General features: G+C 47.1%; 3 protein-coding genes across 8 annotated transcripts; 2 read left to right on the top strand and 1 right to left on the bottom strand.

The window, feature by feature from the left end:
• Window positions 1-20436: 20436 nt before the first annotated feature.
• Window positions 20437-45698, top strand: VPS11 (VPS11 core subunit of CORVET and HOPS complexes; the record flags this gene model as incomplete). The annotated part of the gene is given in 17 exon segments (XM_080704539.1): window positions 20437-20637; window positions 20640-20705; window positions 23184-23291; window positions 24185-24320; window positions 25961-26124; window positions 31584-31831; window positions 32539-32740; window positions 33128-33279; window positions 40116-40302; window positions 41215-41361; window positions 41481-41669; window positions 41770-41931; window positions 42464-42603; window positions 42691-42893; window positions 43013-43184; window positions 45168-45390; window positions 45534-45698. Coding segments are annotated over 17 exon segments (2865 nt in total).
• Window positions 45699-56308: 10610 nt separating this feature from the next.
• On the top strand, window positions 56309-61494 carry HMBS (hydroxymethylbilane synthase; the record flags this gene model as incomplete). Of its 6 annotated transcripts, none has more annotated exons than XM_080692548.1 (13): window positions 56309-56359; window positions 56674-56746; window positions 57791-57840; window positions 57927-57982; window positions 58318-58395; window positions 58605-58682; window positions 58804-58879; window positions 60111-60224; window positions 60444-60482; window positions 60724-60843; window positions 60969-61022; window positions 61139-61225; window positions 61321-61494. In XM_080692548.1, the coding sequence occupies 13 exons, from the start codon at window positions 56324-56326 to the stop codon at window positions 61492-61494; spliced, it is 1035 nt and encodes a 344-aa protein (XP_080548674.1). The 6 variants fall into 6 exon arrangements, with proteins under 6 accessions (XP_080548674.1, XP_080548677.1, XP_080548676.1 ...); XM_080692551.1 differs by having other exon boundaries at window positions 56312-56359; window positions 60444-60473; XM_080692550.1 differs by having other exon boundaries at window positions 56312-56365.
• Window positions 61495-67571: 6077 nt separating this feature from the next.
• On the bottom strand, window positions 67572-68003 carry H2AX (H2A.X variant histone; the record flags this gene model as incomplete). Its single annotated transcript, XM_080696534.1, has 1 exon — window positions 67572-68003. The coding sequence occupies one exon, from the start codon at window positions 68001-68003 to the stop codon at window positions 67572-67574; it is 432 nt and encodes a 143-aa protein (XP_080552660.1).
• Window positions 68004-70612: the final 2609 nt, after the last annotated feature.

Here is a 70612-nt window from a genome sequence, read left to right as displayed (position 1 = left end):
TTTACTAAATAGCTGAGGCCGGTGACAAACCTGCAATCCTCCTGTCTCAGCCTCTCAAATATTGGGATTACAAGCATGCACCACTAAGCCCAGCCTAAGATTTTGTTTTTAGTAGTTGACTTTACTTTGAGGTAACTATCCTGTAGAGTCTTTCCATCCATTTAAAATAAAAAGCATGCTTTTTTTTGGGGGGGGAGGGTGTAGCTCAAAGGTAGAATGACCCTGGGTTCCATCTCCAGTACAAAAAAAAAAAAATAGTGCTGGGGGTATAGTTCAGAGGTAGAATGCCCCTGGGTTCAATCCCCAGGATCACAATAAAACAAAAAAATAAAATAAAATAACAAAATAGGAGCCAGGCATAGTGGCTCACACTTGTAATCCCAGCATTTGGGAGACTGAGACAGGATGATCATGATTTGCAGCCAGCCTCAGCTACTTAGTGAAGCCCTTTGCAACTCAGTGAGACTGTTTCAAAATAAAGAATATTAATAAGCCTGGAAGTGTATCTTGGAGGTAAAATGCCCCTGGGTAAAATTGCCCCTAGTACAGCAAAACACACACACACACACACACACACACACACACACACACACATACACACACACACACACACACCTTCTTAGAGGTAGAGGTAGAATGCCCCTAGGTTCTATCCCAGTACCACCAATAAATAAATAAATAAATAAATAAATAAATAAATAAATAATTTCTGATGCTGGCCTGGAACCTGCAATCATCTGGTTTTAGTCTCCCAAATTTTGGGATTACAAGCACAAGAATGCACCACCATGCTTGGCTTCATTTTTACTTATATTGGCCTTGGTGATGAGCAAGCACTGTGTTTAATATTAAGAATCCACAGATAGGTATGGGTTTGTCCTTGTCCTCAGAGAAGTCATGATCTGTTGGGAAACAAATATGTTCATAGTTCCCAGCATTTGGGAGGCTGAGACAGGAGGATCGCAGTTCGCGGCCAGCTACTTAGTGAGACCCTGTTCCAAAATAAAGAATAAAAAATAGGGCTGGGGCGTAGCTCACAGGTAGAATGGCCCTGGGTTCCATCCCTAGTACCGCAAATATATATATGTTCATGGTTTTGTGCACTTATTAATTTATTAGGAATCTGTAGATTGGGAGACTTAAGAGTCTCCACTGTTCCTAGTAGGGCTCCCACACCCAGAATACTCTTTTTTTTTTTTTTTTTTTGGTATTGGGGATGGAATGGAACCCAGGGGCATTCTACCTCTGAGCTACACCCCCAGCTCTATTTTGGGGGGAGGTTACTGGAGATGGAACCTAGAGGCATTCTACCTCCAAGCTGCACCTCCAGTCCTATATTTTATTTTTATTTTGAAGCCAGGTCTCACTGAGTTGCAAAGGGTCTCACTAAGTAGCTGAGGCTGTTTGCAAATCGCGATCTTCTGGTCTCAGCCTCCGAATGCTGGGATTAAAAGCATGCACCACCACGCACGGCCCCAGCCCTGTTTTTTATTCTTTATTATTGAAACAGGGTCTCACTGAGTTGCAAAGGGCCTAAGTAGCTGAGGCTGCCCATGAACCATGATCCTCTGGTCTCAGCTTCCTCAATGCTGGGATTTCAAGTGTGCGCCACCTCGCCTAGCTCTCCAGAATACTCCTTTTTTTTTTTTTTTTTTTGGTGGTATTGGGGGTGGAACTCAGAGGCTTTCTACCTCCAGGCTATACTCCCAGACCTTTTTTATATTTGTAAACAAGGTCTCACTAAGTTGCTGAGATTCTCACTACGTAGCTGAGGCTGGCTTCGAACCTGTGCGATCCTCCTGTCTCAGCCTCCCAAGCGCGGGATTACAAGCGTGCGCCACCATGCCCAGCTCAGAATACTCTTGGGTGGGAGCAGTTTTGCTGCAGTTACAGTTCTTGGCTTGGGTTTCTGCCCCTGGGAGGTGCAGCAGGTGCATGAGCTCTGGGGAGCACCTGTTTTGTTCTCTAGTCAATGAAGAGAATACTATTTCAGGAGAACAAGTTATGGAACATTGGTTAAAATACCTGACTTAGAGTAACCTTGGCAGGAGAACTCACAAGTTCTTGTCTAGAATAACTTGTTAATAACATATGAGAGCTGGGCGCGGTGGCACACGCTTATAATCCCCACACTTGGGAGGCGGAGACAGAAGGATCATGCAGGTTTGAAGCCAGAAGCACTGGCTTAAGAGACCCTGTTTAAAAAAATATACATATATATATATATATATATATATATATATATATATGGAGAAAAGAAAAGGTCTGGGAGTGTAGCCCGGAGGTAGAAGGGCTTCCAGGAACCCCAGTACCACACACACAAAAAAAAATCTGGGTGTGGTGGCATAGGTTTGTAATCCCAGTACTTGGGAGACTGAGATAGGAGGATCACAGGTTCAAGGCCAGCCACAGATATTTCATTAAATTGCCATTTGCAACTTATTGAGACCCTGTTTCAAAACAAAGAATAAAAATAGGACTTGTGTGTTAAGTTGGGTCCTGCACTCATGTGACTTTGTGTCACATGACCTCTGCAGGGCAAGGGAGGGGCTGAAACCCCCGCGAGAATTGGGCGTTCCCGCGAGTAAACCCTCATCTCGCGAGATGCATACCTTGAAAAGGAGAGCCCGCGTCCTCAAGCTTCGGACAGGCGCGCGGGCCCCATGGTGCCTCACCCTGATCCCCGAGAGAGCCGTGCCATTACATGCCACGTGTACCGGACCTCTCTCGTGTTTTTCACACTCCGCCGTACTCACTTATTTTTATTTTACTCGCATTTAATTTTTTATTTTACTTATCATTTGGTGCCGAACCGGGAGAACTCTTGGGTCCCTCCCCATTTTTTCTTTTTTTTTCGTTTTTTTCCTTTTTTCTCTTTTTATTTTTACTCTCTTTTTGAGCCCCGGACTCTCCGACCCGCCAGCAGCTGACTGCGAGGTCCCACACCAGCGCTCCGCTTGCAGGCGTTGCTCCCACCACTGCCGCCGCTGCCGCCCCGTGCCTGCGTGGACTACCTCCTGCACGGGCCAGGACCTCTGCCTGCCGCTTGGACCTCCTAAAACCGCCGTTCCCGCCTGCCCACGCCGCCCGCCGCTGGAATGGGAACGCGCCGCCTGCGGACTGCGCCACGCCGTGCACCTATGTCTTCTCCACGACTGGCGTTGCTTAGACCCGCCTGCCGGGGCCGCCTGCCTCCTCCATCTAGGCGGCCGCCACTCTGCTAAACAGCCCCCAGCCCGCCAAGTCCAGCCCGCGCTCCAGCTGGTTCCTCCACTCGGACTCGCGCCCTGGCGCCCTTCACCCTGTGCCTGCCCACCCCTGCTGCCTGGGCCTGGCCATTCCGGTAAGCAGCCACATGGGATTACTGGGGAGGGGGGGTCGCCAGCTTTGGCCCGCCATCTTGCACACGTGGAATCACTGGGGGGCCGCCATCTTGGCCCCACCATCTTTAACCCCTCCACCTCATGGCCTCACTGGAGGCCTCGCCATCTTTAACCCCTCCCACCTCATGGCCTCACTGGAGGCCTCGCCATCCTTAACCCCTCCCACCTCATGGCCTCACTGGAGGCCTCGCCATCCTTAACCCCTCCCACCTCATGGCCTCACTGGAGGCCTCGCCATCCTTAACCCCTCCCACCTCATGGCCTCACTGGAGGCCTCGCCATCCTTAACCCCTCCCACCTCATGGCCTCACTGGAGGCCTCGCCATCCTTAACCCCTCCCACCTCATGGCCTCACTGGAGGCCTCGCCATCCTTAACCCCTCCCACCTCATGGCCTCACTGGAGGCCTCGCCATCCTTAACCCCTTCCACCTCATGGCCTCACTGGAGGCCTCGCCATCCTTAACCTCTCCCACCTCATGGCCTCACTGGAGGCCTCACCATCTTTAATCCCTCCCACTTTCCACTCCTAACCAATCCTAGGAGTCGGCGGCCATCTTTCCGGCCCGAGCCAGGCAGCTTGGCACTTGCTCTGCCTGCCAACCGCCTGCGCGGGCCAGGACCTCTGCCTGCCGCTTGTACCTCCTAAAGCACCGTTCCAGCTTGGTTCTCCGGTCACCGCCGGGACCTCTGGCCGGTTTGCCCCACCCGCCCCGAGCCAGGCTCACTGGCGGTGCTCCTCGGGGCCCAGCCTCAGCGTCTGGCGTGTGCCTGGAAGCCATTTTGTCTCCACGCCGCGGGCCCGGCAAGCCATGCCGCCTGCGCACCCCCACTGATCCCACCTGCGCCAGCCGCCAGTGCCGTCCACACCAGCCACCGGCATCCACGCGCCCCAGCTCCACCACGCTCCCAGCAGCTTCTCAGCGCTTCTGTCGCAGCCAGCGCTGGCTGTCAACACTTCACTCCGGTAAACTGCCTCCTTCCCTTGGTTAGCAGGTTCCGGACTTGGGTCTTCCGGTCCACTGGGACCCAAAAATCCAAGCGCTTGGTGACCCATTGTCCCCCGGTCCACTGGGACCACCCTGCGGATGACCAGGTCATCCTCCGGTTTTGAGAAGGAATGAAGACGTTCTTCCCTATCTCTTAACCTCTGTTTCTGAACGATTGAGCAGGGAAATCGGGGACGCCCATTTCCTGTTCTTCGTTTCCGCCCGCGAACCAATTATGGGGAGTCGAACCTTTATACTAGCAGATGCCCTGAGAGCCTGTCTGCCTTGATACGAGTTGGGAAATAGGTTGCGGTGGCCCAGGAATAGTTAGGAACTTTTATAAGCGGTCTGGTATCCCTCCAAATGCTCTCCCCCATCAGCTTCCATTTATTTTCCTGCCAGCTGCCATTGCAATTTTGCTGGGTGGCCCGCTCGGGCGCGCCCTAGGTGCTGCGGGAAATGACAGGCCGGGGCTGGGGCGCCCGTGCGGAGTCCGCGTTCCACTCGGACTCGCGCCCTGGCGCCCTTCACCCTGTGCCTGCCCACCCCTGCTGCCTGGGCCTGGCCATTCCGGTAAGCAGCCACATGGAATTACTGGGGGGGGGGTCGCCAGCTTTGGCCCGCCATCTTGGACATGTGGAATCACTGGGGGCCGCCATCTTGGCCCCACCATCTTTAACCCCTCTCACCTCATGGCCTCACTGGAGGCCTCGCCATCCTTAACCCCTCCCACCTCATGGCCTCACTGGAGGCCTCGCCATCCTTAACCCCTCCCACCTCATGGCCTCACTGGAGGCCTCGCCATCCTTAACCCCTCCCACCTCATGGCCTCACTGGAGGCCTCGCCATCCTTAACCCCTCCCACCTCATGGCCTCACTGGAGGCCTCGCCATCCTTAACCCCTCCCACCTCATGGCCTCACTGGAGGCCTCGCCATCCTTAACCCCTCCCACCTCATGGCCTCACTGGAGGCCTCGCCATCCTTAACCCCTCCCACCTCATGGCCTCACTGGAGGCCTCGCCATCCTTAACCCCTCCCACCTCATGGCCTCACTGGAGGCCTCGCCATCCTTAACCCCTCCCACCTCATGGCCTCACTGGAGGCCTCGCCATCCTTAACCCCTCCCACCTCATGGCCTCACTGGAGGCCTCGCCATCCTTAACCCCTCCCACCTCATGGCCTCACTGGAGGCCTCGCCATCCTTAACCCCTCCCACCTCATGGCCTCACTGGAGGCCTCGCCATCCTTAACCCCTCCCACCTCATGGCCTCACTGGAGGCCTCGCCATCCTTAACCCCTCCCACCTCATGGCCTCACTGGAGGCCTCGCCATCTTTAACCCCTCCCACCTCATGGCCTCACTGGAGGCCTCACCATCTTTAATCCCTCCCACTTTCCACTCCTAACCAATCCTAGGAGTCGGCGGCCATCTTTCCGGCCCGAGCCAGGCAGCTTGGCACTTGCTCTGCCTGCCAACCGCCTGCGCGGGCCAGGACCTCTGCCTGCCGCTTGTACCTCCTAAAGCACCGTTCCAGCTTGGTTCTCCGGTCACCGCTGGGACCTCTGGCCGGTTTGCCCCACCCGCCCCGAGCCAGGCTCACTGGCGGTGCTCCTCGGGGCCCAGCCTCAGCGTCTGGCGTGTGCCTGGAAGCCATTTTGTCTCCACGCCGCGGGCCCGGCAAGCCATGCCGCCTGCGCACCCCCACTGATCCCACCTGCGCCAGCCGCCAGTGCCATCCACACCAGCCACCGGCATCCACGCGCCCCAGCTCCACCACGCTCCCAGCAGCTTCTCAGCGCTTCTGTCGCAGCCAGCGCTGGCTGTCAACACTTCACTCCGGTAAACTGCCTCCTTCCCTTGGTTAGCAGGTTCCGGACTTGGGTCTTCCGGTCCACTGGGACCCAAAAATCCAAGCGCTTGGTGACCCATTGTCCCCCGGTCCACTGGGACCACCCTGCGGATGACCAGGTCATCCTCCGGTTTTGAGAAGGAATGAAGACGTTCTTCCCTATCTCTTAACCTCTGTTTCCGAACGATTGAGCAGGGAAATTGGGGACGCCCATTTCCTGTTCTTCGTTTCCGCCCGCGAACCAATTATGGGGAGTCGAACCTTTATACTAGCAGATGCCCTGAGAGCCTGTCTGCCTTGATACGAGTTGGGAAATAGGTTGCGGTGGCCCAGGAATAGTTAGGAACTTTTATAAGCGGTCTGGTATCCCTCCAAATGCTCTCCCCCATCAGCTTCCATTTATTTTCCCGCCAGCTGCCATTTTGTGATGGCGCGTAGTCACTGCCTGGTGATGTCACAGTCACCATCTTGGCCTGCGCCAGACTGCAATTTTGCTGGGTGGCCCGCTCGGGCGCGCCCTAGGTGCTGCGGGAAACGACAGGCCGGGGCTGGGGCGACACCCTCTGTCTGCCCGTGCGGAGTCCGCGTTGCCATTCTTGCTGGACACCCGTCTCGGGACGCGCTCTTTGTGAGTATAGGTCCGTCACAGCTGACAGAACCTTAACATAGCATCTAAGTTTTAATTCCAGAGAGAAACAGGCGGAAATGGAGCGTACACTCCGACTTTGCCAAAAAGCAGATCCCTGGTAGCTGCCCTTCAGCTGGCGGTGGCGGCTCAGCCCTCTGGAGCGCCACCTAGGTGTGGAGGACTGCAACAACAACTACCTCCAGGAGCCTGCCGGAAGTGGGGCGAAGCCACGCCTACCAATCAAACTGTGCCCGGCGTGTGGCCAGGAGGGCCACTGGAACAGTGCCCTTGGAAAAGGGTGAGCCCCAGGTGCCTCAACACAGGGGGAGCACCTTTCCAGACCAGGCCCCGCCACTGGCCCTACTCAGCCTGGCTGAAGACTGATGGCTCCTGGATCCCTCAACCTCCATCCTCTTTGCCAGCTCAGGGTAGCTCTCCAGGTACTGAGTAAGCCAGTCTCCTTTTTGGTCGCCTGCTCAATCTCATGATTTGTTTTTTTTTTCTTTAATAGCCCTTGCCTGTTCAAGCCTCCTCAAGCGCATATCACTAAGCTGTCCAGGGTAACCTCCAATTCGCACTGCAGCTATGCACCCACCTGCACCCCCTTCTGGGGGACTGGACTCCCGACTCCTCCCGGCCTGGGGCCCCTGACGACGCCCCTTGACAGCAGGAAGAAGCTAGAGGGTCCAACTTCATCCATTATCCCTACCATCAAAAGGCCGGAATGTTAAGTTGGGTCCTGCACTCATGTGACTTTGTGTCACATGACCTCTGCAGGGCAAGGGAGGGGCTGAAACCCCCGCGAGAATTGGGCGTTCCCGCGAGTAAACCCTCATCTCGCGAGATGCATACCTTGAAAAGGAGAGCCCGCGTCCTCAAGCTTCGGACAGGTGCGCGGGCCCCATGGTGCCTCGCCCTGATCCCCGGGAGAGCCGTGCCATTACATGCCACGTGTACCGGACCTCTCTCGTGTTTTTCACACTCCGCCGTACTCACTTATTTTTATTTTACTCGCATTTAATTTTTTATTTTACTTATCATTGTGGTATAGCTCAGAGGTGGAATACCCCTGGGTTCAATCCCTAGTACTGCAAATATAAGTAAATAAATAAAATAATAAAATAGAACTGATAGTGTAGCTCAGAGGTAGAATGCCCCTGAGGTTCAACCTCCTGTATCATACTGTAATAGCAAAAGTAAAAAGGAAAGAAAGAAAAAATATATAGTTTTTTAATTTAGAAACTTCATTATCTATACCCTGCAAGGTCTGTTCTTTCTTGGGGTGATCACAATGGCCCATCTGGCTTGTCCTTTCTTAGGCAATAGTGCTCAATAGGCCCATACTTTTAAAATCATAATGGCCTATCTCCCCACTTGAAATTCCTGTGATTTGTGGTAAACAAAGGATCCCTCCAAAAGGTCTGACCTTAGGTTGGGCCCAGGCATCACCCTGCACCCGACCCAAACAGAAAAACCTTGCATACCAGATAGGCTAAACACAAGTGTCTGCTTCCTTACACCTGCTTGCTTATTTTAGCATAATAGATGGATCACCCACTCCTGATTTTCTCTCTTATTAACCCCTACCCCAGGCGAGTTGGCGCGCCCCTCCAGTCAGATTTCTAGACTGAGCGTACCACCGCTGGCCAGCTAATAAAGGCTCCAATTGGCACATTCCTTTGGACTCTTTAGTCTCTCATTTCCCACTAAACCTACATACAACATTACACATGCAAAAAGAGGTAGAGTGGCTGAGAATGTAGCCCCAACAGTAGAGCACTTGCTTAGAATAGCTGAATCCCAGCCAGGCGTGGTGGCACACGCTTGTAATCCCAGTATTCGGGAGGCAGAGACCAGGGGATTGTGGTTCACGAACATCTTCAGCTACTTAGCGAGGTCCTTCCCAACTCAGTGAGACCCTGTTTCAGAAATGAAAAGACTTAAAGAGAGGGCCAAGGGTGTAGCTTGGAGGTACAATGCCCCTGGATTCCATCTCCAGTACCAAAAAAAAAAAAAAAGATTAATCCCTGTGCTCAATTCCTAGTATTAGAAAAAAAAGGAAGGAAAGGAGAGAAAGAAAAATTAATAGGTAAGATGTGTGTGTGTGTGTGTGTGTGTGTGTGTGTGTGTGCACGCACACATGTTACTAGGAACTAAACCCAGAGACATTTACCTCCAAGATATACTCTCAGCCCTTTTTATTTTATTTATTTATTTGCTTTTTTGTGGTACTGGGGATAAAACCTAGGGGCTTTCTACCTCCAAGCTACACCCCTAGCCCGATTTTTTATTCTTTATTTTGAAACAGGGTCTTACTGAGTTGCAAAGGGCCTCACTAAGTAGTAGCTGAGGCTGTCCTCAAACTGCGATCCTCTTTTCTCAACCTCCAAAATGCTGGGTTTACAAGCATCCACCACCACGCCCGGCTCTATGTTTTTGTTTTAAAACAGGGTCTAGCTGGGCGTGGTGGGGCATGCTTGTAATCCCCGCACTTGGGAGGTAGAGACAGGAGGATCACACAGGTTTCAAATCCAGCCTCCGCTGGCTTAAGAGATCCTGTTTCCAAATAAAAAGTATAAAATAGGCCTGGGAGTGTAGCCCGGAGGTAGAAGGCCCCAGGGTTCCATCCCCAGTAACACCAAAAAAAAAAAAAAAAAAAACAAAACAAAAAAAAACCAGGGTCTAGACAGGCGTGGTGGCGCATGCTTATAATTCTAGCATTTGGGAGGTTGAGACCTGAGGATCATGGTTCACAGACATCCTCAGCTACTTAGTGAGGCCCTCGCAACTTAATGAGACCCTGTTTCAAAATAAAGAATAAAAAATAGGGCAGGGGGTATAGCCCGGAGGTTGAATGCCCCATCCTCAGACCTGCAAAAATCAAAACAAAACAAAACATAGGGTCTACTAGGTTGCTGAGAGTCTCACTAAATTGCTAAAGCTGATGCCAGGTGTAGTGGCACATGCTTGTAATCCTAGCATTTGGGAGGCTGAGAGAGGAGGATCGCGGTTTACGGCCAGCGTCAGCTACTTAGTGAAGCCCTTTGCAACTCAGTGATATAACAGTGAAATTGAGTTGGGGGGGGGGGTCACAAAGGAGGCAAAAATTGGCCACGTTTTTATGTGAGACCAAGCCTCTTTAATTAACTGGCACCTTTAGGCAAGGTCTGCCAACTGTGAGGGAAGGGACCGGTGACCAGTTGGCAAAGTCACGGTCAGCAGAGTCATGCTGCAGAGAGAAAGTGAGGGTATTGATGTAGCCGGAGTCTTGGGGTGGGACTAGCAGCGTGGGAATTCTGCTCCTCTCACGACTTCTGGAGTCTGCCCCACGACATCTGGAGTCTCGCAGCATCTAGAGTCTGCCCCACGATGTCTGGAGTCTCATAACATCTCTGTTTCTGGCTTCCGGGGTTCCACCTCCTGTCTGGTGAGGGGAGGGGAAGGGATCCGTCCTATCATCCATCCCGGAAAGGTGATACTGGGTGACGACCAAGTCAATAACTACTTCCTGCTGTCAGAGGGACATCTTAAGGGGCCCCTTGGCCAGGAGAAGTTGGGTCATTCGGAAGTGGGCAGGTGGGAGTATGGCTGCAACAGGAATTTATTGGTTACCCTGGACAGCTCGGTAATGCACGTTTGAATGAACTTTAGCAGATAAAGGGCTATTAAAAAGAAAAGGTAAATCATGAGAATGAGTCCTAGGAAAGAAAAGAGTTCAGCAGCTACTAGCCCTTGGAACCCTTCCAGATATGAGGTAGATTGTCAATATCTTGTTTTTAGATTCCCATTTAATCTGGTCAGAGTTTAGGCATTTTCCTCTATTAAACCAGATTCATTAATGTCATAGCAGCATTTTTCCCTTAGAAAGAGACACACACCACCCTTTTCAGCAGTGAGGAAATATGGGTCAGTCTGGTCAAATGGAGAACATGCTATTGGGTCAGGAGCATCAGCAACAGATTTTAGAGAAAGAGAGAGAGCTTAATACTTATGGCTGTTTGGCATCCAGAGAGGGAGAGTATTGCACTGATCCCACCATGTGGTTGGTCCAACGTTTTGTGCAAGGGGGCAAAGAGGTTTCCTGCATGGTGAATTTTCAGACATAAACAGGTGGGCTTTTCCTGATGACTGCAGTGGACATGGGATGTGGAGCTTCCAAGAAATGCCAAGGGCCTGTGCCACCTGTTGAGTAACCTTAGAAATAAAAGCTGGTACATTAGCCGGGTGTGGTTGTACATGCTTGTAATTCCAGCATTCAGGAGGCTGAGACAGGAGGATCACGGTTCGCGGACAGCCTCAGCTACTTAATGAGCCCTCTGCTACTTAGTGAGACCCTGTCTCAAAATAAAGAATAAAAAATAGGGCAGAGGGTGTGGCTTGGAGGTAGAATGCCCCTGGGTTCTATCCCCAGACCCGCAAAAAACAAAACAAAACAAAAAAAACTAGTATGTTACCAGGCTGTAAGGAATTGAGGAATCCAAACTGAGGGATGATGTCCGAGCATAGAACACTGGCCACTGTGCTGGCTGTCTTGTCCTTTGAAGAGAAAGCCTCTACCCAATCTGTTAGGGTGTTGACCATGGTAATAAGATATTTTAGTTTTTTGTAAGATGGCATGATTGGCTTACCCGCTACCTTTAGAGTTACCCTGGGCTTGGCAAGAGTGATTGAAGTTGAGGAGTCTGGGAGCCGTTGTCTTTAGCCAGGCCGGGCAGGGCCAGTTGGGGGGCCTGGTCTGGAAGGTGGCCCCCTGTGTTAAGGCACCTGGGGCTCACCACTTTTCCAAGGGCACTGTGCCAGTGGCCCTCCTGGCTGCATGCAGGGCATGCTCTGGTTGGTGGGCGTGGCCTTGCTACACTTGAAGCAGGGTCCTAGTAGTTGTTGTTGCTGTCCCCACCCCTAGGTGGCACTTGTCACCCAGAGGGCTGAGCCACAATTACCTGCTGCAGGACACCTACCAGGGGACAGCTACTGGGGCTCCAGCTTGCATAGCAGCCTTTTGGCAAAGTTGGAATTTCAGCCTGTTCCTCTTGGGAATTAATACTTTAAATGCCATGTTCACTAAATCTCAGATAGGGGCCTGAGGGATGTCCTCAGCCTTTTAAAAAAATTTTCCGAATATCAGGGGCCGATTGCCCAATGAAATGGGTTTCCAGCACCACAGATCCTGCCTCAACAGATGGATCAAAGTACAGAGAGTGAAAGCCTCCTAAAGCTGATTAAGAAAAATGGCTGAAGCCGGGTGTGGTGGCACACCCTTGTAATCCCAGCATTCAGGAGGCTGAGAAGGGAGGATCATGATTCTCAGACAGCCTCAGCTACTTAATGAGGCCCTCCACAACTTAGTGAGAGCTTGTTTCAAAAATAAAGAATAAAAAATAGGGCAGCTTGGAGGTAGAATACCCCTGGTTCCATCCCTAGATCTGCAAAAAAAAAAAAAAAAAAAAAAAAAAGGGCTGGGTTTTCATGTGGACCTTGGATGAATTCCTTAAGTATATCACAATTAACTGCTTTATGGGGAGCAGCTTGCATGGCATCGAAAAGGCATAGTATCATATGGTCCCTCTTTTTTAATCACTCACCCCCACTATTTGGGGCTGGCTGATAATCCCAAGTGGGGATCTTTAGAAGGTACCGCAGCCACTCCTGTAGGGAGAGCTGGGTTGGTTAAATAAGCCTGGTTGGGAGCCGGGTGTGGTGGCGCACGCTTGTAATCCCAGCACTTGAAGGCTGAGGCAGGAGGATGTCAAAGTTTGAAGCCAGCCTCAGCTACTTAATGAGACTCTCAGCAATTTAGTGAGACCCTGTTTCCAAATAAAGTATAAAAATGGTCTGGGAGTATAGCCCGGAGGTAGAAAAGCCCCTGGGTTCCACCCAAGCACCATACACACACACACACACACACACACACACACACACACACACATAAAATAAGCCTGGTCAGCCCATTCTCAGGGGGCCTTTTAAATATGATATCGTAGCCAGATGTGGTGGTGCATGCTTGTAATCCCAGCATTTGGAAAGCTGAGACCACAGTATCCTGGTTCAAGGACCGCCTCAGCTACTTAGTGAGGCCCTCTGCAACTCAGTGAGACCCGGTTTCAAAATAAAGAATAAAAAATAGGGCTGGGGGTGCAGCTCTGAGGTAGAATGCCCCTGGGTTCCATCCCTAGTCCTTTAAAAAAAATTGTAGGGAATTTAGCTCAGTTATAGAACATCTTTGGGTTCAGTCCCCAATAACACACACAGACACACATACACACACACACACACACACACACACACACAACACAGAAAAATAAGAAGGAAAAAAATATTTGGTTTGAGACACGCCAAATAATCACCTAACTTCTTACTGGTTTTGTTAATTATCCTAGAAAAATAAGACTAAATGGGTACTACTGCAATATTAAAAGGTTGGCTAAGGTGGTGGTGCACGCTTGTAAATCCACCACTTGGGAGGCTGAGATAGGAGGATCACACAGGTTCAAAGCCAGCCTCAGCTACTGAGTGAGGCTCTCAGCAACTTAGTGAGACCCTATTTCCAAATAAAGTATAAAATAGGTCTGGAAGCATAGCCTGGAGGTAGAAAATGCCTTGGGTTTCACCCCCAATACACACACACACACACACACACACACACACACACACACACACACTTGGCTAGTCAGGCATGGTGACAGATGCCTGTAATCCCAGTATTTGGGAAGCTTAGACAGTAGAACTGCAGGTTCAACCAAGGTCGGCCTCAGCAATCTAGCTAGACCCTCAGTAACTTAGTGAGACTCTGTTCAAACTAAAAAGTAAAATGGACCTGGCAGTGTATCTCAAAGTAGAAAGCTCATGGGTTCAATTCCCAGTGTCCTTCTCAACACACACTTTCCTGGCCTGATATGGTGGTACACACCTTTAACTCCAACAACTCTGGAGATTGAGGCAGGAGGAACACAAATTGGAGACCAGCCTGGACAGTTTATCAAGATCCTGTCTCAAAAATAAATAATAAGTTGGGCGTGGTGGCACACATTTGTAATTCCAGTACTTGGGAGGCTGAGACAGAAAGACTGCAGTTCCGTGGCCAGCCTCAGCTACTTATGAAGCCCTCCGCAATTTAGTGAAAACTTGTTTCAAAATAAAGAATAAAAAAGGGCTGTGGGTGTAGCTTAGAGGTAGAACGCCCCTCGGTTCCATCCCCAACACCGCAAAAACAACAACAAAAATAAATAAATAAAATAAGCTGGGCGTGGTGGCGCACGCTTGGAATCCCAGTACTTGGGCGGCTGAGACAGGACGATTGCACAGGTTTGAAGCCAGCCTCAGCTACTTAGTGAGGCTCTCAGCAACTTAGTGAGACCCTGTTTCCAAATAAAATAGAAAATAGGTCTGGGAGTATAGCTGGGAGGTAGAAAGCCTCTGGGTTTCAGCCCCAGTACCACCAAAAATAACTAACTAAAATAAAATAGAAATAAATAATAAATAATAAGCCAAGTGTGGTGGTGCACATTTGTAATTCCAGCATTTGGGAGGCTGAAACAGGAGGATCGCAGTTTGTGGAGACCCTGTTTCAAAATAAAAAATAATAAAAAGGGCTGGGGATATAGCTCAGAGGTAGAATGTCCCTGGGTTCCACCCCCACTACCACCAAAATAAATAAATACATAAAAATAAATAAAATAAAAATAAAAGACAATAAACCCAGCCAGGCGTGGTGGCGCACGCTTGTAATCCCAGCATTCGGGAGGCTGAGACCTGGAGGATCGCGGTTCACGGACAGCCTCAGCTACTTAGTGAGGCCCTCTGCAATTCAGTGAGACCCGGTTTCAAATTAAAGAATAAAAAATAGGGCAGGGGGTGTAGCTCAGAGGTCAAATGCCCCTGGGTTCCATCCCCAGACCCGCAAAAAAAAAAAAAAATCAATAAACCAGGTGTGGTGGTGCCTGATTATATTTAGTAATCCCAGCATTTGGGAGGCCGAGATAGGAGCATCGTGATTCGTGGAGACCCTGTTTCAAAATAAAGAATAATAAAAAGGGCTGGGAGTGTAGCTCAGAGGTAGAATGCCCTTGGTTCTACAAACCCTAGTACCACAAAATAAATAAATAAATAAATAAATAAATAAATAAATAAATAAATAAATAATTCCAGAGGGTCTCACTAAATTACTGGTGCTGGCCACAAATCTGCAAGTCGCCTGTCCTAGCCTCCCAAGTACTGGGATTACCCATGTGTCCTGCCACACTCAGTGTGTCCCAGGCATTTATTTTATTTAATTAATTAATTTATTTATTTAAGATACTGAGGATTGAATCAAGGGGCATTCTTTCTCTGAATTACATCCTCAACCCTTTGTGTGTGTGTATGTGTGGTACTGGGGATGGAATCAGGGGTCTTCTACCACCAGGCTACATTCCCAGATTTATTTTATATTTTGTTTGGAAACAGGGTCTCACTAAGTTGCTGAGAGCCTCACTAAGTAGCTGAGGCTGGCTTCAAACCTGCGTGATTCTCTTGTCTCAGCCTCCCAAGTACTGAAAGTAAAACTGTGCGCCACCATGCCCGGCTTTCTAGCTCTATTTTTTATACTTTATTTTGAAACAGGGTCTTGCTAAGTTGCAGATGGCCTCACTAAGTAGCTGAGGTTGGCTGCAAACCTGCAACCCTCCTGCCCCAGCCTCCCAAGTACTGGGATTAAGAGTATGTAAATCACCACACTGAACTCCTAGGCTTTTTTTTTTTTTTTTTTTTTTTTTGCGGGTTTGGGGATGGAATCTAGGGGTATTCTACCTCCGAGCTACAGCCCCTGCCCTATTTTCTTTTATCTTTTTCTTTTTATTTTTTGTGGTACTGGAGGTGGAACCCGGAGCCTTTCTACCTCTGGGCTATACTCCCAGACCTATTTTATACTTTATTTGGAAAGAGGGCCTTGCTAAATTGCTGAGAGCCTCACTAAGTAGCTGAGACTGGCTTCGAACCTGTGCGATCCTCCTGTCTCAGCCTCCCAAGAGCAGGGATTACAAGCGTGCGCCACCACGCCCGGCTCTTGCCCTATTTTCTATTCTTTATATTGAGACAGGATGTCAGTAAATAGCAGAGGGCCTCACTAAGTAACTGAGACTGTCTGCGAACTGTGATCCTCCCGTCTCAGCATCCTGAATGCTGGGATTACAAGCGTGCGCCACCACACCCGGCATTCCTAGGCATTTTAATGTAACATCCCATCCTTTCTATTATTTTAGGCAGGGTCCAGGCTGATCTCCATTTTCTGGGTCCCAGCAACCCTCTTGCTTCAGCCTTCTGAGTAGTTCAGATTATAAGTATTACCACACCTGTCATGTAACATCCTTTTTGTTGTTGTTGTTATACTGGAGATGGAACCCAGGGGCATTCTACCTCTGAGCTACATCCCCAGTCCTATTTTTTATTCTTTATTTCGAAACAGGGTCTCACTGAGTTGTAAAGGGCCTAAGTAGTTGAGGCTGTTGGAGAACTACCATCCTCCTGTCTCAGCCTCCCAAATGCTGAAATTACAAGAGTGTGTGACCATGCCTGGCTACATCTATTTTTTTTTTGTGTGTGTGTGGGGGGTCTGGGGCTGGAACCCAGGGGCATTTGACCTCTGAGCTACACCCCTTGCCCTATTTTTTATTCTTAATTTTGAACCAGGGTCTCACTAAATTGCAGAGGGCCTTACTAAGTAGCTGAGGCTGTCTGCAAACCGCGATCCTCCTGTCTCAGCCTCCCAAATCCTGGGATTACAAGCATGCGCCACCATACCTGGCTCTACATCTATTTTTTTTTGTGTGTGTGTGTGGTACTGTGGGTGGAACCCAGAGGCTTTCTAACTCTGAGCTATACTCCCAGACCTATTTTATATTTTATTTGGAAACAGGGTCTCACTAAGTTGCTGAGAGCCTCACTAAGTAGCTGAGGCTGGCTTCGAACCTGTGCGATCCTCCTGTCTCAGCCTCCCAAGCTCGGGGATTACAAGCGGGTGCCACCACGTTCGGCTTCTACATCTATTTTTAAAGTGATGTTGTGGACGGCCTGTAAGTAGCTGAGGCTGGGATCCTCCTTTTAAGATGAATGGCACGACCCCAAGAGACTAGAGATCCCGGAGGCTGGTCCAATTAGGGAATTTATTGCAGGCAAGGTTAAGCTGCCAGGCTGTCTCGTGCAGGAGAGATGCAATGCTAACGGAAAGCAAAAAATGTTAATATAAGGGGAGCAAGGGAGGAGGTGGTGCCTGGTTTCGGGAAGAGCCGGTCTCAGTTATTCACGGGTGGTGGGGACTGACCTTCATGGCCAAAGTTGGAATATTCCACCTTGAGACTGTTTTCTTGTTTTTGATAACTGCTCCTTAGACTGGGTCAGACTGTCCTGATTATCATGGCACAGCCGTGCTTGTGAGACCCATGTAGCTGTAATTGTGAAATCCACTGGGCCCCATGCAGCCTCTGACCTAACACCTGTCTCAGCCTCCCAAGTATTGGGATTACAAGTGTGGGTCACCATGCTTGGCTTTTTACTTTTTATTTTATTTATTTATTTATTTATTTATTTATTTTGCAGTATTGGGGATTGAACCCAGAGGCATTCTACCTCCAGGCTGTACCACCAACCCTACTTTTTATTCTTTATTTTGAAACAGGGTCTCACTGAGTTGCAAACGGCCTCACTAAGTAGTAGCTGAGGCTGTCCTCGAATCATGATCCTCCTGTCTCAGCCTCCCAAATGCTGGGACTATAAGCTTGTGCCACCATGCCTGGCTGTCTTTTTATTTTTGAAACAGGGTCTCACTGAGTTGCAAAGGGCCTAAGTAGCTGAGGCTGTCTGCCAACTGCAATCCTCTGGTCTCAGCCTCCCAAATGTTGGGATTACAAGTATGTGCCTGTAAGCAAATTTCATACATTGTTTTCTGTATAGTTCGTTTGCTTGTCATCCCCACAGTACTGAAGTTCATTGATTCAAACAAATAAAACCAAAATACAAATCCCAGTGTATGTTCTGAGAAGGGTAACCAAACTTTATATCCCAGAAAGGCTATCTAATTACACATAAGGGGACTAAAAATTCCCCCCTCTCCCTCCTCTCTCTTGCAGGTCTGGGGATGGAACCCAAGGGGATTCGACCTCTGCCCTTATTTTTTTATTCTTTATTTTGAAACTGGGTCTCACTGAGTTGCAGAGGGCCTCACTAAGAAGCGGAGGCTGTCTGTGAACCTCGATCATCAGGTCTTAGCCTCCCGAATGCTGGGATTACAAGCTTGCACCACCACGCCTGACTCCCAGCTCTCTTTTGAAACAGGGTCTCACTAAGTTGCTGAGGCTGGCCTCCAACCTGTGATCCTTCTGTCTCTGCCTCCCAAGTACTGCGATCATAGTTATATGCCACCGCACTTGGCTAGAACTCTCTCTCTTTTTTCTTTTGTGGTGCTAGGGATTGAACCCAGGGGCATTCTACCTCTGAACTACACCCCAGATGACTTTTTATTCTTTATTTTGAAACAGGGTCTCACAAAATTGCAGAGCACCTCATTAAGTAGCTGAGGCTGTCCGTGAGCCATGATCCTCCTATCTCAGCCTCCCCTATGCTGGAATTACAAGCCTATACCACCACATCCCGCAGAACTCTCACTTTATTTACAAAGAATTTTGATGTTTTCAGCTAGAGAAAGTTATTTTAATGTCTTTGAGACTATTTCTCATCAGGAATAATGATATCTCTTCTGCAGATAGGCACTATGAAGATTCCATGAAGAGCAAAAGTTACTTTGTTAGGGTTAATTCGCTATATAAAATTATGGACTGGTTTCCGAGGGTGGTGATGCACACTTGTAATCTCAGCATTTGGGAGGCTAAGACAGGAGGATTGCAGTTCTCAGACAGCCTCAGCTACTCCTTAGTGAGGCCCCATGCAACTCAGTAAGACACTGTTTCAAAAAATAAGAAATTAGCCGGGCGTGATGGCGCACGCTTGTAATCCCCACGCTTGGGAGGCTGAGACAGGAGGATCGCGCAGTTTCGAAGCCAGCCTCAACTACTTAGTGAGGCTTTCAGCAACTTAGTGAGACCCTGTTTCCAAATAAAATATAAAAAAGGTCCTGGAGTATAGCCCGGAGGTAGAAAGCCTCTGGGTTCCACCCCCAGTACCACACACACACAAAAAAAGAACAAAAAATAAGAAATTAAAAAAAAATAAGGCCGAGGGGTGTAGCTCAGAGGTAGAATGCCCCTGGGTTCCATCATCAGTACCACCAAAAAAAAAAAATTATCAACTGGTTACTGTCAGTCAGTCCTTTCTTCTTTTCTTCTTCTCCTTCTCCTTCTTCTTCTTTTTCTTCTTTTTCACGGGTCTGGAGATGGAACTCAGGGGCATTTGACCTCCAAGCTATACCCCCTGCCCTATTTTTTATTCTTTATTTTGAAACAGGGCCTCACTAAGTAGCTGAGGCTGTGTCTGGACCTGTGATCCTCCTCTCTCAGTCTCCTAAATGTGTGCGCCGCCACCATGCCTGGCTGCTGCTGCTGCTGCTTCTATTATTATTATTATTATTATTATTATTATTATTATTATTTTATTATTAGTGTGGTACTGGGAATTGAACCCAGAGGCATTCTAATTCTGAGCCAAAACCCCAGCCCTATTTGTGTGTGTGTGTGTGGGGGGGTACTGGGAGTGGAACCCAGGGGCTTTTCTACCTCCGGACTGTACTCCCAGACCTATATAGTTGGAAACAGGGTCTCACTAAGTTGCTGAGAGCTTCACTAAGTAGCTGAGGCTGGCTTCTAACCTGTGCAATCCTCTTGTCTCAGCCTCCCAAACGCTGGGATTACAAGTGTGCGCCACCACGCCTGGCACACTATTCTTTATTTTTTAATAGGGTCTTACTAAATTGTGGAGAGCCTTGCTAAGTAGCTGAGGCTGGCTTCGAACTTGTGGTCCTCCTGTCTAAGCATCCCAAGTACAGGGATTACAAAAGAGTGCCACCTGAATTGGCTTTGGCTTTTTTAAATTTTGAAACAGGTCTCCCTGGATGTGGTGGCACATGACTATAATTCCAAGTACTTGGGAAGCTGAGACATGAAAATTGCACGTTTGAAGCCAGCCTCAGCTATTTAGCAAAGTACTCCGTAACCTAATGAGACCCTGTTTCAAAACAAAAAAAAGCCGGGCTTGGTGGCGCAAGCTTGTAATCCCAGCATTCACGAGGCTGAGATCAGAGGATCTCAGTTCGCTGACAGCCTCAGCTACCTCATGAGGCCCTTTGCAACTCAGTGAGACTCTGTTTCAAATAAAGAATAAAAAAATTGGGCAGGGGGTGTAGCTCGGAGGTCAAATGCCTCTGAGTTCCATCCCCAGACTTGCAAAAAAAAAAAAAAAAAGTCTAGGGGTGTAGCTCAGAGGTAGAAGGCCCCTGGATTCCATCCCTTGCACAGGCCCGCCAGCAGGGGGAGCCCGCACACTCTCCCGAGGCCCCGAGCAGCCGGCCTACTTTAAGGCGGGGAGTGCACGTGACCGAAAGCTGCCAGTCACGTGATCTCCAGCTGCTCTCACGTGACGCCGCTTCTAGAGGCGGCCCTCGGCCAAAATGGCGGCCTACCTGCAGTGGCGGCGCTTCGTTTTTTTCGACAAGGAGCTGGTGAAAGAGCCGCTGGGCATCGATGGGACCGCTCCCGGGGCCGCACCCGCCTCTGGATCTGGTGCTTCCAAGTTTCTCTGCCTTCCACCCGGAATCACTGTCTGCGACTCGGGCCGAGGGAGCCTTGTCTTTGGAGATATCCTTCCTCTGGAGCTCTCTCCCCACCCCTGATCCCCAAGAGAGCCAGCGGAGATGGACTTTGTCAGTCGGAGTGGTTCGTACTTCGCCCCATTTTCCAGTAGATGGGTGCCCAGAGCCCTTCTGCCGTCTTAAGGGAAGAAAGAAAAAGAAGGAACTCCATTCTCTAGTTTGTCAACTGAGCAGATCTGGGGGAAGTCATTTTAGCCTCTCTGGGCTTCACTTTCCATCTCTGTTAAAGGGGTGTTAGTGCCATTTTGACGAGGTTATGTTTAGTTTCCCAAAGTGGATGGTAGTTGTTTTTTAATGCTGAACTTTAATAAAGGGCCGGGCGTGGTGGTGCACGCTTGTAATCCCAGCATTCAGGAGGCGGAGATGGGAGGATCGCGGTTCGGGGACAGCCTCAGCTACTTAGTGAGGCCCTTTGCAACTCAATGAGACCCTGTTTCAAAGTAAAGAATAAAAAATAGGGCTGAGGGCGTCGCTCGGAGGTATTATGCCGCTGGGTTCCAACTCCAGTATCGCAAAAAAAAAAAAAAAAAAATGAATTGTGCAGCCTGGCCTGGTAGAGGATGATTGTATCGCAGTACTTGGGAGGCTGAGACAGGAGGATAACAGGTTCCCCATCAGCTTCAGAAACTTGTGCGGCCCTCCACAATTTAGTGAACCCCTGTTTCAAAATAAAGAATAAGAAATAGAGCTAGGAGTGTAGTTTGGAGGTAGTGTGCTCCTGAGTTCAATCTCTGGTACAGAAAAAAAAAAAAAAAAAAAAAACGTTCCTGGGTGGGATGGTGCACCCTTGTAATCTTAGTACTTGAAAGGTTGAGACAGGAGGATTGCAGGTTCCAGGACGGTCTCAGCAAGTAGTGAGACTCTCAACAACCTAGCAAGACAAAAATAAAAATAAAATTTTTATTCATAATAAAAATAAAATAAAAAATAAAATAGGGCTGGGGTGTAGCTCAGAGGTAGAATGCCCCCCAGGCTCAATTCCCAGTTGAAAAAAATGGAAAAAAATAAAAAAAATTTTTAAATGAAAAATGAAAATGAATAGTATTATTGGGTGAGGAGGGAAAGGAGAACAGGAGTTAGCTGTTTTGTTTTCAAGATAACATGTAGGGAAAGCCTTGCAAATTTTAAAGTGTTGTGCGCACATTAGTTTCTGGGTTGTGGTCTAAATATAAGTATGGTAGGCCTTTAGTTGAAGCCTGAAGTGGAGAAATTGTACCAAGCCCATACTCCATTTTCTAATGCAGATGTTTTTCAATTTATGATTTTATGTCTTAAAAAGCAAAATGTGGCTGGGCGTGGTGGTGCATGCTTGTAATCCCAGCATTCGAGAGGCTGAGACCAGAGGATCTCGGTTCGTGGACAGCCTCAGCTAATTAGGGAGGCCATCCACAACTTTATGAGACTCTGTTTCAAAATAAAGAATAAAAAATAGCGCAGGGGGTGTAGATTAGTGGGGTGTACCTCAGAGGTAGGACCCATACCCTCCCCTTCCCGAGAGAGAGAGAGAGAGAGAGAGAGAGAGAGAGAGAGAGAAGAGAATATCAGTTTTCCCTTGAGAAACTGTGGTTGAGAGGGAGCTGCATATTTCTGCAGCTGCCCAGCCTGGCAAGAGAGAATCTTACCCATATCACTATCCCAGAAAAGGACTGAAATTCAAGGTAGAATTTTTTTTTTTTTTTTTTTGGTGGTACTGGGGTTCCTGGAAGCCCTTCTACCTCCGGGCTACACTCCCAGACCTATTTTTACATTTTTATTTGGAAACAGGGTCTCCTAAGCCAGCGCGCGCGGCTGGCTTCGAACCTGCGTGATCCTCCTGTCTCTGCCTCCCAAGTGCGGGGATTACAAGCGTGCGCCACCACGCCCGGCCAAGGTAGAATTTTTATTGACTGCATATTGCTTTCACACCACTGTAAATGAAAAATCATTAATTAATTTTTTTCTTTTGCAGTACTCGGGATTGAACCCAGGGGCATTCTACCTTAGAGCTATACCTCCAGCCCTATTTTAGTCTTCCATGTCTGACTTCGTCTTTATTTTGAAACAGGGCCTCACTAAGTTGCAGAGGACAACTAAGTTGCAAGGTCTCACTAAGAAGATGAGGGTGTCCTTGAATCTACTCTTCTGTCTCAGCCTTCTAAGTACTGCAGTTACAAGCGTGTGCCACCATGCCTATCTGAAATTATTAATTTGAGGACCGTGCATACGTACCTATGATAGTTAAATTTGTAAGTTAGGCACAGGAAGACATTAGCAAGAATAACTAATAATAGAACAATTATATTTACCAACTATATTTATATACTGTAATAAAACTTAGCTGAAGGTGGTCTCTCAAAATGTCTTAATTTCTCATTGCACTATAGTAATATTTTCAGACTGAGGTTGACTTTGGGTAACTTATTGCAGATAAATGAAAGTGCAGAAAACAAAACCACAGATGAGAGGGTGGGAGTGGGGCAGACGACTATCTCTCCTTGGAAAGGAGGCTCCTTGACTACCCTGTACATATGGAAGGCCAGATCTGGTTCTTGCCACGTTCCCTACAGCTTACAGGCTTCCAGGCCTACAAATTACGGGTGACACACCTGTACCAACTGAAGCAGCACAATATTCTGGCATCTGTTGGTGAGGATGAAGAGGGTATCAACCCCCTGGTGAGTTTCAGAAGATAAACAGGCTTCTTTTTCTTTTTTTTTTCTTTTTTCTTTTTTGTCTAGTGGAGACTAGTATTCACACTTTATTCTTTCTGGTACTGAGGACTGAACCCAGGCACATATTATCTACCAGCTACATCCTTCACCCCTTTTTACTTTTTATTTTATTTATTTATTTTGTGGTACTGGGGATGGAACCCAGGGGCATTCTACCTCTGAGATACACCCTCATCCCTATTTATTTATTTATTTATTTTGGTGGTACTGGGGTTCCTGGAAGCCCTTCTACCTCCGGGCTACACTCCCAGACCTATTTTTACATTTTTATTTGGAAACAGGGTCTCCTAAGCCAGCATGTGCAACTGGCTTCAAACCTGTGCGATCCTCCTGTCTCTGCCTCCCAAGCGCGGGGATTACAAGCGTGCGCCACAACGCCCGGCCTAATTTTTTATTTTTATTTATTCGAATAATAATTTGCGCTTGTTCAAAGCCAGGGTCTCTGGCTTCGAACCAGCGCGATCTTCCTGTCTCCGTCTCCCAAGCGCAGGGATTACAAGTGTGCGCCACCATGCCCGGCTAATTTTTTATTCTTTAGTTTTGAAACAGGGTCTCACTGAGTTGCAAGAGGCCTCGCCACGTAGCTGAGGCTGTCCGCGAACCACAGTCCTCCTTTCTCCGCCCCCTGAATGCTAGGATTACAAGCATAGGCCACCACGCCTGGCTTACTTTTTATTTTGAAATAGCATCTTACTAAGTTGCTGAGGTTCTTGCTAAATTGCTGAGGCTGTCCTGAAACCTATGATTCTTCTGTCTCAGCTTTCCCAGTACTGTGGTTACAGGAATGTGCCACCAGGCCCAGCTACAGAATTCACACTTCTGAGGTCTGTCCGTAGGTAAAGATCTGGAATTTGGAGAAGAGAGATGGTGGCAATCCACTGTGCACTCGAATCTTCCCTGCCATCCCAGGAACAGAGCCAACTGTCGTGTCTTGTTTGACTGTCCATGAAAATCTCAACTTTATGGCCATTGGTAAGGAGAAAGAGGGCAAAGCTAACACTCTCAGGTTCTTTATAGATTTTCTTCACTTATTTTTGTAGCTCATATTTGCTGTTTTTGTGAGATCACTTTGTACTGAACTGAGTCTTTTGAGATATTCAGGTTTAGAATGGGAACCCAGCATGACTGAGCATGCTTGTAAAACCAATGCTGGGGAGGCTGAGCCAAGGATTTCAGGTTCCAGGCCAGTGAACCTGTGTTTCAAAATAAAAAAGCCAGCCGGGTGTGGTGGCGCATGTTTGTATCCCCGCGCTTGGGAGGCTGAGACAGGAGGATCGCGCAAGTTCGAAGCCAGCCTCAGCTGGCTTAAGAGACCCTCTTTCCAAATAAAATATAAAATAGGTCTGGGAGTGTAACTCAGAGGTAGAAGGCCCCTGTGTTCCATACCCAGTACCACAAAAATAAATAAATAAACAAATAAATAAACAAACAAAAAAGCCTAGTGTGGTGGTACATGCTTGTCATTCCAGTACTTGGGAGGCTGAGACAGGAGGGTCACAGGTTGGAGTCCAGCCTTAGCAACTTAGTAGGCTCTCCACAACTTAAGACCTTTTTTTTTTGGGGGGGGGATCCAAGGGTATTCTACTTTAGAGCTACACTTCCCAGCCCAAATTTTATTTTTCATTTTGAAATAGACTCTCATTAGATTGCTGAGAGTCTTATTATTTGCTGAGGCAGTCCTAGAACCTGCCCATCCTCCTGTCTCAGCCTACCATGTGCTCAGATTATAGGCATGCACTACTACGCCTGGTGACCCTGTTTCAAGATTAAATAAAATAGAGCTGGGGGTGTAGCTCAGAAGTAAAATGCCATTGGGTCCAATTCCCAGTACCATAAAAATAAATTGGCCATTAATGCTGTTGCACACCTATAATCCCAGTACTTGGGAGGTTGAGACAGGAGGGTCACAGGTTCATGCCAGTCTCTCAACTTAATGAGACCTTGTTTCAAAACAAAAAAATAAAAAGGAATGGAGGTGTAGCTCAGTGGTACAATGTCCTTGGGCTCGATTCCCAGTACCACAAAATAAAATAATGGGAAGGCATTTAATTTGATTCTTTGAAAATGAGTCAGTGAAGCCAGGCATAGTGGCCCACATTTGTAATCGCACTTGGAGGCTGAGACAGGGGTATCACAGGTTTATGGACAGCCTTAGCAACTTGGGCCCTCTGCAAATTAGTGAGACCTTGTTTCCAAATAAAAAATAAAATAGGAGGCAGGCGTGGTGGTGCACACATGTAATCCCAGTACTTGGGAGGCTAAGACAGGAAGATCTAGGTTCGAGAACAACCCCAGCTACTTAGCGAGGCCCTGCACAACTTAGTGAGATCCTTTTTCACAATAAAGAATAAAAAATAGGGCTGGGGTGTAGCTCAGAGGTAGAAAGCCCCTGGGTTAAATCCCCAGGAAAGAAAGAAAGAAAGAAAGAAAGAAAGAAAGAAAGAAAGAAAGAAAGAAAGAAAGAAATGGAGTCAGTGTGTACTGATATTTAAGTTGACCATTAAAGAAGTCAGGTGTAGGGGGGACAGCTTGTTTCTACTGATGTCTCCAATAGTTTTTCTTCCTGGTCTTTTTTTGCCTGTGGTGAAGTGCTGTTCTCTGCTTGCCCACAGGTTTCACAGATGGCAGTGTTACACTGAACAAAGGAGATATCACTCGGGACCGGCATAGCAAGACCCAGATTTTGCATAAGGGCAACTATCCTGTTACTGGACTGGCCTTTCGTCAAGCAGGAAAGACCACTCATTTGTTTGTTGTGACAACAGAGAATGTCCAGGTAGGACCAAGGCCACTACTCTCAGGGACAGGCAAGAAGGGCTTCTACATTGCTGAGGAGCTAGGGCAGGAAATGGGAGAGAGGAGTCTTAAAATGTTCATCATATAGCCAGGTGTGGCTCACACCTGTAATCTTAGTACTTAGGAGGAAGAGACTGGAGGATTTTAGGTTCGAGGACAGCCTCAACAGATTATAAAATTATAAAACTCTCGTCAACCTAGCGAGGCTGTATTTCAAAATTAAAATAGGGTTGAGGATGTAGTTCAGAAGTAGAATGCTCCAGGATTCTTTCTCCAGTATAATTTAAAAAAAGAGAGACTTTTGTCAATCTAGTGAGACCCTGTTTCAAAATAAAAATAAGCCGGGCGTGGTGGCACACACTAGTAATCCCAGTACTTGATAGGCTGAGACGAGGATCACAGGTTCGTGGCCAGCCTCAGCTACTTAGTGAGGCTCTCAGCAACTTAGGCCCTGTTTCCAAATAAAGTATAAAACAGGTCTGGGAGTATAGCCTGGAGGTAGAAAACCTCTGGGTTCCACACCCAAGACCAAAAAAAAAAAATAGGGTTCGGGTTGTAACTCGGAGTTCAGTCCCTAGGTTCAATCCTCTGTAGCACAAAAATATATATAAATTAAATAAATAAAAATAAAATAGTGCTGGGGTGAACCTTGGAGGTAGAATGCTCCTGGGTTCAATCCCCAGCACCGCCCCCCCCCAAAAAAAATCATGTAGACAGGCTTGGTGGCCCACACTTGTAATTCTAGTACTTGGAGACTGAGACAGGAGAATCACAGGTTCAAGGTTAGCATCAGCAACTTAGACTGTTAGCAACTTAGCAAGACTCTGTTGCCAAATAAAAAATAAAATAGGGCTTAGGCTATAGTTTGGAGGTAGAATGCCCCTGGGTTCAATCCCCAGCATCACAAAAAAAAAAAAAAGTTTTTGAGATAGCCTTAAGTCATTTGCCCAGATGAGTATTTTATTTTGCCAGGTGTGATAGTATGTATACACCTCTAATCCCAGTGCTTTGGAGTCAAACTGGATGATCACAGGTTCAAATCTAGCCTCTACAATTTGGTGAGCCCCTTATCCACTTACTGAGACCCATTTTTCAAGATAAAAATACAGTTGTGGTGCATGCTTATAATCCCAGCATTTGGGAGGCCGAGTCAGTAGATCACAGTTCGTGAACAGCCTCAGCTGCTTAGTGAGGCCCTTTGCAACTCAGTGAGACCCTGTTTCCAAATAAAAAATAAAAAAAATAGGGCTGGGGGTGTAGCTCAGAGGTAGAATGCCCTTGGGTTCCATCCCTAGAAAAATATACACACACACACATACACACACACACACACAGACACTAGGGCTGCGGGTGTAGCTCAGAGGTAGAATGCCCTTGGGTTCCATCCCTAGTACATATGTATACACATACACACACACACACACACACACACACACACACACACACACACGCTTAACTCTCAGAAATACTGTTTTTATATAACAGGCAAGGACAGCCGGTGTGGTGCAAGTTTATAAACCCCATACATGGGAGGCTGAGTTTGGAGGATTGCAGGTTCTGGGCCAGCCTCAGCCCCTCTGCTATCCAGAGCATCTTAGAATACAGCCGGGTATGGTGGCACATGCTTGTAGTCCCAGCATTTGGGAGGCTGAGACAGGAGGATCTCAGTTCACAGAGAGCCTCAGATACTACTTTGTGAGGCCCTTTGCAACTCAGTGAGACTCTGTTTCAAAATAAAGAATAAAAAATAGAGCTGGGGGTGTAGCTTGGAGGTAGAAAGCCCCTGGATTCCATCCCAGTACTGGAAAAAAAAAAAAAGTCTCAGAATACACACTGAGAGCATCATCTTGGATCAGCTCAGTTTGAATACATGGTATTTTGCATGGTGGGAGATTTGTCTCAAGCAGACAAATTACAAAGGACCTGTTGTCATCCTTTAGGTGTAGCCTGTGTGTGTGTGTGTGTGTGTGTGTGTGTGTGTGTGTGTGTGTGTGTGTGGTACTGGGGATTGAACCCAGGGAATTCTACCTCTGAGCTACACCCCCAGCCCAATTTTTTTTATTTTTTATTTGGAATCAGGGTCTCACTAAGTTGTGGAGGACCTCAGCGAAGATCCTTCTGTCTCTGCTTCCCAAGTACTGGAATTGCAAGTATGTACCACCGCACCCTGCTAAGATGAGGTCTTTGATGTATCCACCCAGTAGTGTTTAATCTCTGCTTCCTCTAAGCTTATCACATGTCTGCCTCACTGACTTTCCTTATCATAACTCTTGACAATTTTTAGTTTTCGTGTTTGATGAACTTTTATGATGCCTTGTCTAAAGCATCTATAAAAGTAAGATGCTGGCCTATATACCACCTATATCTCCCCTACCCCCCAAATATTAAATATAATTTTTTCCAAATTATTCTGACTGACTTTGTCCATTTTCATGGGAAAAGACTTTTCAGGAAGCTGCCTTGAACAGTGACCTTTTATGGCTTGAACCACAGAATAATTTTCAGGGACCTGTTTGAAGCAGCAACCTTCTGTGGCAGGACTATGGAGCATGCAGTCCTCTGGGGCCTGTGATACTCTGCAACTTAGCAAGACCCTGTTTCAAATGGTGCACACTTGTTTTTTTTTTTTTTTTTTTTTTTTTTTTTTTTTTTATTGGTGCACTGTATTCATACATCATAGTGGGATACAAACTTTTGTAGACATACATGCACACATCGCCCAGTCAGCCCCCACCCGATCCCCACCCCATTCCCTCCCCATCCCTCCCTCCCATGCTTGGCTTAGTGGTTGACATCTAGTATTATAGCAATTTATCCAAAATTAAAAATGATAATCTCACATAACAGTTTCATTTGTCTGTTACCAAGCTTTTGATGACTTAAAGATAACATTTCAATATTTCTTTTTGCTTTCTTTCCTACCAGAGAATATTTTTTTTCTATTTTTTTTAGGTGAAACTATCATATATTTATATATTTATTTTTCAGAAAAAAATCTATCCTAATATGGAATATGGATTCTAGATACCCAAAACGATCTTGAAAAAGAACAAAGCTAGAAGATATATATTTTCTGATTTCAAACCATTTACAGCTACAATAATTGAAACAGTGTAGTACTATTCTAAAGGCAGATATATAAACCATTGGAGTTAAATACAAGCCTAGAGCTAAATTCTTCCCTATATTATCAAGTTATTTTTGACAAGGTTTCCACAAACATTTGGTGGTGGAAATAATAATCTTTTATTTCAACTAAATATTTCAACTAAATATTGTTGAAAATAATAATTACATGGAAAAGAATAAAGTTGGACCCTTACCTAATCCCATATACAAGTATTAACTCAAAATAGATAAAAGACCTAAATATAAATCTTAAGACTATAAACTTTTAGAAGAAAATCTGGGTCATAAAACCTCACAACATTGAAATTGGCAGTGATTTCTTGGATATGATTTCAATGGCACAGGCAACAGAAGAGTATACAAACTCCCTAAAAAATAAAAAAATATTGTATATCCAAAGACAATGTAAACAGAGTTAACAGTTACTAATAGAATGGGATAAAATATTTCCAAATGCTATATCTGAAGGTATATTAATATTCCAACTAGAAATCCTAAAAATTAACAACAATAAAGGCAAACAATACCATTTAGAGATAGGTAAAAGACTAACAGAAGTAATGAATCTCCACAGATAACCAATCTTAGTTGACTGTTGGATGGAAACTCTTGTTTCTCTGGTTCTGGTGTGTGTTACCTATTTCTTCTTTGTAGTTAATCTCTGAGTATTCTCTCTAGTGCTGGTTTTGAAGACATAAATTCCTTCAGTTTCTGTTTGTCATGGAAGCTTCTTATTTCTCCATCTAATTTGATAGAAAGTTTTGCTGGGTAGGAAATTTTTGGCTGGAAGTTGTTTTCTTTCAGAGTTTGGAATATGTTACTCTAAGCCCTTCTGGCTCTCATGACTTGGTTTGGGAAGTCTGGAGTGATTCGAATTGGTTTGCCTCTGAATGTCACTTGGCCCTTTGCTTTTGTTGCCTTTAAGATTCTCTGCTTGGCTTCCACATTGGTCATTTTGACAATGATGTGGCGTGGGGATCCTCTTCTCCGATCCTGTCTAAAGGGAGTTCTATAAGTTTCCTGGACCTGTGTATCAACCTCTTGCTCTATGTTTGGAAAATTTTCTGCTATTACTTCCTTGAAGAGATTGTTGATCCCTTTGGTTTCACTTTCTTTTCCCTCCTCTATTCCAATTATTCTTAGGTTAGCTCTCTTAAAATGGGCCCATATTTCTTCAATATCAGATTCCTGCTGTTGGATATTTTTTTCTAGATTAGAAACTATGCATTCATTTTTGGAATGATCATCTTCTAAGAGCGAGATTCTGTTCTCCATGTGGTCTAATCGGTTGTTTGTGCTTTGAATTGAGGCCTTTACTTCATTAATTGCATCCTTTATCTCTTTTTGGCTCTCTCTGAGTTCTTTTCGAAGCACCTCTATTATTTCTACAGTTATTTTCCTGATTTGATCTTCTAGAAATCTCTGATTTTCTGTTTTATTGGGTTCTGATGTTGTGGGGTTGTGGGCATTCATTGCTCCATTGTTATTCCTCTTTCCCATGATTTTGGAAGTTTGTGCCTTCTCTGGATTCTTCCCTTGGGTCACTATGACTTCACTTAAGGTGCTCTGGATCTCGAGTCAGTAGTCTCAAATGGTGCACACTTGTAATCCCAGCATTTGGGAGGCTGAGACCGGAGGATCATGGTTTGTGGACAGCCTCAGCTACTTAGGCCCTTTGCAACTCAGCGAGACCCTGTTTCAAATAAAGAATAAAAAATAGGGCAGGGGGTGTAGCTCGGAGGCCGGATGCCCTTGGATTCTATCCCCAGACCTGCAAAAATAAAATAAAATGAGGCTGGGGGTGTAGCTCAGAGGTGGAATGCTGCTGAGTTCAATCATCAGTACCACAAAAAAAGAAAAGAAAAGCAATTGCAATTCCTTTACTATGTAATGATACTATGTACAGAGAAAAGAAATATGGCCCCTATGTATTTATTCATTTAATAGATGGGTGATGGTCAGTGGAGAAGGTAGGCACTTAGAATGTAGAGCGAGCAAGCCGGTATGGATTCGGGAAAGCCTTTACAAAGGCTTTGGTGTTACCTCATCATAGGAGCCTGTTAACTGGGCATGGTGGCACATGCTTGTAATCCCAGCGTTTGGGAGGCTGAGACAGGAGAATTGTGGTTGGAGGACAGCCTCACCTGCTACTTCAGCCCTTTGCAACTCAGTGAGAAGCTGTTTCAAAATAAAGAATAAAAAATAGGGCTGGGGGTGTAGCCCGGAGGTAGAATGCCCCTGGGTTCCATCCCCAGTATCTCCCCCCCACAAAAAAAAGATTGTTAAAACCCTTTTTCTTTCTTCTGACAGTCCTATATAGTTTCTGGAAAGGACTACCCTCGAGTGGAGTTGGACACCCATGGTTGTGGCCTGCGCTGCTCAGCCCTCAGCGACCCTTCTCAGGACCTGCAGTTCATTGTGGCTGGGGATGAGTGTGTCTACCTTTATCAGCCTGATGAACGTGGGCCCTGCTTTGCCTTTGAGGGCCATAAGCTCATTGCCCACTGGTTCCGAGGCTACCTCATCATTGTCTCCCGTGACCGGAAGATTTCGCCCAAGTAAGGACTCCAGAGAGACAGGAAAGGAAGAGGGCTCGACTTGTTTCCCAGAATTAACCCGACTTTAAAATCCTAATGCCTGGATCCTGCCCATTTCCTACTTTGGTTTTATATAGATTGCACTTCCACCTAAACTCTGTCATACATTTTAACTGAAGAAATGTTTTTGCTGCAGACATTTGCCATATAGCCTGATAAACGAGAGAGCTCCATGGAATTTGGACCTGGTATCAGATTTTTTACCCTTTAGTCTAAGTTGCACAGAGGAGCAAGGGATGGAGTGGTAGAGAAATTGGGAAGTGCAGGATACTCTTTTTGTTGTCACTATTTTCCAGAGCCAGTACAAGGGAAAGGTGGGTACTTCTGCATGATGGAAGTACTCCCTTAGATGTTGGTTCATTTTCATTCAGTACCAAGCACAAAGTTTTACATAGACCGGATATTAGATGATTGAATGTTAAAATGTACTTAAGTTTCTTCTCTGTTGGCCTGGGTTTATTATAGGATCCTATGGGGTAAGATCAGGATGTGTCATCTTTCTAAGCTACCAGCACAGTGCTGCATGTTCTGGGATGCGCTGCTGGAGGGGCCAAAGGGTGATTTATTCCTGGTGGAATGGGCAGCACTAAAGTTGTCATGGGAAAGGAACAAAGGGGCGTTGGGACAGAGGTAGACCAAATACCTGGTGCTTTTTCTTTCCTATGCAGGTCCGAGTTTAGTAGCAGGGACTCACAGAGCTCCGACAAGCAGATTCTCAACATCTATGACCTGTGCAACAAGTTCATAGCCTATAGCGCCGTCTTTGAGGATGTAGTGGACGTCCTCGCCGAGTGGGGCTCCCTGTACGTGCTGACGCGGGATGGGCGGGTCCACGCACTGCAGGAGAAGGACACACAGACCAAACTGGAGGCAAGGCCACCAGGTTCCCAGAGCTGGCACAGGCACCTAGAAGCAGCTGCAAGAACAGGTTTCCTAAGTCAGTTGGGCCCAGGGTGTTTATTTCTTCGTGTCACAGCTTTGCTTGGTTTCCTTAGGGTAGGGATTGTAAGGTAGATGGGATGAGGCTTTGCAGGGAAGTAGCCTTTGGGATCCTGGGCCTGTTCTCAGGGTTTGCAGAGACCCATATGAGGTGAGGTAATGCTGGTCTTGGGGAGTGTCTTGGAAGGTCTTGGTCCTTCTAGGATCTAGGCAGATTTAAACTCCAGAACTGTCTGGCACATGTGTTGTGGGCACATTTTGGGATGGTATTTTCTCAGGACTGCTTCTACCAATTTTCTAATCTCTCTTCCCTTCTAGATGCTGTTTAAGAAGAACCTATTTGAGATGGCGATCAACCTGGCCAAGAGCCAGCATCTGGACAGTGACGGGCTGGCTCAGATCTTCATGCAGTATGGAGACCATCTCTACAGCAAGGGCAACCACGATGGGGCTGTCCAGCAGTATATCCGGTCAGTCTAAGGCTGTGGAACACAGCTCTGAGTGCAGGGACTGGCACCCAGAAGCTGAAACATGTGCTCAGGGCAGAGGCTTCAGCTCAGTTGAAGTTTCTTCACCTGAGTTTCTACTGTGGAAACTGTAATGCCTTAAATAAGAAGACAAGGCATCTTGTTGGAAAGAGAATGTTTAGGGTCAAGTAATACAAGACCAGTGTGTAGCTAAAGTGATGATTACCTCTCATTGTAAATTTTTTTTTTTTTTTTTTTTTTTTTTTTTTTTTTTGGTGTGTGTGTGTGGTACTGGGAATCAAACCCAGGGACATTCTGCCTCTGAGCTTTTTTTTTTTTTTTTGTAGGTCTGGGGATGTAACCCAGGGGCATTCAACCTCTGAGCTATACCCCTTGCCCTATTTTTTATTCTTTATTTTTTGAAACAGGGTCTCACTAAGTTGCAGAGGTCCTCACTAAGGAGTAACTGAGGCTGTCTGCAAACCGCGATCCTCCGGTCTCAGCCTCCCGAATGCTGGGATTAAAAGTGTGTGCCTGGCTGCCTCTGAGCTTTTTTAAAATAAAAAATACTGCTTTTTATTATTTTTATTTATTTATTTATTTTGTGGGCCTGGGATGGACCCCGGGGGCATTTGACCTCTGAGCTACAGCCCCTGCCCTATTTTTTTTATTCTTTATTTTGAAACCGGGTCTCACTGAGTTGCAGAGGGCCTCACTAAGTAGTTGAGACTGTCCGCGAACCACGATCCTCCGGTCTCAGCCTCCCAAGTGCTGGGATTCCAAGCTGCTTTTTATTTTAAAACAGGTCTCAGTAAGTTGCTGAGGGCTGTGCTAAGATGCTGAGACTGGCCTTGAACTTGCAATCCTCCTGTCTTAGCCTCTCAAGTACTAGAACTGCAGGCATGCACCACCAGGCCTGGCTCCTTTTAAATTTTAAATTGGCTGGGTGTGGTGGCCCATGCTTCTATCCCAGTAGTTGGGAGGCTGAGATAGGAGGATCACAGACTTGTAGCCAACCTCAGCTACTTAGTAAGGCCCTCCACAACTTAGAAACAACTGTTTCAAAATAAAGAATAAAAATAATAAGGCTTGGGGTGTACCAGAATAGGTAGAATGCCCCGTGTTCAATCCCCAGCTTTTGAAAAAAATAAATAAAATCACTATATTGAGCTGGGCGTAGTGGTGCATGCCTGTGATCCCAGTACTTGGTTGGAGGCCGAGACAGGAGGATTGCAGGTTCGCTGCCAGCCTCAGCCATTTAGTGAGGCCCTCTGCAACTTAGTGAGACCTTGTTTCAAAATAAAGACTAAGCCAGGTGTGGTGCATGCTTGTAATCCCAGCGCTTGGGAGGCTGAGACAGGAGAATTGTACAGCTTCGAAGCCAGCCTCAGCCACTTAGCCTCTCAGCAACTTAGTGAGAACCTGTTTCCAAATAAAATAGAAAATAGGTCTGGGAGTATACCCCAGAGGTAGAAAAACCCCTGGGTTCCAACCTCAGTACCACAAAGGAAAAAAAATAAACCGGGTGTGGTGGTGCACACTTGTAATCCCAGCATTCGGGAGGCTGAGACTGGAAGATCGCTGTTCACAGACAGCCTCAGCTACTTAGTGAGACCTCAGCAACTTAGTGAGACCCTGCTTCAAAATAGAGAATAAAAAAATAGGGCAGGTGGTGTAGGTCGGAGGTCGAATGCCCCTGGGTTCCATCCCCATTACCTCAAAAAAATTAATTAATAAAAAAATAAAAATAGAAGCCGGGCATGGTAGCTCATGCTTGTAATCCCAGTACTCTGGAGTCTGAGACCAGAGGATTGCAGTTTGCGGACAGCCTTAGCTACCTAGTGAGGCCCTCCACAACTTAGTGAGGCCCTGTTTCAAAATAAAGAATAAAGCCGGGCATGGTGGTGCACGCTTGTAATCCCAGTGCTTAGGAGGCTGAGACAGGAGGATCACACAGGTTCAAAGCCAGCCTCAGCTACTTAGTGAGGCTCTCAGTAACTTAGTGAGACCCTGTTTCCAAATAAAGTATAAAATAGGTCTGAAAGTATATCCTGGAGGTAGAAAAGCCCTGGGGTTCTAACCTCAGTACCACCAAAAAAATAAAGAATAAAAAATGGGGTAGGGGGCATAGCTCAGAGGTTGAATGCCCCTGGTTTTTATTTTTAGAACTGCAAAATAAAAAAAAATTAAAAAATAGAGCCAGGCATGGTGGTCCATGCTTGTAATCCCAGTACTTGAGAGGCTGAGACAGAAAGATCACACAGGTTTGAAGCTAGCCTCACCTACATAATGAGGCGCTCAGCAAACTAGTGAGACCCTGTCTCTAAATAAAATATAAAATAGGTCTGGAAGTATAGCCGAGAGGTAGAAAGCTCCTGGGTTCCATCCTCAGTACCACAAAAAAAAATAAATAAATAAATAAAGAGCTGAGTATATTGGTGCATGTTTGTAATCCCAATACTTGGGAGGTTGACAGGAGGATCACAGGTTCATGGCCAGCCTCAGCTACTTGGTGAGGCCTTCTGCAACCTAGTGAGGACTTGTTTCAAAATAAAGGAAAAAAAAAAACAAAGAATAAAATAAAGAATAAAAAATAGTGCTGGGCATGGTGGCACATGCTTGTAATCCCAGCATTTGGGAGGCTGAGACAGGAGGAACCGGGATGGTGGACAGCCTCAGCTACTTAGATCCTTTTCAACGCATTGAGACTCTGTTCCAAAATAATAAAAAATTGGGCTGGAGGTGTAACTTGAGGGTAGAATGCCCCTGGGTTCCATTCCCAGTACCGCAAAAAAAAAAAAAAAAAAAAAGTAGGGCTGGAGTGTAGCTTGGAGGTAGAGTACCACTGGGTTCAATCCCCAGTACTGCAAAAAATAAATAAAAAAGGCTGAGGGTGTACTCAGTAGTAAAACACCCCTAGGTTCAATCCATAGTACCATGGAATAAAAAAAAAAAAAAAAAGATAAAAATAAATGTATGATCTTAGACCCATCTAAGACTTCTGAAACAGTTTGTATTTTGCACTTTAACAAGCTCTACAAATGATTCTTATGCATGACTTTGAGAAGTATACTAATGGAGATAAAAGTTGTTTTTTTTTGTTTGTTTGTTTTGTTTTTACAGTGCTGAGAATGGAACCCAGGGCCATTTTACCTCCGAGCTATACTCTCAGCCCTATTTTTTTTTTAATTTATTTTTTTATTGGGGCACTGTATTCATACATCATAGTGGGATACAAACTTTTGTAGACATACATGCACACATCGCCCAGTCAGCCCCCACCTGATCCCCACTCCATTCCCTCCCCATCCCTCCTTCCCTTGCTTGGCTTAGTGGTTGACATCTAGTATTATAGCAATTTATCCAAAATTAAAAATGATAATCTCACATAACAGTTTCATTTGTCTGTTACCAAGCTTTTGATGACTTAAAGATAACATTTCAATATTTCTTTTTGCTTTCTTTCTTACCAGAGAATATTTTTTTTCTATTTTTTTTAGGTGAAACTATCATATATTTATATATTTATTTTTCAGAAAAAAATCTATCCTAATATGGAATATGGATTCTAGATACCCAAAACGATCTTGAAAAAGAACAAAGCTAGAAGATATATATTTTCTGATTTCAAACCATTTACAGCTACAATAATTGAAACAGTGTAGTACTGTTCTATAGGCAGATATATAAACCATTGGAGTTAAATACAAGCCTAGAGCTAAATTCTTCCCTATATTATCAAGTTATTTTTGACAAGGTTTCCACAAACATTTGGTGGTGGAAATAATAATCTTTTAACTAAATATTGTTGAAAATAATAATTACATGGAAAAGAATAAAGTTGGACCCTTACCTAATCCCATATACAAGTATTAACTCAAAATAGATAAAAGACCTAAATATAAATCTTAAGACTATAAACTTTTAGAAGAAAATCTGGGTCGTAAAACCTCACAACATTGAAATTGGCAGTGATTTCTTGGATATGATTTCAATGGCACAGGCAACAGAAGAGTATACAAACTCCCTAAAAAATAAAAAAATATTGTATATCCAAAGACAATGTAAACAGAGTTAACAGTTACTAATAGAATGGGATAAAATATTTCCAAATGCTATATCTGAAGGTATATTAATATTCCAACTAGAAATCCTAAAAATTAACAACAATAAAGGCAAACAATACCATTTAGAGATAGGTAAAAGACTAACAGAAGTAATGAATCTCCACAGATAACCAATCTTAGTTGACTGTTGGATGGAAACTCTTGTTTCTCTGGTTCTGGTGTGTGTTACCTATTTCTTCTTTGTAGTTAATCTCTGAGTATTCTCTCTAGTGCTGGTTTTGAAGACATAAATTCCTTCAGTTTCTGTTTGTCATGGAAGCTTCTTATTTCTCCATCTAATTTGATAGAAAGTTTTGCTGGGTAGGAAATTTTTGGCTGGAAGTTGTTTTCTTTCAGAGTTTGGAATATGTTACTCTAAGCCCTTCTGGCTCTCATGACTTGGTTTGGGAAGTCTGGAGTGATTCGAATTGGTTTGCCTCTGAATGTCACTTGGCCCTTTGCTTTTGTTGCCTTTAAGATTCTCTGCTTGGCTTCCACATTGGTCATTTTGACAATGATGTGGCGTGGGGATCCTCTTCTCCGATCCTGTCTAAAGGGAGTTCTATAAGTTTCCTGGACCTGTGTATCAACCTCTTGCTCTATGTTTGGAAAATTTTCTGCTATTACTTCCTTGAAGAGATTGTTGATCCCTTTGGTATCACTTTCTTTTCCCTCCTCTATTCCAATTATTCTTAGGTTAGCTCTCTTAAAATGGGCCCATATTTCTTCAATGTCAGATTCCTGCTGTTGGATATTTTTTCCTAGATTAGAAACTATGCGTTCATTTTTGGAATGATCATCTTCTAAGAGCGAGATTCTGTTCTCCATGTGGTCTAATCGGTTGTTTGTGCTTTGAATTGAGGCCTTTACTTCATTAATTGCATCCTTTATCTCTTTTTGGCTCTCTCTGAGTTCTTTTCGAAGCACCTCTATTATTTCTACAGTTATTTTCCTGATTTGATCTTCTAGAAATCTCTGATTTTCTGTTTTATTGGGTTTTGATGTTGTGGGGTTGTGGGCATTCATTGCTCCAGTATTATTCCTCTTTCCCATGATTTCGGAAGTTTGTGCCTTCTCTGGGTTCTTCCCTAGGGTCATTATGACTTCACTTAAGGTGCTCTGGATCTCGAGTCTGTAGTATCTCAGACCCCACTACTCCTTTACTGGGTTGTATCACAGAGTTTCCGACCCAGGGAGTCGATATAGGCTGCTTTAAACTATGGGGTGTGCCAGGTTGCACGTTCTCCTATGGTGTGATATCTCTGCCACCGCCACTCCCCCACTGGGTCAAGTCCCAGGAAGTACAGTACTGGGATTTCTCCTATGTGGCCCGCAGTTTGACTCACTGTTCTTGAGTTCGCAGATGTAGCTGTACTGGACTCGTTGAATTCGCTGCTGCTGCCGTCGGTGGCAATATGGCGCCGCTGCTACGCCCTTGTCCGTGAGGCTGGCTTATTTCTTCTTGGTTTTGAATTCCACTCTGAGTGCCTGCAGCGTGTGCTGAGCTCAGCCACTGGGAGCTTTAGATGTTCCCTGCGCTGAAAAATCCCACCTGGCTGTTCCGCAGTGGCTCACCTCGGCTTGCTGTAGCCGTCCGGTGAATTTGCCGCTGCCGCCGGCAATATGGCGCTGCTGCCGCGTCCTCGGGCGTGAGGCCGGTGTATCTCCTCTGTGGCTCTGAGCTCTGTTCTCAGTCCGCTTTCTCTCTGGAGCCTGGTGATTTTTTTGTTTCTCTGGTGATGGTGTTTTCTGGCTATGAAAGGCGCTGATTTTGTGGTAATGGAGATTGGCTTAAGAGCCCCGCTTTTCTCGGTCGCCATCTTCCCGGAAGTTCTTTTTATCCCAGCCCTATTTTTTATTATTTATTTTTTTATTTGGTGGTACTGGGGGTGGAACCCAAGTGCTTTTTTTTTTTTAACCTCTGGGCTATACTCCCAGACCTATTTTATATTTTATTTGGAAACAGGGTCTCACTAAGTTGCTGAGAGCCTCACTGAGTAGCTGAGGCTGGCTTTGAACCTGTGTGATCCGCCTGTCTCAGCCTCCCAAGTGCTGGGATTACAAGCATACGCCACCACGCCCAGCTTTATTATTTATTTTAAAACAGGGTTTCACTCAGTTGCATAAGGCCTAAGTAGCTGAGGTTGTCCTCAAACCACAATCCTCCTGTCGCAGCCTCCCAAATGCTGAGATTACAAACATGCGCCCCATGCCCTATGAAAGTTCTTTGTTTTTGTTGAAATGTGTCTCTCTCTAAGTTGCTGAGGCTGGTCTCAAACAAAGGATCCTTCTGACTTAGCCTCCCAATTATTGGGATCACAGTACTTCCTGCAATTTGGAAGTGTGTGTGTGTGTGTGTGTGTGTGTGTGTGTGTGTAGTACTTGCATTTGAACCCATGGGCATTCTTCCTCCAAATTACACCCTTCTATTTTATTAATTTTTTTTAAATGGGTTCTCACTAAGTTGTAGAAGGCCTAAGTTCTTGAGGCCGGCTGTGAATTTGTGATCATCCTGTCTCAGTCTCCCAAATACTGGGATTTCAAGCATGAATAACACATCTGGGTCCCTCTACCCCCTTTTTATTTTGAAACAGGTTTCACTAAGTTGCTGAGGCTATCCTAAACCTGTGAACCTCCTATCTCAAGTCTCCTAAGGACTGGGATTCCAGGCATGCACTACTGTTCCTGGCATTGCTATTAATCTGAGTGATACTGAAGCACATGTCTCCTTAGGACCATTGGAAAGTTGGAGCCGTCGTATGTAATCCGCAAGTTCCTGGATGCCCAACGCATCCACAACCTGACCGCCTACCTGCAGACACTGCACCGACAGTCCCTGGCCAATGCGGACCATACTACCCTGCTTCTGAACTGCTACACCAAGCTCAAAGATAGCTCCAAGTTGGAGGAATTCATCAAGGTGCAGAGTGGTGGTGGGGGATCGTTCCTGGAGGGTCCTACTGAGCATGATGCATCTCTCCTATGCTTGCCCTTCCTCTGCAGGGCCCCATGTGAAGGATGACCTTATCTGGGAATCAGTAAATGAGGAAGAGGAGCAGCTATTTATGCTAGTTTTTTCCTCAACTCTCCTCTTGTTTTATATTAGAACTGTCCATAGTATGTAAACCAGAGAGGTGGTTTTAGGGCAGCACTCTGTCCTCAGAAATATCCTTCTTGTGGTAAAGGAGGAAGACCTCTGGCCTTTAGTCAGAAATTCTGAGAAGTTGGGCATGGTGGTGCACTCTTGTAATCTCAGTACTTGGGAGGCTGAGACAGGAGGATTGCAAGTTCATGGCCAGCCTCAGCAACTTGTGAGGCCCTCTACAACTTACTCTGTTACAAAATAAAGAATAAAAAATAGGGCTGGGGATGTAGCTCAGACATAGACTGCTTTTTTGTTCAAGCCCTATACCAAAAAAATTAAAAAAAAAAAAAAAAAAAAAAACCTCTGAGAGACAAGCATGTTTTCAAAGCCTGGACTTCACTTTAGGAACGTGCCTGCAAGCAACAGCAGATGCCTGCTTCCTCTCCCTTTTCTTTCTTTCTTTTCTTTTCTTTTTTTTTTTTTGCTGGTCTGGGGATGGAACCCAGGGGCATTTGACCTCCGAGCTACACCCCCTGCCCTATTTTTTTAAATATTCTTTATTTTGAAACAGGATCTCTCTAAGTTACGGAGGGCTTCACTAAGTAGCTGAGGCTGTCTGCAAACCGTGATCCTCCTGTCTCAGCCTCCTGAAAGCTGGTATTATAAGCGTGCACCAACACACCCGGCTTTCTGTCCCTTTTCTAGTCACCTCTGTGTGGGTGATTTTGTCTAATATTTCCGTGGCAGACAAAGAGCGAGAGTGAAGTCCACTTTGATGTGGAAACAGCCATCAAGGTTCTGCGGCAAGCTGGCTACTACTCCCATGCCCTCTATTTGGCTGAGAACCATGCACATCATGAGTGGTACTTGAAGATCCAGCTAGAGGACATTAAGGTGGGTGAGACTTGTTTTTGGCCAAGCCCTGTTGTGTTGGAGGACATCCCTGGGCTGCTGAAAGTGCTTCCTGTGGGTGAGGAAGAAGTGGGCACTACTCTGCCCTTACCTCTCCACAGAATTATCAAGAAGCCCTTCGGTACATTGGCAAGCTGCCCTTTGAACAGGCAGAGAGCAACATGAAGCGCTATGGCAAGACCCTAATGCACCACATACCAGAGCAGACGACCCATTTGCTGAAGGGACTTTGTACTGACTATCGGCCCAGCCTGGAAGGCCGCAGTGACAGAGATGCACCAGGCTGCAGGGTGAGGCCTCTGGGAGAGCATCTTTGGACAGCGGAGATCACCTCGGGCTCCTGGGGACCAAGCTCACTCACTCAGTCCCTCCTTCCTCCCTGCATGCTAGGCCAACTCTGAGGAATTCATCCCCATCTTTGCAAACAACCCCCGAGAGCTGAAAGCCTTTTTAGAGCACATGAGTGAGGTGCAGCCAGATTCACCCCAAGGCATCTACGACACACTCCTCGAGCTGCGCCTGCAGAACTGGGCCCATGAGCAGGAGCCGCAGGTGAGGCAGAGCATGGAGGTGCTGGTGCAGGGTGCTTAGCTCTCAGCTGCAGAGCACTTGGCTAGCCTGTGTGTGGCCCTGTATTCCATCTCTAGCGTTGCAAAAAAAAAACCCTTCTTGCTATTTCCAATTCTCTATTATGTTTTTGTAGCTGCCATGTGTATATGTGTGTGTGTGTGTGTGTGTGTGTGTGTGTGTGTGTGTGTGTGTGTACTGGGGATTAAACCCAGAGGCATTCTACCTCCAAGTTATAGCCTAGCACTGTTTTATTTTTTATTTTTTTCATTACAGGGCCTAGGGTCTTGGGTTGCTGAGAGTCTCACTAAGTTGCTGAGGCTATCTTCAAGCCTGTGATCCTTCTGTCTCAGCCTCCCAAGTACTGAGATTCCAGGGGTGGGCCACCACGCCCATGGGCTAAATGGTCTTCAGTGAAGAGGAAATTGGACTGAGGGAGATAGTTGACTAACCTTGTCCCAAGAGATTTTATGATTTTCCCTTCATGTCCAGCAGCCCTACCCTCCTTCTTCCCTAGGTCAAAGAGAAGCTTCATGCAGAGGCCATCTCCCTGCTGAAGAGTGGCCGCTTCTGTGACGTCTTTGACAAGGCGCTGGTCCTGTGCCAGATGCATGACTTCCAGGATGGGGTCCTTTACCTCTATGAGCAGGGAAAGCTGTAAGAGTTGGGGACTTAGAGGGAAAGGGGCAGGTCCAGGCAGTTTTCCAGGGATGGCCACTGAGGTGTGCCCTTGTCTTGTGCCAGGTTCCAGCAGATTATGCACTACCACATGCAGCACGAGCAGTACCGACAGGTGATCACCGTGTGTGAGCACCACGGAGAGCAAGACCCCTCCCTGTGGGAGCAGGCCCTCAGCTACTTTGCCCGCAAGGAGGAGGACTGCAAGGAGTACGTGGCCGCTGTGCTCAAGCACATTGAGAGCAAGAACCTCATGCCCCCCCTTCTAGGTACTTGGGAGGACCGGTGGGTGGGCAGCAGGCTCTCCTTCCAGCCAGAGCCTTTCAGCTCTGTCCAGAGGGTGCTGCTCTGCTCATTGTCTCTTCATTCCTTTGGACCCCAATCTCAGTGGTGCAGACCCTGGCCCACAACTCCACAGCCACCCTGTCCGTCATCAGAGACTACCTGGTCCAAAAACTGCAGAAACAGAGCCAGCAGATTGCCCAAGATGAGCTGCGAGTGCGGCGGTACCGAGAGGAGACCACCCGCATCCGCCAGGAGATCCAGGAGCTGAAGGCGAGGTAGCAGCGCCCGGACATGTGGAGGGGCAGGGACGTCTTAGGTCTTCACCAGGGCTTAGGCCGTGCTTCCCTCAGGAATGCGTGGAGTATGTGTGAGCCAGTCTCCTGGTGCATTTTTTTTTTTTCTTCTAGGTTTGTTGGTTTGTTTTCTATCACTTAACTACACCTCCAGTCCCTTGAAGATCTTTTGGGGGTGTGTGGGGTGTTGGGGTTTGAACCCAGACAAATAATATTTCTAAGCTACAACACTAGCCCCATTTTAGTTTTTATTTGGAAACAAGGTCTTGGTAAGTTGTTGAGAACCTTGCTAAATGGCTAAAGCTGGCTCTGAACTCTCAATCCTCCTGTCTTAGCCTCCCAAGTACTGGGATTATAGGCGTGCGCCACACCTGACTAAAGATCTGTTTTAATGGAGGAATTCCACAGAATGGTTTATTATGTGAATATTATTTATTGGGTTTTGGAGGATATTATCTCGAGGGAGGTACTTTCTTTCTGTATATGTCAGTACTCTTTTTCTCTCTTTTGGTACTGAGGATTAAACCCAGGTGCCTGGTTTTAATCTGAACAACACCTCGGTCCTATTGTTCATTTTGAAAAGGACTCACTAAGTTACTGAGAACCTTGCCAGGTTTCTAAAGCTAAGCCTCAAACCTCCCTTTTCAGCCTCCCAAGTACTGGGACAATAGAAATGCACTACCATACCCAACTTACTTTACTTTTTTTTTTTTTTGGGTGGAACTGGGGATGGAACCCAGGGGCATTCTACTTCTGAGCTACACCCCCAGCCCTATTTTTTAGTTTTTATTTTGAAACATGGTCTCACTGAGTTGCACAGGGCCTTACTAAGTAGCTTAGACTATTTGCGAACTGCAGTCCTCCTGTCTCACCTCCTGCATGTTGGGATTACAAGCGTGCGCCACCACACCTGGCTTTACTTTACCTTTTCTAAACACAGGTCTGTGTGGTGGTTGGGAACCAGTCTAAAAAATTTGGCTTTGGAAAATGCAGAAAGTGGTTAATTTAGAATTATTGTGGTAAACTTATTCCCATGTTTTGTGTTATCTGCCCTTAAAAATGTAGAATATTAGACAAGAGTTTCCTCATTCCACAGATACTCACTGAACTCCTATTGTGTCCCAAGTACTATTGTGAACAGCACAGACAGGAAGCTCTGCCTTAGTAGAGCTCTTATCAAAGAGGGAGACACAGTATATATCTAAAATAGGGGAGCTAGAGCTGGGTGTGGTGGTGCACACTTGTAATACCAGCCTTCAGGAGGCTGAAAGAGGAAGATCACGGTTCAAGGACAGCCTCAGCTACTTAGTGAGGCCCTCTGCAACTTAGTGAGACCTTGTTTCAAAATAAAGAATACAAAATAGGGCTGAGGGTGTAGCTCAGAGGTAGAATGCCCCTGGGCTCAATTCCCAGTACCAAAAAATAATATAAAATAGGGGAGCTATTCGAATATGTTATGGTAGTAAGTTCTGAGGAGAAAATTAACTGAGGAAGGGAGAAGGCCAAGTGGATGTCACAGGGTTTTTATTTATCTATTTTCACATTTCGCAATGCTTGAGATGGAATCCAAGGCTTGCGCATGCAGGCAAGTGCTCTGCCACCGAACTATACCTCTAGTCACCCCCCTTTTCCCACAAATTTTAGGTAGGGTGGTCAGGACAGGCCCCACAGAAAGGGTCACTTTGAGTATGCACCTAAAAAAGAATTTGGTGGCAGTTAGAAAAACTCAGAGAAAAGCGTCTGCCTTTTCCCTCTGAGGGAAAAGGGTTACCTGCACTTGCTGAGCCTCACTCTAGACTCAGGGAAGTTGTCCTCATTTGAGCCCTTTAGGAGGCACAAGTGGGTAGGACCTGTGGTCCCTTCCTAGGGGCTTTCCCTGACCCGCTCCCGCTGCCTGCTCTCCCCGTAGGGCCCTGGCCCTGCCCTCATTCTCTTCCACTCACCTCTGCTGTTCCTTGCTTATAGTCCGAAGATCTTCCAGAAGACCAAGTGTAGCATCTGCAACAGCGCCTTGGAGTTGCCCTCAGTCCACTTCCTGTGTGGCCACTCTTTCCACCAGCACTGCTTTGAGAGCTACTCTGAAAGCGATGCTGACTGCCCCACCTGCCTCCCCGAAAACCGCAAGGTCATGGACATGATCCGGGCCCAGGAACAGAAGCGAGATCTCCATGATCAGTTCCAGCACCAGGTGAGGAGGAGGGACTGATGGGGTAGGGGCTCCTGCCAGCATCGCCGAGTCTCTAGAGTGTTGGGGACTTGTGTCCTTTTCTCCTCAGCTAGGAAATGAGCGCTTTAGTTCTGACTCTCTTTCTTCTCTCTTCTTCCCTGTAGCTCAAGTGCTCCAATGACAGCTTCTCTGTGATTGCTGACTACTTTGGCCGAGGTGTTTTCAATAAGTTGACTCTGCTGACTGACCCCCCAGCAGCCAGAATAGCCCCCAGCCTGGAGGCCGGGCTGCAACGGGACCTGCTCATGCATTCCAAGAGGGGCACTTAAGCAGAGCAACCAGTGGGAACATGTGAGATTGTGGGGCACAGCTGGCTGGGCACAGCCTGAAGCAGCTGTCATGGCAGAGAAGATGAGGCAGACATGCCCACGGCTGCATTCTATTCATTTTTTGGTTTTTTGTTTTGTTTTGTTTTTTGTGGTACTGGGGATGGAACCCACAGGCATTTGACCTCTGAGCTACACCTCCAGCCCTATTTTTTATTCTTTATTTTGAAACAGGGTCTCCCTGAGTTGCAAAGGGCCTCACTAAGTAGCTGAGGCTGTCTGCGAACTGTGATCCTTCGGTCTCAGCCTCCCAAATGCTGGGGTTATAACTGTGTGCCACCACATGTGCATCTAATCTGATGTTGCCCTCAGGACTCCAGGAGACTCTGCCCCTTTGTCTGCCAGCCTGCTCCCTCCTGCTGACTAGCAGTATAGATTATTCTAAACCAGCAGGGGAGGGCACCTTGGCAACGCCTGAGTATGGACAATGGCTGCTCTGTTCTGTGTTCAGGAGAACCAGGCTGTGCTTGGGGCCTTGCTTTTGCAGTCTATAAATAAAGGAATATAGTGATATGAGAATTGAAGGATTTTTTTTCAGGGGACTTTCTGGTGATTCTTAACTGCACATCACATTCTTCCTTCCATCCTAAACCTTTAGTTCCCTTCCTACAGATTTCTTTGGAAATCATGTTGAACTCGACCTCATCGCAGTCATGGGTGGGGGGCTTGTGGTATCTAGTAAGATTCACTTTCATCTTTTTTTCTCTTTTCTTTTTGTAGTACTAGGGATTGAGCCCAGGGGCATTTCACCTCTGAACTACACCTCCAATCCCTTTTTATTTATTTATTTTTTATTTGCGGGTCTGGGGATGGAACCCAGGGGCATTGGACCTCCAAGTTATACCCCTTGCCTTATTTTTTATTCTGTGTGTGTGTGTGTGTCTGTCTGTCTGTCTGTCACTGGGGGTGGAACCCAGGGTTCTACTTCCAGGCTATATTCCCAGACCTATTTTATACTTTATTTGGAAACAGGGTCTCACTAAGTTGCTGAGAGCCTCATTAAGTAGCTGAGGCTGGCTTCAAACCTATATGATTCTCCTGTCTCAGCCTCCCAAGCGCAGGGATTACAAGTATGCACCACCACACCCGGCTTTTATTCTTTATTTTGAAACAGGGTCTCATTAAGTTGCTGAGGGCCTCACTAAGTAGGTGAGGCAGTCCACGAACAGTGATCCTCCAGTCTCAGCCTCCCGAACGCTGGGATTACGCGCGTATACCACCATGCCCAGCTCCTGTTTTTTTTATTTAGAAACAGGGTATCACTAGGTTGCTGAGAGTCTATGTTACACAGGCTAAACCTGCAATCCTCCTGTTTTAGCCTCCCAAGTATGGGGATTACAGGCATGTGCCACCATGCTAAAGTTGACTTTTTTCCTTTTTTTTTTTTTTGTGGTACTGGGGATTGAACCAGGGGCATTCTACTTCCAAGCTACACCCCCCAGCCCCCTTCCTTTTTTTTCAGTACTGGGCATTGAACCCAGAGGCATTCTACCTTCAAGCTATACCTCCAGCCCTATGTGTATGTATGTGTGTATGTGTGTGTGTGTGGGGGGGGGGTTACTGGGGATGGAACCCAGGGGCTTTTCTACCTCCGGGCTATACTCCCAGACCTATTTTATACTTTACTTGGAAACAGGGTCTCACTAAGTTGCTGAGAGCCTCACTAAGTAGCTGAGGCTGGCTTCAAACCTGTGCAATCCTCCTCTTTCAGCCTCCCAAGCGTGGGCCCGCCCTATTTTTTTATTTTTATTTATTTATTTATTTATTTGGTGGTACTGGGGTTCCTGGAAGCCCTTCTACCTCCGGGCTACACTCCCAGACCTATTTTTACATTTTTTTTTATTTGGAAACAGGGTCTCCTAAGCCAGCGCGCGCGGCTGGCTTCGAACCTGCGCGATCCTCCTGTCTCTGCCTCCCAAGCGCGGGGATTACAAGCGTGCGCCACCACGCCCGGCTATTCTTTATTTTGAAACAGGATATCACTAAGTAACTGAGGTTGGTTGCGAACCTGCCATCCTCCTGTCTCAGCCTCCCAAGGACTAGGATTACAATGCTTGGCCCACAGTTCTATTTTTTATTCTTTATTTTGAAACCAAGTTGTGGAGGGCCAAAGTATCTCAGGCTGGCTGCAAACCTGCGATCCTCCTGTTTCAGCCTCCTGGTTTACAGTTCACTCTTGTGAAGGCCTAATGACTGTACTTCAAGAGCGGCCTAAAGCAGCTGTTGCTCTTTTTTCTTGCTAGTCTCCATGGCCCATGTGAGAGAAATACTCAAGCAGGGGGATTCTGGGAGGGAGTTTTTGAGCCAGCCTGCCTTCAGAATGGATAGGTTTTTGCCTTGCTATAGATGCTACCAGATGACATACTGGATAAAAATAAGATTGTTACCCTGGTGTGGTGGTGCACACTTGTAATGCCATACTTGAGAGGCTGAGACAGGAGGATCCAGGTTCATGGCCAGCCTCAGCTACTTAGGTACCTCACAATTTAATGAGACTGTTTAAATAAAAAAAAGCTGGGCATGGTGGCATGTGTTGTAATTGCAGCATTTGGGAGGCTGAGAAAGGAGGATCATGGTTTGCAGCCAGACTCAGCTACTTAGAGTGAGGCCCTTTGCAACTCAGACCCTGTTTCAAAATAAAGAATAAAAAATAGGGCTGGGGGTATAGCTTGGAGGTAGAATGCCTCTGGGTTCCATCCCCAGTACCACAAAAAAAAAAAAAAAAAAAAAAAAAAAAAAAGTCTGGAAGTGTAGCTCAGAGATAGAATGCTTCCTGGCACCACAAACAACAGAGAGGGGCGGGGGAGGGAGAGGGAGAGAAGGAATGGATTGGCAAGGAAGCCAGAGAAGCAGTGTGGACAGGGTTCACTGCAAGGTGACCCACTGGACCTCTACAGTATGTGTTCCTTAAAACAAAAGCCAGTGTGACAAAAGCCTTGCATTCCATACTGGGAGGATAGTAGAAAGTTTGTAATTGTATGTCTGGTGCAGGAAGGCTTTTTCTACTCAATATGATAAAAATAGTCATTTTCTCCTATAGGACTTCACTCTTAGTCTCTGAGCAGCTCATTACTCAAGTGTCAAGGGTTACCAGAGAAAAAGGCTAAGTACGTGTAGCTGGGCAGTAGATTTAGAAGCCTAGTTGGAGGCAGGAAGGATTTTACGCTTGTTTTTTGTTTTTGCAGTACTGGGGATGGAACCCAGGGGCATCCTACCTCCGAGCTCCCCCTCCCCCGACCTATTTTTTAAGTAGCTGAGGCTGTCCATGAAGGGCGATCCTCCTGTCTCAGCCTCCCAAACACCTTTTTTTTTTCTTTACCTTGAATAACTATTATGTCCTAATGAGCAAATGGCTAGTCATGTAGAGCGGTTAGCAGATGAATTCAATTTTTCTAGTAAGTCCTTTTTCCCACCATCACTAATAATGGTAGAGTGTTTACCTGAGAGAGGCTGTGAATTCAGTCCCTAGCAAAACACACACACATGGAAAAATATAATTTGGTGTTGGCATTCCTACTTTAGTTATGTCTTTAGGCACAGATTAAAGCTCCGTGTGTGTGTGTGTGTGTGTGTGTGTGTGTGTGTGTGTGTGTTACTAGAGATTGAACCCATGGGCATTCTACCTCTGAGCTACACCCCAGCCCTATTTATTTATTTATTTATTTATTTATTTATTTATTTATTTATTTATTTATTGTGGGTCTGGGATGGAAATAGGGTCTCACTGAGTTGCGAACTGCGATCCTCCTGTCTCAGCCTCCCAAATGCTAGGATTACAAGCGTGCACCACCGCGCCTGGCTAATACTTTTTTTTTTTGGTGGTACTGGGGTTCCTGGAAACCCTTCTCCAGGCTACACTCCCAGACCTATTTTATATATTTTTATTTGGAAACAGGGTCTCTTAAGCCAGCAAGGCTGGCTTCGAACCTGCGCGATCCTCCTGTCTCCGCCTCCCAAACGCAGGGATTACAAGTGTGCACCACCACGCCCAGCTATTTCATTTATTTTGAAACAGGTTCTCACTAAATTAGAGGACCTCACCAAGTTGCTGAGGCTAGCCACAAACCTGTGATCCTCATGTCTCAGCCTCCCAATTATTGGGATTACAATTATTGGGATTACAGGCATGCACACCACTCCTGACTTCCTGACTGATTTTGTGGTACTGGGAATTGAATACAGGGTCATTCTACCTCCAAGCTACACCCTCAGTTTTTTTTTTTTTTTTTTTTTTTTTTTTTTTTTTTTTTTTTTAGCACTGGGGATTGAACCCTGGGGCAATCTACATCCAAGCTATACTTCCAGACCAATATTATTAATATTATTTTTTATTTTGAAGCAGGGTCTCGCTAGATTAATGTGAATCTATTTGCTGAAGCTGCCCTTGAACCTGGGATCCTGTCTCAGCCTCCCAAGTACTAAAATTACAAGCATGACTGGTAATTCCCACCCTTTTAATTTTTATTTATTTATTTATTTATTTATTTATTTTTGCGGGTCTGGGATGGAACCCAGAGTTATTTGACCTCCAAGCTACACACCCTGCCCAATTTTTTATTCTTTATTTTGAAACAGGCTCTCACTGAATTGCGGAGGGCCTCACTAAGTAACTGAGGCTATCCGCGAACCTCAGGTCTCAGCCTCCCAAATGCTGGGATTACAAGTGTGCACCACCACGCCCAGCTTTATTTTTTGTTTTGAAACAGGGTCTCGCTAAGTCGCTAAGGCTGGTCTCAAACCTGCAGTCCTCCTGTCTCAGCCTCCTGAATCGTGGGGTCACAGGGGTCCATCACTATGCCCAGCAATCTGATTTTATTTTTATTTATTTTTTTGGTGATACTGGGGGTGGAACCCAGAGGCTTTCTACCTCCGGGCTATACTCCCAGACCTACTTTATATTTTATTTGGAAACAGGGTCTAAGTTGCTGAGAGCCTCACTAAGTAGCTGAGGCTGGCTTCGAACCTGCACGATCCTCCTGTCTCAACCTCCCAAGCGCTGGGATTACAAGCGTGTGCCACCACGCCCAGCTCCAGCAATCTGATTTTAATCTCTTCATTAAAAAAAAAAAAAAAAACCTGCCTACTTAAGGGTTATAGAAAAGGTAAATTGGCCAAGGCAAAGGAAGCACCACATAAACCACACAAGTTGCTAGCACCCGCTTTGGGAGGTGAAACTAGAATTCTGAGTAGGACCCTTCCGGAGGGGCCCTTTATTTGTCCATGAATGCAGCCCTCGGCGTAGCAACTTGCTCAGGTACCCTGGCATTTGGGGGATAACAGACCCTCTCCCCTCCGGTAGCTAACTTGTGCGCAGGTAGGGTGCAGCAGCAGCAGGCTGCAGATTACTACAGGTCAAACTGGGGTGCACCTGTTCGCCTCGGCCACCAGTCAGCCTGCGTCAGAAGGGGTGGGTGGCCGGGCGTGGTGGCGCACGCTTGTAATCCCAGCATTCGGGAGGCTGAGATCGGAGGACAGCGGTTCGCGGACAGCCTCAGCTACTTAGTGAGGCCCTCTGCAACTCAGTGAGACCCGGTTTCAAAATAAAGAATAAAAAATAGGGCAGGGGGTGTAGCTCGGAGGTCGAATGCCCCTGGGTTCCACCTCCAGACCCACAAAAAAAAAAAAAAAAAAAGCGGGGGGGGGGGGTGGCGGCCGAGCCAAATCTGGAAGCCGCGGAGGAACCGGCGACGCTCGGCGAGCCCGGCGCAGGGTGCGCGGCCGCCAGCCCCCGCCCCGCGGCCGGCTCCTCCCCGGGGCGGCCCCGGAGGTGACGCGGCGCCGCAGCGCGCAGTCGGCTCGGGACGCGCGCAGGCCCACGTGCCCCGGCCCGGCCGGCCCCGCAGCCGGCTCTGCGGACGCGGGGCACCTCGGCGGGCTGGGCGGCCGGCCCACCACCAGCCATGTCCGGCACGGGCAACGCGGCGGCGGCGGCGGCGGCGGCAGCGGTGAGTCCTGGGCCGGGGTCGCGCGCCGGCACTTCCGGGCGGGACGCTCGACGATTGGCCCCGCCTTGCCAGCCTCTGTCGCCTATTGGTCAGAACGGCTGTCTGTCCTATTTTTCTCTATAGTATTTAAAGGGCCAGTAACTAGGTTGCCTTTAGGAAGGAAAAGGGGATATAAGTGAGAAGTGGGACCTTATCCTGAATGCATGGATAGTCGGCCCTGGAAACCCATCCCTGCGGCCTTCTGCGTGGGCTTCCCGCCCAGGCCTAGGATCTAGGGTGACTCGGCCCGGGTAAAGTTCGTGTACACAGAAGGGTCTTTTGACTCCACCGACACCGAAGCGGATGTGGCTACCTTGGAAGAAGAGCCATTTCTGATTCATAAAGTACGCTCCCAAGGCGCTAAACTGCACACAGGCATCTTGGAAATAGTGCCTTCTTTTCTCTTGTATAGAAAGAACCCAGCACCAGCCTCCTCTCCAAGTCCCCAGCTGAGACGCACCACTGAATTACTACTCCTGGGCCTTCCCATCCCTAGCCTGCCTGTCCAGCTCTAGGCTTGTACACACAAACTACAGAGTCAGGAGCCGGGTATGATGGCGCTCGCTTGTAATCTCAGTGCTTGGGAGGCTGAGACAGGAGGATCATCGGTTCGAGGACAGCCTCGGCAAGTAGTGAGACTCATCAACCTAGCAAGACCCTATTTCAAAAATAAAATAGGGAATCCAGGCGTTGTGGCGCATGCTTGTAATCCCAGTACTTGGGAGGCTGAGACAGGAGGATTTGCACAGGTTTGAAGCCAGCCTCAGCCACTTAGGGAGGAGGCTCTCAGCAATTTAGTGAGACCCTGTTTCCAAATAAAGTATAAAATAGGGGCCAGGCATGGTTGCACACGCTTGTAATCCCTGTGCTTGGGAGGCGGAGACAGGAGGATCGCGCAGGTTAGAAGCCAGTCTTGCTGGCTTAAGAGACCCTGTTTCCAAATAAAAATATAAAATAGGTCTGGGAGTGTAGCCCAGAGGTAGAAGGACTTCCAGGAACCCCAGTACCACCAAAAATAAATAAATAAATAAAGTCTGGGAGGTAGAAAGCCCCTGGGTTCCATCCCCAGTACCACAAGTAAATAAATAAGTAAGTAAATAAATAAATAAATAAATAAATAAATAAATAAAATAGGGAGCCAGGTGTGATGGCACATGCTTGTAATCCCAGTATCTGGGAGGCTGAGACAGGAGGATCTGGGTTTGTAGCTCTGGGTTTGTAGTCAGCCTCGGCTACTTAGGCCCTCTGCAACTTAGACCCTGTTTCAAAATTAAGAATAAAATATAGGGCTAGGGGTAGAGCTTGGAGGTAGAATGCCCCTGCGTTCCACCCCCAGCACTGCGAAAGAAAGAAAGAAAGAAAGAAGAAAGAAAGAAAGAAAGAAAGAAAGAAAGAAAGAAAAGAAAGGTAGGTTGGGGTGTAGCTTGGAGGTAGAAAGCACCCTGGCTTCAATCACCAGTACCACACACACAAAAGAAAAAGAAGGAAGAAAGAAAAAAGAAAAACACTACCGAGCTAGGGAGGCCCCTGCTCTCCTGAGATAAGACAGAGATGGGGCAGCTGCTTATCTCTTTCTAAGCCTGCTGGTTAGCCTACACAGAAAGCACTGAAGCTGGATTCCAGCACTAGATCTGCACATTATTTGACACTGAACAAAACTTTTCATCTCTCAGCACTTGCTTTTTCTTCTATATCATTCTGGAAAGGTGCCCTGTGTAAAATAGAATTGTCAAAACGGAAAGCGGGGTTGGTGGCCCACGCTTATAATCCTAGCATTTGGGAGGCTGAAACAGGAGGATCGTGGTTCAAGGACAGTCTCAGCTACGTAGGCCCTTTGCAACTCAGGGAGACCCTGTTTCAAAATAAAAAATAATAAATAGGGCTGGGGTTGTAGCTCAGGGGTAGAATGCCCCTGGGTTCCAAGAAAAAGAAATGTCAAAATAGCGATATGCAGAAGCAATAGCAATAGCTGCTTAATGAGTACTTTTTATTTACTGATTTATTTTTGAGTTTCACTCTGTGGCTCAGGCTAGTCTCAAACTCCTCCCACCTCAGGCAGGAACTCTCCCAGGACTATATGCAGGAACTGCAGTTGGCAATTTGTGTGTGTGTGGGGGGGAGTACTGGGGAGTGAACCCAGGGGCATTCTACCTTTGAACTACACCCTCAAGGCCACTTTTATTTATTTTTGTGTACGTGTGTGAAAATGCGTGTGCATTGCTGAGGACTGAATCCAGATGCATTCTACCTCTGAGCTACACCCCCAACCCTATTTTTTATTTTATTTTATTTTATTTTTTGGTGGTACTGGGGTTCCTGGAAACCCTTCTACCTCCGGGCTACACTCCCAGACCTATTTTTATTTGGAAACAGGGTCTCTTAAGCCAGAATGGCTGGCTTTGAACTTGCACAATCCTCCTGTCTCCACCTCCCAAATGCTGGGATTACAAGCGTGCGCCACCACGCCCGGCTATTTTTTAAAATTTGAAACAGGGTTTGCTAGGATTACAAGAGTCTCTCGACTAGAGGCTGTCCTCAAACCTGTGATCCTCCTGTCTTAGCCTCCCAGATACTAGAATTACAGGTATGTGCCACCACACCTGGTTTATTTTTTACTTTGAAATGGGGTCTTGCTAGTTGCTGAGAGCCTTGTTAAATTGCTGAGGCTGGCTTCAAATCTGTGATCCTCCTATCTCAGCCTCAAAGTACTTGGATTATTTTTTATTTTTTGTTTATTGGTACTGGGAGTTGAACCCAGAAGCATTCTACCTCTGAGATAGATAGATAGCTCCATTTTATTTTATTTATTTATTTATTTTATTATTTATTTATTTATTTATTTTTATTTATTTTTTGTGTGTCTGGGGATGGAACCCAGGGGCATTCAACCTCTGAGCTACACACCCTGCCCTAGTTTTTATTCTTTAATTTGAAACTGGGTGTCACTAAGTTGCGGAGGGCCTCACTAAGTAGCTGAGGCTGTCTGTGAACCGCAGTCCTCCGGTCTCAGCCTCCAGAATGCTGGGATTACAAGCGTGCGCCACCACACCCGGCTTATTTTATTTTTTATTTGTTTGTTTTTGTTGTGGTGCTGGGATTGAACTCAGGGGCATTCTACCTCTGAGCTACACCCCCAGCCCTGTTTTATTTTTATTATAAAACAGGGTCTACTCTAGGTTGATGAGAGTCTCACTACTTGCTGAGACTGTCTTCAGATCTGCAATCCTGTTTCAGTCCTCCAAGTACTAGGATTACAAGTGTGTGCCACCATGCTTGGCTTTATTTATTTATTTATTTATTTTTGTGGTGCTGGGGGTGGAACCCAGAGGCTATCTACCCCTGGGCTATACTCCCAGCCCTATTTTATATTTTATTTTGAAACAGGGTCTCACTAAGTTGCTGAGAGTCTCACTAAATAGCTGAGGCTGGCTTCAAACCTGTGTGATCCTCCTGTCTCAGCCTCCCAAGTGCGGAGATGACAAGCGTGCGCCACCACGCCCGGCTTGGCTTTATTTTTTATTTTTAAATGGGGTTTTGCTAAGTTGCTGAGGAAGTCCTTGAATCTGCTATTCTCCTGTCTCCACTTCCCAAGTGCTGTAATTACAGGCATGTACCACCACAGATGGCCAGAGTTGCTTTATTGAAGGAGTGGTCTTAATGGAGTTGGCTAAAGTCCTAAGAGCAGTAAGCTGTCACCTCCTCCAGCAATAGAGGCCTCAGATACCTAACTGTTAAAGAGCTCCATGCAGTGAAGATCCCAGACTAGGAAAGTTGGTGGGTTTTAGTAGCTCCTGTAGAGAGAAATAGGACCTTTGCCTCAGACTAAAGAACCCATTTCTACCTGCTTGGCACTGAACACCAACGTGCCTGGCAAGAGGAAGAGGTGTGTCCCTTTGGGTTTTCAGCCAGGGCTCTGATATTCAGCATTTACTCATGAAACTAGAGAGAGCACTTAAGCAGGTGAGTTTTGGGGAGTACAACCTGATGGTCTTACAGGATATCTGAGGCAGAAGAAAGCTCTCTATCAGAGATGAACAAACAGGCCCGGGGAGGATGACGTGCTGGAGGTCATCTAGCCTTCCAGCCAGACTAAGGGGTGGGCTTGGGTGGCACTGCGGCTCACGAGTTTTGAACTGTTGTGGATGGTGAGCCTGCCCTGCAATGATGTGCTGCTCCGGCTGCCCTGCCCAAGCAGCTGCAAGCCCCACCCTCCCTGTGACCAGGCTGATGGGTCTTATCTCTTTACCCACCTGGCTGTGTGCAGCACTCCCACTGAGAACTGCCTTGGCCAGGCTAGGCTTTGGGGCTCAGTGTCCAGCTTACTGCCGCCACCGCAGCAGATGCTACTGTTGATTCCCTCTGCTCTCTGCTTCTCTGGGTCCTGGAGGAAGGCAGAAGGTACTGAGGAAGAACAGGGGACCAATCTTGGACTCATTTTCTACTCTGAGGCTCATCTGGTCACACGTAGGCCAGGGGCTGAGTATCCTTTCTTCTAAGCTACTGATTTTGTTTCTTGGACAAGGTGTTGAGAAACAGGGAATTGTGACCTGGGGACTTTTTCTGCAGGAAGAAAACAACTCAAAGATGAGAGTGATTCGAGTGGGTACCCGGAAGAGCCAGGTAAGTGTGGGCACAGGAGGGAAGAGATTTATTGGAAGAGTTCTGGTGCTCATAGGATTACAAGTTGAAGGGGCCCAGAGGTTTAGTTCACAGCATAGAGGGAGTGGAGTGGCTGGGGGTTATCTCTGTTGGGGAATGGGAAATTGCATTCAATGGAAAGATATTCCCTGGCTAGAGAAGTTATTGCAGAGGACTGCCACGCCAGGCCCCTCTTATTCCCAGGTGATAATTGCAGTCCCTGACCTTACGAGGATCTCCCGAGTTTAGGGCAGTGGCCAGGGAAGGGCAGGACTGATCCCAGTCTCTGTCCCCAGCTGGCTCGCATACAGACGGACAGCGTGGTGGCGATGCTGAGAGCCTTGTACCCTGGCCTGCAGTTTGAAATCGGTGAGCTTTCTGGAGAGGAATGGGAGTTAATGGGAAGCTTGAACCTCTGGAGGGGAGGACACAGTGTTTCTGCCTTTGCCTTTAGCCAAAGCCTGGGCCCCTGCCTCCAAGAATCCCACTTAGCTGCTCACAGTTTCAAGACTTTTTTCCTCTGAAAACCTCTAGCTCTGACTGCCTTGGGCCAGCCTGGCATTTAGTATCTTCTGCCTTAGAGATTTTTTTTTTTTTTTTTTTTTTGGTATTGGGAATTAAACTCAGGAGTGTTCTACCTCCAAGTGACACCCCTTCAGCCCCCCTTTTATGTGGTACTAGGGATTGAACCCTTTTTATTTATTTTTGGTACTGGGGATTGAACCCAGGGGTATTCTTTCTCCAAACTACACCCCCAGCCCTTTTTATTTTTTTTATTTGGAAAGAGTCACTGTTTCTGAAGCTCTTGTCTCAGTTTCCCAAGTATGGGGATTATAGGCATGTGCCGCCATACCCAGCTTCCTTTTAATTTTTTTTTTTATTTTATATTTATTTATTTATTTATTTTTGTGGGGATAGAACCCAGGGGCATTCAGCCTCCGAGGTACAACCCCTGCCCTATTTTTTATCCTTTATTTTGAAACCGGGTCTCACTGAGTTGCGAAGGGCCTCACTAAGTAGCTGAGGCTGTCCTCAAACTACTATCCTCCTGTCTCAGCCTCCCCAAATGCTGGGATTACAAGCGTGTGCCACCACGCCCGGCTTAATTTTTTATTTTTTAAACAGATTCTGGCTAAGTTGCTCAGAGTCTTGCTAAGTTACTAAAGCTGCCCTTGAACTTTCTATCCTCCTGTCTCAGCCTCATAATTACTGGAATTACAGATGTACAACACCACATTCAGCTTACTATTTTCTGCCTTTATGAGTATGTCTGTTCTTCCTGCTATATTATACTTTTCAGAGGGCAAGAACAGGAGCTATGTACCTCTGCCCCCCAACATGAGTTTTAGCACAGTGCTCGGCACACTAGAGGCTCAATAAATGTTGATTAATCGTATGTGATTGACTCCTCAGTTGCTATGTCAACTACGGGGGACAAGATTCTTGACACTGCACTCTCTAAGGTAACAGCATCGTCACTCAATCCCTGTGTCCTCTCACCTTTCCTTCCCCTAAAAGATTTGCTCTGAGATTCTTTCTTGCCTGACAGATTGGAGAGAAGAGCCTGTTTACCAAGGAGCTGGAACATGCCTTGGAGAAGAATGAGTAAGTGCAGACAGGAGAGTGTGGAACCCACATTTCTTGCTGGGCGCAGCAGATTCATACATCAGCAGATAGGCTGGGGCTCCTAGATGGGGCCCAGGCTTCTGAAAAGGAGTGTGTTCTGCTTTGGAGCCATCTGGCTGCCAGCTATGCAGGATTGGCTGGGGGAATGTGGTCGAAGGGAACTTGGGAAGAGAGCGTGTCTCTGGTCCTGAGGCCTTGGGAGGGCCTGCCTCTTGACCAGGCCAGTTCCAGTGCTGAAGCAGACGTAGGAGCAGGGAGAGGAGGGTTGGGGCTGATTGCTTGAACCCCTTCATCCTGCTGCCCCATCTCTCTAGAGTGGACCTGATTGTTCACTCCCTGAAGGACCTGCCCACTGTGCTGCCTCCCGGCTTCACCGTTGGAGCCATCTGCAAGTAAGTCCTGCAAGTCGGGGCCTGGCAGGGCACGGACCTCAGGAGAACCTTTCCTTGCCCTCTGGCATTTGGCCCCTTACCTGAGGGCTGTCTGTCCTCCAGCAAGGCAGAAAACTCAGGAAAATGCCAGTTAGTTGGCTACTGAGGGAGAATGGAAGTGACTTGAACGAAGCCTCTCCCTCATTCCATGACCTTCCTTCCTCTCCCAGGCGGGAAAACCCCTATGATGCTGTTGTCTTTCACCCAAAATTTGTCGGGAAGACCCTAGAAACCCTACCGGAGAGGAGGTGAGTAGCGCCTCAGTAGGTACCTTGGCGGGATACACACAGAAGATAGTGACCGACGGGAGGAAGAAGAGAGTGGTGCTGCCCAGTGTTAGATCTCATGTTACACCCTCTCTCTGCACAGCATTGTGGGAACCAGCTCCCTGCGGAGAGTAGCCCAGCTGCAGAGGAGGTACCCACATCTGGAGTTCAAGAGTATTGTATCCTTTTAGTAGAGGGTGCAGTGGCCAAGGAGAAAGACACTGTCTAGAGGACCTTGGGAGTCTTCAGAGTGGAGAGGGCTTCTCAAACAAGTGGCTCATGGAGGCAGTCATACATCCATCTGTGCATTCATCCATCCATCCATCCATCCATCCATCCATCCATCCATCCATCCATCCACATATCCACCCACCCATCTCTGCATCCATATATCCAGTTTCTTTGTTTTTGTTTTTTGATTTTGTTCTTTGTTGTACTAGGGATTGAGCCCAGGGGCATTCTCCCTCTGCACTATACCCCCAACCCTATTTTATTTTTATTTTGAAACAGGGTCTCTGGTTGATGAGAGTCTCACTACTTGTTGAGGCTGTCCTCAAACCTGTGATCCTCTTGTCTCAGCCTCCCAAATACCGAGATTATAAGTGCGTGCTGCCACACCCTGCTCACATCCACAGTTTTTAAATGTTTTCTTAGCTCCAGGTTGGTAGTGCCTGGCCCTGGGGAAAATGGTAAGATAAACCTTGACCCTTCTCTCGTAGAGCTCACATTTTATTCAAGGAGATAAATAGACATTGACAATATAGTGCTACCGAACAGTGACTGCTTCTGGAGAGAGAGAGGATGCTCTTTTTCACGTTTTATTCTGCTGTGTTGTTTTGATTTTTACAATGAATATGTAGTATGTTTCATAGTATGTGCTAAGTGCTCCCATGGTATTGTAGGGAATTCTCTGGTTGTAACTAGCTGGAACATGAAGAAAGCTTTTCAGAAGTCTTGTAACCTTGGGCAAGTTATTTAGCCTCATCTATTTATTTTATTTTATTTGTTTATTTATTTTTGTAGTGCTGGGGATGGAACCCAAAGGCTTTCTACTTTAGGGCTACACTCCCAGACCTATTTTGTATTTTTTTGGAAACACAAAGTTGCTGAGAGCCTCACTAAGTAGCTGAGGCTGGTGATCCTCCTGTCAGCCTCCCAAGCGCTGGGATTGCATGTGTGCACCACCACGCCCAGCTTAGCCTCATCTATAAAGTGGGGATGATAACACCCACAGCAACCTCATAGGGTTGTTATGAAGCATGACTCAGGAACACACTAGAGAACAGTGTGTATAAATGGTGCCTGCCCTCCTGAAGCTGAGCCCTGGAGGGTGGGTAGGAGTCAGCCAGACAAGGAGAGAGACTGGCCCACCAGCACGTGGCTCCTGATGTCCTTAGCATCTTTCCACAGCGGGGCAACCTCAACACCCGGCTTCGGAAGCTAGACGAACAGCAGGAGTTCAGTGCCATCGTCCTGGCTGTGGCCGGCCTACAGCGCATGGGCTGGCAGAACCGGGTGGGGCAGGTAGGTCCCCCCTTCCCTCCCTAGTTAATCCACTCTTGCCTGTAGTCTAACCATCCTACCTCTGCCTCGACAAATGAGCCCAGTCCCAGGACGGGGAGGTTAGGAATCAGAGGCCAAACTCCGGCTTGTGTGTCCCCAGACTTTCTAGGTGACGGCAGGTCTCAATGCTGGGGGATTTAAGCACCCCCAGCCCTGCCCTTCTGTGTTCTGCCTCCACAGATCCTGCACCCCGAGGAATGCATGTACGCAGTGGGCCAGGTGAGCTGACGGGGGAAGCCACTTGTCCATGGGCCCCTCCTTTGTTCTCAGCAAAGGTTGCCTAACCCACAGCCTTTAACATCTGCTTCCCCCAGGAGAAAGTGCTCAGGGAAGGGCGGACCTTGGAATGCTACTGGCCCCCAGACTCCTGGGGAGCAGGTGTACGAGGGGTCGTTCCCATTCTTAGCTCTCCTGGTTCAAAGATGATCAAGCCTGATGTACCAAGCTGTTTTTCCATCAGGGAGCCTTGGGTGTGGAAGTCCGAGCCAAGGACCAAGACATCTTGGATCTAGTGAGCGTGCTGCATGATCCTGAGACTCTGCTCCGCTGCATTGCTGAAAGGGCCTTCCTGAGGCACCTGGTAGGGTTGTGCTCCCATGAAGGGCGGGGGGTGGGGACTTAGCTACAAAGCCTGCGGAGATCTGTAGAGGAACCAGGTTTTGTACTGAGGGCTGAGGTCACAGGGTGGCGGGCCTCTCATTGCAGGAAGGAGGCTGCAGTGTTCCCGTAGCAGTGCATACGGTGGTGAAGGATGGGCAGGTAAGCGGGGCAGTGGAGGGGCCAGGGAGGAAGGACTGCAGCAGGCTGTCCCTGTACGTCCCAGGTTTCTAGCAGTCCTGCTTAGAATATGTTGAGGCAACCATTTTTTCTTCCAGCTGTACCTGACTGGAGGAGTCTGGAGTCTAGATGGCTCAGATAGCATGCAAGAGACCATGCAGGCTACCATCCACATCCCTGCCCAGGTACCAAGGCTGGAGGTGAGGGAGGGAGTAATAAACAAGAGTACATGTCATCTTCCCTTTTATTCTCATCAATTCCCAACTCCCTCCTCATCCAGCATGAAGATGGACCAGAGGATGATCCACAGCTGGTAGGCATCACTGCCCGGAACATTCCACGAGGAGCCCAGCTGGCTGCGGAGAACTTGGGCATCAGCCTGGCCGCTTTGTTGCTGAACAAAGGAGCCAAGAACATCCTGGATGTTGCACGGCAGCTTAATGATGCCCACTAGCTGGTCTGTGGCACAGGTGTCTGGTTGCCACTTTGTAGTGCCTACATTGCCCTGTGCTCACTGACTGGGGAGCGATTATCCCAGGAGAGTGAACTGCAGGCTTCCAGGGATTTGCCTCACCTTGGCGCCTTGATGACTGCCTTGCCTCCTCACTAGGTAGGGGCTTTATCTCTGAGAGAAGTCCAAACCACAGTCTTTGAATGTAACCAACCCTACTAATAAACCAGCTCTAAAAGTGGTGGTTTTGTGGGGTTGGGGGAAAAGAAAATATGAATAAACACCAAACCTTTTAATGCTTGCTTCAGTCTGGCACTTCTGTCCAAAGTTCACCAGATCATCCTTCGTTTCTGCCTCAGTTCTTCTTTCAAAAAGAAATCGGTGGCCGGGCGTGGTGGCGCACGCTTGTAATCCCCGCGCTTGGGAGGCGGAGACAGGAGGATCGCGCAGGTTCGAAGCCAGCCGCGTGCGCTGGCTTAGGAGACCCTGTTTCCAATTAAAAAAAATATGTAAAAATAGGTCTGGGAGTGTAGCCCGGAGGTAGAAGGGCTTCCAGGGACCCCACTACCACCAAAAAAAGGAAAAAGAAAAAAAGAAATCGGCCTCCCAGGGAACACCGAGAAAGCAAGGGAAAATAACCTTAAAATTCTATGGCTTGCAGGCTATGGTGGCACAGACTATGTAATCCCAGTACTTCAGAGGCTGAGACAGGAGGATAGGATTGCAGCTTTGAAGCCAGCCTCAACAATTTAGCCAGACCCTATTTGAAAATTTAAAAATTGGGAAGCTGAGCCAGGAAAATTGCACAGGTTCGAAGCCAGCCTCAGCTCCTTAGTGAGGCTCTCAGCAACTTAGTGAGACCCTGTTTCCAAATAAAGTATAAAATAGGTCTGGAGTATAGCCCGGAGGTAGAAAAGCCCCTGGGTTCCACCCTCAGTACCACAAAAAAAAAGAAAGAAAAAAATTTTTTAAATGTAGCTAGGCGTGGTGGCACACGCTTGTAATTCCAGCATTTAGGAGGTTGAGACAAGGATTGAAGTTCATGGACAGGCTCAGCTACTACTTAGTGAGGCCTTTGCAACTCACTGAGACCATTTCAAAATAAAGAATAAAAAATAGGGGCTGCATAGAGTTAAAATGCCCCGGGTTCCATCCCTAGTACTGTTTAAAAGAAAACAAAAGAAAATTTAAAAATGTGGCCAGGCATGGTACCACACATTTGTAATTCCAGCATTTGAGAGGCTGAGACAGGAAGATTGTGGTTTGCAGACAGCCTCAGCTACTTAGTGAGGGCCTCTGCAACTCAGTGAAATCCTATTTCAAAATAAAGAATAAAAAATGGGCTGTGTGTGATGGCAGATGCTTGTAATGCCAGCATTTTGGAGGCTGAGACAAAAGGATCCAGGTTCCTGGATAGCCTCAGCTACTTAGGCCCTTTGCAACTCAGTGAGACCCTGTTTCAAAATAAAGAATAAAAAATAGGGCTGGGGGTGTAGCTTGGAGGTAGAATGCCCCTGGGTTCAATCCACAGTACTGCAAAATATAAATAAATAAGAAAGAAAGAAAGAAAGAAAGAAAGAAAGAAAGAAAGAAAGAAAGAAAGAAAAGAAAGAAAGAGAATAAGCCCGACATGGTGGCGCATGCTCATAATCCCAGTACTTGGGAGGCTGAGACAGGAGGAGCAGGTCCGAAGCCAGCCTTAGCTACTTAAGTTCTCAGCAACTTAGTGAGACCCTATTTCTAAATAAAATATTCCAAATAAAATATAAAATAGGAATGGGAATAGCTGGGCGTGGTGATGCACACTTGTAATCCCAGTATTTAGGAGACTGAGACAGGAGGATCCGGGTTCAGCGTCAGCCTCAGCTACTACTTATTGAAGCCCTTTGCAACACAGTGAGATCCTGTTTCAAAATAAAGGATAAAGCCGGGTGTGGTGGCGCAGGCTTGTAATCCCCGCGCTTGGGAGGCTGAGACAGGAGGATCACACGGGTTCGAACCCAGCCACAGCTACTTAGTGAGGCTCTCAGCAACTTAGTGAGACCCTGTTTCCAAATAAAATATAAAAAAGGTGTGGGAGTATAGCCCAGAGTTAGAAGGCCTCTGGGTTCCACCCCCCATACCACCAAAAAAAAAAAAAAAAAAAGGATAAAAAAAATGCCAGGCGTGGTGGTGCCCGGGCTTGGGAGATGGAGACAGGAGGATCGCACAGGTTCGAAGCAAGCCTCACTGACTTAAGAGACCGTTTCCAAATAAAAATATAAAAATAGAGCCGGGCGTGGTGGCACACGCTTGTAATCCCCGCGCTTGGGAGGCTGAGACAGATCACACAGGTTCAAAGCCAGCCTCAGCTACTTAGTGAGGCTCTCAGTAACTTAGTGAGACCCAGTTTTCAAAAATAGGTCTGGGAGTATAGCCCGGAGGTAGAAAGCCTCTGGGTTCCACCCCAGTACCACACACACACAAAAATTATATATATATATATATATATATATGTCTGGGAGTGTAACTCGGAGGTAGAAGGGCATCCAGGAACCCCAGTACCATCACTAATAAATAATAATAATAATAATAATAATAATAATAATAAATAGGGGCTAGGTTGTACTATAGAGGTAGAATGATTCTGGATTCCATCCCTGGTACCTCAAAAAAAAAAAAAAAAATAGGTATGGGAGTGTAGCCCAGAGGTAGAAAGCCCCTGGGTTCCATCCCCAGGACCACAAAACAAATAAAAAATAAAAAATAGAGCTGAAGGTGTAGCTCGGAGGTAGAATGCCCCTGGAAACAATCCCCAGTACCACAAAAATTCTGTCTTCAACCAGGCACAGTGACACATGCCTTTAAAAGATCCCAGTACATAGAGGAGGCTGAGACAGGAGAATTCAATTACAGGTTTTGAGGCCAGACTCAGCAATTTAGGCCCTCCACAAGTTAGAGATTCTTTTTGTTGTTGTTGTTTTGGTGGTACTGGGGATTGAACCCTTCTACCTCCAGGCTACACTCCCAGGCCTATTTTATATTTTATTTGGAAACAGGGTCTCTTAAGGCCGCGCTGCTGGCTTCGAACCCGTGCGATTCTCCTGTCTCTGTCTCCCAAGCACGGGGATTACAAGCGTGTGCCACCACGCCCGGGTAGAGACCCGGTTTTAAATTGAGCTAGCTGGGTGTGGTGGTGCACACCTTTAATCCCAGTACTTGGGAGGCTGAGACTAAGGATAGTGCGAGTTTGAAGCCAACCTCAGCTACTTAGTGATGCCCTCTGCAATTTAGTGAGAACTTGTTTCCAAATAAAATATAAAAAATAGCTCTGGGGGTGTAGCCCAGAGGTAGATGGCCCCTGGGTTCCATCCCCAGCACCACAATAAATAAATAAATAAATAAATAAATAAATAAATAAGCTGAGCCAGGTGTGGTAGTACACACTTGTAATCCCAGTACTTGGGAGGCTGAAACAGGAAGATCCAGATTCACGGCCAGCCTCAGCTACTTAGTGAGGCCCTCCACAACTTAGTGAGAACCTATTCAAAATGAATAAAAATCAGCCGGGTGTAGTGGAGCATGCTTGTAATCCCCGTGCTTGGGAGGCTGAAACAGGAGGATCACACAGGTTCTAAGCCAGCCTTAACTACGTAGTGGGGCTCTCAGCAACTTAGTGAGACCCTGTTTCCAAATAAAATAGAAAAAAGGTCTGGGAGTGTAGCCCAGAGGTAGAAAGCCCCTGGGTTCCATCCCCAGTACCACAAAAAAAAAAAAAAATAAATAAAATAAAAAATAAATAAAAAAATAAAAATCAGGCTGCGGTATAGCTTGGAGGTAGAATGTCCCTGGGCTCAATACCCAACACGAAAATAAATAAATGAGCTGTGGTCACACACATGCCTATAATCCCAGTACTCAGGAAGCTGAGACAGGAGGAGCAAGGTCTTGGCCAGTCTCAGCAACTAAATGATACCAGTTAAAAATAAAAAATAAAATGAGGTTAGGGGTGCAGCTCAGAGGTAGAATGCCCCTGAGTTCAATTTTCAGTGCCAAAAACAAGTAATAAAAAATAAAAGTGAAGCCAGGTGTGGTGGTGCATGGCTGAGACAGGACCCCAGGTTTGTGGTCAACCTCAGCTACTTAGTGAGGTCCTCTTCAACTTAGTGAGACCCTGTTTTCAAATAATTAAAAATAGGGCTGTGTGCCAGGCATGGTGACACATGCTTGTAATCCCAGCATTTGGGAGGCTGAGACAGGAAGATATAGCAGTTCTCCAACAGTCTCAGTTACTGAGACCCTGTTTCAAAATAAAGAATAAACTGGGCATGGTGGCGCACGCTTGTAATCCCCGCACTTGGGAGGCAGAGACAGGATTGCTCAGGTTTGAAGCCTGCTGCACTGGCTTGAGACCCTGTTTCCAAATTTAAAAAATATATAAAAATAGGTCTGGGAGTGTAGCCCGGGGAGAAGGGTTTCCAGGAACCCCAGTACCACCAAAATAAATTTTAAAAAATAAAGAATAAAAAAAATAGGGCTGAGGGTGTATCTTGGAGGTAGAATGCCCCTGGGGTTCCATCTCTAGTACTGTAAAAAATAAAAATAAAAAATAAAAACGTGACAGTTGGGCGTTGTCCCAGTACTTGAGAGGCTAAAACAAGAGGATCACAGGTTTAAAGCCAGCCTCAGCCAACATAGCGAGGCTCTCAGAAACCTAGTGAGATATTTCCAAATAAAATTGGGCTGAGGGCATAGCTTGAAGGTACATCTCTAGTTTCAATCCCCATGTCAAAAAAATAAAAAACACCCACACATGTGAAACAGGGCTGCAGATGTAGTTCAGAGGTATATTGTCCCCGAGTTCAATCCTCTAGGAACACACAATCCTTATAGCTTGAGATAATTAGTGGTAGAGCACTTGCCTAGCATGCAGGAGGCCCCAGCACTGCAAAAGAAATGAAAATTCCCTTCTCCAGGTAACAGTGGGTTTTTTTGGTAGTACTGAGGATTGAACCCAGGAGCATTCTACCTTAGAACTACACCTCCAACCCTATTTTTTTTTTTTAAACAAAGTCTAAGTAGCTGAGGCTGGTCAGTTGGGGAACCTGTGATCCTATCTCAGTCTCCCAAGTACTGAGATTAAGCGTGAGCCACCACACTCTGCTAAAGTACATTTATGTTAAAGTTTTCCCATCCTCACCACCTCAGGAAAAAATATTTTTAAACCCTACATCTCTTGCAAAATGAAGACAGACAATTCATTTTTTTAAAAAGTCCTTTAATAAACAAAATTAGTCCATCTGAAACTCCCCAATACCTAAGGTTCTACTCTTGGATAAACAGCAAAATTCCAGTTCAAAAGCCAACAGAGGCTCAGTCCAGACAGGGATTAACTGACTTGTGCTGGTATCTAGGTGCTGTGATTGCTGAGTTGAATCGCTGAAGAGATGGGGTGGATAGGCCCGACAGGCCCAGTTGCCAGTCTCCTTCAGCCCCAATAACTTTTGCAGTCTAGACAGCCAGCTGTGAATCCAGACTGGAAGCCTTTGCCCTCTCCCAAACTTCTTCCTAGAAAGCAGGCATCCCAGGAGGAAAGCTGTTCGGATTACAGTGTTGTGTTTTTTTTTTTTTTTTTACTAACACCACACAGGCCTATGAATGAAAGAGATCTGATGGGAAAAGCCCCGGGATGTTACAGCAAAGGGGAACACCAGACCAAAACAAACAAGCAATTACTCTCCCACCAAAGTCTGCAAGTCAACAGTCTCGTTTGAAAAGTCTTACGCGAGCGAAGCACCAGGCCGAAGACTTGACAAGACGACCAGGCTGCAGCTGCAGAGGAACTCACCTTCAGGGCCGCCCACCTTGACCCCGCTTCACAGCGCAGAGGCGGGTCTTCCAGAAGGTGCTGCGACCCCGCTGACCCCCGCCCGGCCCAGCCTCGGCTCTGGGCTCTGGGCGCGCGGGGCAGGGATCCGGATGGGGCGCCGCGGGGGGAAGGGCGCCGCGCGGGGGAGGGGCGAGGGGGCCGCGGCCCGGCTCAGCTCTTTTGGTGAGGGAGGCGGTGGCCCTTAAAAGGGCCTTTGTGTGGCAGGGGGCGCTCAGTACTCCTGCGAGGCCTGGGTGGCCTTCTTGCCGCCCGCCGGCGCCTTGGGGCCCACGGCGGCGCTGGTCTTCTTGGGCAGCAGCACGGCCTGAATGTTGGGCAGGACGCCGCCCTGAGCGATCGTCACGCCGCCCAGCAGCTTGTTGAGCTCCTCGTCGTTGCGGATGGCCAGCTGCAGGTGGCGCGGGATGATGCGCGTCTTCTTGTTGTCGCGGGCCGCGTTGCCCGCCAGCTCCAGGATCTCGGCCGTCAGGTACTCCAGCACCGCAGCCAGGTAGACTGGCGCGCCGGCGCCGACCCGCTCGGCGTAGTGGCCTTTCCGGAGCAGCCGGTGAACGCGGCCCACCGGGAACTGTAGGCCGGCGCGCGAAGAGCGCGACTTGGCTTTGGCGCGGGCCTTGCCGCCGGTCTTGCCACGGCCGGACATAGTGCGCGAGGTAGACGAGGGGAGAAGACCGACCTCCAAAGGAAAGACCAACTGCTACCAGCCGCAATCCAACTGCCGCCGCGCGCGCCGGAGGTCGCCCTTATAAAGCAGAGGCCACGCCCCCGACCCTCCTGAGTGGTTCGCTGCTCCAACGTCGGCCTCCGGTTGGCTGCGGCTCACCCCCTTCGTGACGTACCGCGGCTGAGGGAGCGAGCTCAGCGATTGGCCCAATTTGAAAATTTTTTGCCGGGGAGGAAAAAGGCAGGGACGAGCAGCTGCAAGTTGACTGCCAACCACCTCCGGAAGTGACCAATCCGAGCAAAGCGCGGGAGATTTAAATCCCCCAACCGCGAGACAAAAAGGGTGGAGTCTAGCCTGGCGTGGTACACGCTAGTAATCCCAGCATTCCGGACTCTGAGAGAGTCACGGTTCGCGGCCAGCCTCAGCTAGTAGTGAGGGCCTTTGTAACTCAATGAGACCGTTTCAGAATTAAAAAGAGCTGGGAGTTTGGTGGCCCACGCTTGTAATCCCAGCTCTTGGGCGGCTGAGACAGGAGGAATACACAAATGAGGCTCTCAGCAATTTAGTGAGACCCTGTTTCCAAATAAAATAAAGAGCCGGGCGTAGTGGCATATGTTTGTAATCCCAGCATTTGGGAGGCTGAGACAGGAGGATTGGGCAGGTTGGAAGCCAGCCTCAGCCACTTAGGCCCTTTTCCAATTCAGTGAGACCCTGTTTCAAAATTAAAGAATAGAAAATAAGGCTGAAATGTTGCTCGGAGGTAGAATGCCCTGTGCTCCATTCCCAGTACGGCAAAAAATTTATTTATTTATTTATTTTAAAAGAGGTCTGGAACCGGGCGTGGTGGCGCACGCTTGTAATCCCAGCATTCGGGAGGCTGAGATCTGGAGGATCGCGGTTCGCGGACAGCCTCAGCTACTTAGTGAGGCCTCTGCAACTCAGTGAGACCCGGTTTCAAAATAAAGAATAAAAAATAGGGCAGGGGCTATAGCTCGGAGGTCAAATGCCCCTGGGTTCCATCCCCAGACCCGCAAAAAAAAAAAAAAAAAGAGGTCTGGGAGTGTAGCCAAAGGTAGAAAGGCCCCTGGGTTCCACACCCAGTACCACACACAGACACACACACAAATATATATATATATATAATTTCTGTCTGTCTGTCTGTCTGTCCTGGGGGTGTAGCCCAGAGGTAGAAAGCCCCAGGGTTCACCCTCTAGTGCCACAAAATAAATAAATAAATAAATAAAAGCCGGGCATGGTGGCACAGGTTTGTAATCCCCACACTTGGCTGACATAGGAGGATAACACAAGTTCAAAGCCAGCCTCAGCTACTGAGTGAGGCTCTCAGCAACTCAGTGAGACCCTGTTTCCAAATAAAAATATAAAATAGATCTGGGAGTATAGCCCAGAGGTAGAAATCCCCTGGGTTCCACCTCCAGTACCACCAAAAATAAATAAATAAACTAAAAAATAGGGCTGGGGTCAGAGGTAGCTCCATCCTCAGTACCAAAAAAAAAAAAAAAAAAAAGGGGTGGAGTCTGAGCCACCAGCAGAGCCTTGGCTCTGGGAAATCCTTGGGGCCTGGGATTGTTAAAGGGTTTAACACAACTGCATGTTTGTAATTCCAGCATTTGGGAGCCTAAAACAGGAGAATCCTGGTTCAGAACGGCCTCAGCTACTTAGTGAGGCTCTCGGCAACTCAGTGAGACCCTGTTTCCAAATAAAATATAAAATAGGTCTGGGAGTATAGCCCGGAGGTAGAAAGTCCCTGGGTTCCACCCCCAGTACCACCAAAAATAAATAAATAAATAAATAAATAAATAAATAAATAAATAAACTGGGTGTGGTGGCACATACTTGTAATCCCAGCTTTTGGTAGGCTGAGACTGGAGGATCCTGGTTAGAGTACAGCCCAAGCTACTTAATGAGGCCCTTTGAAATTCAGTGAGACCCTGTTTAAAAAAAAAATAAAAATAGCCGTGCGTGCGTGGTGGTGCACGCTTGTAATCCCAGCATTCAGGAGGCTGAGACCGGAGGATCGCATGGGTTTGAAGCCAGCCTCAGCTACTTAGTGAGGCTCTTGGCAACTCAGTGAGACCCAGTTACAAAATAAAGAATAAAAAATAGGCCAGCGGGTATAGCTCGGAGGTCAAATGCCCCTGGGTTCCATCCCTAGACCCACAATAAAAATAAAAATAAAATTAAAAAGATTAAAAAATAAAAATAAAAAATAGAGTTGGGGGTGTAGCTCGGAAGTAGAATGCCCCTGGGTTCCATTCCCAGTACTGCAAAAAATAAAAAAATAAAAACTAGGACTGGGGGTGTAGCTCATAGGTAGAATGCCCTTGGGTTCCATCCCCAGTACTACCAAAAAAAAAAAAAAAAGTGTTTAGCACTCTAAGAGCTATCTCTGCCTCTTTCAAGGCCTGTTTGCTCCTCATTCCCTTCCATTATCTGGCAAAAGGAGGTATTTTTCCTTGTGGAGGGATTATTGGAGATTGAACCCAGGGGCATTCTACCTCCATCAACACCTTAGCCCTATTTTTTTTTTTTTTTTCTGGTGCCACCATGCCTGGCTACCCCCAGCCCTA

Source organism: Muscardinus avellanarius (assembly GCF_963383645.1).
Source record: "Muscardinus avellanarius genome assembly, chromosome: 1".
Taxonomy (NCBI): Eukaryota; Metazoa; Chordata; class Mammalia; order Rodentia; family Gliridae; genus Muscardinus; species Muscardinus avellanarius.
The sequence above is the reverse complement of the archived record's forward strand: the minus strand, read 5'-3'. Positions and strand labels throughout refer to the sequence as shown.